This window comes from Hordeum vulgare, chromosome 4H, assembly GCF_904849725.1.
Source record: "Hordeum vulgare subsp. vulgare chromosome 4H, MorexV3_pseudomolecules_assembly, whole genome shotgun sequence".
NCBI classification, from domain to species: domain Eukaryota; kingdom Viridiplantae; phylum Streptophyta; class Magnoliopsida; order Poales; family Poaceae; genus Hordeum; species Hordeum vulgare.
The window spans coordinates 532830156-532902244 of NC_058521.1; positions in this window are offsets into that span (position 1 = coordinate 532830156).

Here is a 72089-nt window from a genome sequence, read left to right on the forward strand (position 1 = left end):
GAACAATTTGTTATGAGCATCAGGTCGAATCAATTAAAAGGGTATCCGGAAAATACCTTGTTGAAGTGATGTTTGAATCCTAATTCAAACTAACTTCAACTTAAGAAATGATAGCCACATTAGCCCTGGCACCTTTCATTCCATGTCTTGAGCATGCATCATAGTGTTGCATTTCCGTGAAGTAATTGTTGTTCTTTCTTGTTTGCCGGTGTTGTTCCCCCTCGGTAAATGATGTTTCCGACGATGTGATCGTTGACATTGATGAAGACTCAGAGCTATCTTCAGACGTGTCAGGCAAGCAAACCCCCTTGAGCATATTGATATAAACCCACTCTCTCTCTCCTGCTCTCTTTTACTTCATCAGGACAAACACGATTCAACTGTACATGTTATCGGTAGTTGAACCCATTCCTCTACATGACCTAATTTTGTCACAGTAAATAGTTGAAACCACTTAGAATGAGTAGCAACTGCTTGAGCCTTGTTGTGCTTACTCATCCATGCTTGTTTACAATGCCTGCTATGCTTAGAGTCGTGTCCTATAGTGTGAGAGTAAAGGTGTGAATCTGATTTGGTAAAGGTAGCGATGAGAGGCCATGTAGGAGTACATGGCGGGTTGTCTCATTGGGACCGTCCTTAAGAACTGAGTTCTGTGTGTGTTATCCAAGACAAGATACTACCACACATTGGGATACTTAATTGACCCTCTCGTCTTATTAATCGCCTATATCTCTGTCCAGGAGTTGCAATTAGTTTCTGGTGTTTGTAGGAAAAGTGTTGGCGGCCGTGTTTAGCTCTGCCCGACGGGGTAGGCTTCACTACGGTAGATACACAGTGGCATGGTGTACCAAGTGCCACCCGGATGGTGGGCTTGGGAACCCTGCGCACATCGTTTGGGGCCGTAGAGGAAACCTCGGCCGGACTTCCTTGCGGGTTCAGTCTCAAATAGGCGAGAAACCTGGACTAGGGTCTTGTGTGGTTAACGGTCGTGGCCGACACCCACGCCAATGCTTCCGCTTGAAGGTTGTGAGATGCATGACGTGCAAATGGTGCTAAGTGGTGGGAGCATGTGTGAAGAAGTATACCCCTGCAGGGTGATTTAATCTGTTCGAATAGCCGCGTCCTTGGATACATTACGTGGTACATAGACAATTTAAATGGATACTCTAAAACATGCAAGATAAGTGTGAGTGCTATGGAAGGCCTTCTCGTAGGGAGACGAGAGTGGATCAATAGTGGTGTATTGAATTGGTGAATATGTGGAATCGTGTGCGCTATCCCACCTCGAAGAAAGAACTTATAGTCGTAATACAGGTTAGCCAAGAGTCAAAGCTGGTTTGCTGTAATCAAACCCCACAATCCTTTCATTGAAATATGATGCATATGTAGATAGTTCTGATGTAAGACTTGATGAGTACCTTTGTACTCATGGTTGCTTTATTTATGTTTTTGCAGAGAAGACTTAGACTCATTTAAAGGTTCTACGCGATGTGTTCGATGTTGACCGGAATAGCTTGGGAATCCCAGACAGAGGTCTGGCTCCTTTGGTAGGGTCGTAGTAGCTTTTCAGGCTCTTCCAGCCACTTTTAGTAGATGTCTGTACCCAGACATGATTTGCTTCCGCTTGTTGTTTGTATGACTTGAGTGTCGGGTCACGAGACCCCTGTTTGTAATATCACACTATGTTGATTCTTATGAGTCTTTAATAAATGCTTGAGTCATAGAGTTATGTTGTGATGCCATGTTGTATCTACACATATCGTGCATAATGTGTGTATGTTTGAAATGCATTATATGTGTGGGATTCGACACCTAGTTGTGTGCCTTTAGTAGTACTCTTTACAGGGAAATGCCTCTTTGTGCTTCTATCGAGCCTTGGTAGCTTGCTACTGCTCTAGACACATTGATTGACCGTCGTGTATCCTTCTTTGCTGCTGTGTCTATCCCCTCGGGGAAATGTCACGCGGTGTAATGGAGTCCTTGTAGCTTGCTACGACTCGTCTACACACGCTGATGACCGACACCTGCTTTGCTGGGTTATGTATGCCTGTCCCTGTACGGATGTACCGCTTGGGTTTATAACTAGTCATGTCGACCCAGGTTCTTATCGTTCGAACGCTAGCGACACATTCATATACATGAGCCAAAAGACGCAAACGGTCCCGGCCAAGGTAAGGTGGCAGCTGTGGAGTTTACCATGCGTGAGGCCGCAAATTGATGTGATGTGTTACAGGCTGGGTTCTTATGCCCTAGGATCGGGGTCCCGACAACACCACTAGAGAAAAAGACAACATACAACATATCAAAATACCGAACGAATATCAAATTCACATGACTATTATCAGCATGACTTATCCCATGTCCTCAGGAACAAAAGTAACTACTCACAAAGCATAATCATAATCATGATCAGAGGTGTAATGAATAGCAGCAAGGATCTAAACATAAAATATTCCACCAAGTAATCCAACTAGCATCAACTACAAAGAGTAATCAACACTATTAGCAACCTTACAAGTACCAATCGGAGTCGTGAGATGGAGATTGATTACAAGAGATGAACTAGGGATTGGAGAGGAGATGGTGCTGATGAAGATGTTGATGAAGATGCCTCCCCTCCGAGGAGAGGAGTGTTGGCGATGACGATGGCGACGATCTCCCCCTCCGGGAGGGAAGTTTCCACGGCAGGATCGTCCTGCCGGAGCTCTAGATTGGATCTGCTCAAGTTCCGCCTCGTGGCGGCGGTGAAACCGCGAAAAAGCTCCTGTATGATTTTTTCTGGACCAAAAGCCTTCATATAGCAAAAGAGGGGGGCTAGTGGGCCGTCAGGCAGCCCACAAGCTTGCCCTCCGCCACCAGGGGGGTCGCGGTGGCAGGGCTTGTGGAGCCTTGGTGGCCCCCCTCCGGTACTTCTTTCGCCCAGTATTTTTTATATATTCCCAAAAAAATCCACGTAACTTTTCAGGGCATTTGGAGATGTGCAGAATAGTGGACTAAGATTTGCTCCTTTTCCAGTCCAGAATTCCAGCTGCCTGAATTCTCCCTCTTCAAATAAACCTTGCAAAATAAGATAGAATAGGCATAAATATGGTACCACAAAGTAATATAACAGCCCATAAAGCAATAAATATCAACATCAAAACATGATGCAAAATGGACGTATCAGGGAGTCACACCAAGCACTTTAAGATCTTCGTGATTCTCATCACGAGAACACGCCTCTTTGAGCCATTCATGTCTAGCACGAATTTGGGTGGTTCTTTCTTGGCTCTCAATCATGGAAACACGCATAGCTTTCAAAGTTTCATCCATGTTTATTTTGGGAGGAGCACATCTAAATTTCAAAGCATCAACATCACAATTTTGGGAGGAGTTGTTCTATCCCCTCGGGGAAATGTCACGCGGTGTAATGGAGCCAAATCGTCAATTTTGTGTAGTTTTTCCTCTATGGACGCATTGAAAATCTTTTGAGAGTTGATGAACTATTTGATATTACTCTCTAGATCAGAGGGTAATCTATTGTAATTTCCATGGGTATTATTGTAGGAGTTGCTAAAGTTATTAGAGGAGTTACTCGGAAAAGGCCTAGGAACATAGTTTCCTCTAAAAGTGTCGTTGTTGCCAAAGTTATTCCTACCAAAAAAATTAACGTCCAAGCTAGCCTTGCTACTCTCAATCGAAGAAGACAAAGGAAAATCATTAGGATCCAAAGGAGCACTTCTACTAGCAACCAAATTCATTAACTCGTCCATCTTAGCACTCAACGAGTTAATTTCCTCTATAGCGTGTACCTTCTTACTAGTAGGTGACCTTTCAGTGTGCCACTGAGAGTAGTTCATCATGATGTTGTCTAAGGGCTTTATGGCTTCTCCTAACATGATTTCCATGAACATTCCACCTGAGGCGGAGTCCAAGATATTTCTAGAAGCGAAATTCAAGCCAGCGTAAAAGATTTGAATAATCATCCAAAGACTCAAGCCATGAGCGGGATAATTTCTAATTATTAATTTCATTCTCTCCCAAGCTTGTGCAACATGTTCATGATCAAGTTGCTTGAAATTCATGATATCATTACGGAGAGAGATGATCTTAGCCGTCGGAAAATACTTGGATATATTAGCATCTTTGCACTTATCCCAAGAATCGATACTATTTGTGGGCAAAGAAGAAAACCAAGTTTTGCACGATCTCGCAACGAGAAAGGAAAAAGCTTCAATTTAATCACGTCATTATCCACATATTTTTTCTTTTCCATATCGCAAAGCTCAATGAAGGTATTGAGATGGGATGCTGCATCTTCACTAGGAAGGCCAGAGAATTGCTCTTTCATAACAAGATTCAGCAAAGCGGCATTGCTTTCGTATGACTCCGCACTAGTGGCGGGAGCAATCGGAGTACTAATAAAATCATTATTATTAGTTTTCGAGAAGTCACAAAGCTTGGTGTTTTCGTTCATGGTGACTTCAGCAAGCAAGCAAGCACACGAGCAAACAAAAAGCGGGCGAGAAAAAGGGCCTATGAAAAGGCAAATGAAAAAAGGCAAATTGGTGAAGTGGGGGAGAGGAAAACGAGAGGCAACTGGCAAACAAAGTAAATGCAAGAGATGAGTTTGCGACACCTACTTGGATGAGTTCTTGACTTCATCTTCCTCCCCGGCAACGCCGCCAGAAATCCTTCTGCTACTTCTCAAACAACAGCGCCAGAAATTGACACGTTGACGGAGATTGGGCTTGCGTTCGTTTTTCCCTTGAAGAGGAAACGATGATGCAGCACAGGAGCAGTAAGTATTTCCCTCAGTTTGAGAACCAAGGTATCGATCCAGAAGGAGGGTCTCGTCAAGTCCAGAGTACCTGCGCAAACACAAACAAGCTTGCACCCAACGCTTCAAAGGGGTTGTCAATCCCTTCAAGATTGTTTGCAAAGTGAGATCTGAAGGCGGAAAGTGCAACGAAGTAAAAAGTGTAAGGCTGAAAATATGGTGTGGGGTAGACCCTGGGGGCCATAGTGTGCACTAGAGGCTTCTCTCAAAATAGCAAGTATTACGGTGGTGAACAAATTTTTATGTCGAGCAATTGATAGAACCGCGCAAAGTCATGACGATATCTAAGGCAATGATCTAGCATATAGGCATCACGTCCGAGACAAGTAGAACGATACTTTCTGCATCTACTACTATTACTCCACACATCGACCGCTATCCAGCATGCATCTAGTGTATTGAGTTCATGACGAACAGAGTAATGCTTTAAGCAAGATGACATGATGTAGAGGGATAATCTCAAACCAATGATGAAAACCCCATCTTTTTACCCTTGATGCAAACAATACGATACGTGCCTCGCTACCCCTTCTGTAGGTCACCGCATGGTATGAACCCAAAACCAAGCACTTCTCCCATTGCAAGAATCATAGATCTAGTTGGCCAAATAAAACCCACAACTCGAAGAGAATTACAAGGATATGAAATCATGCATAAGAGATATCAGAAGAAACTCAAATAAGATTCATAGATAATCAGTTCATAAATCCACAATTCATTGGATCTCGACAAACACACCGCAAAAGAAGATTACATCGGATAAATCTCCATGAAGATCATGGAGAACTTTGTATTGAAGATCCAAGAGAGAGAAGAAGCCATCTAGTTACTAGCTATGCACCCATAGGTCTATGGTGAACTACTCATGCATCATCGGTGAGAACATGGTGTTGATGGAGAAGAATTTCGTGTCCGAACCCCCCCTCCGGCAGGGCACCAAGACGTGCCCCAGATGGGATCTTGCGGAGACAGAAGCTTGCGGCGGCGGAAAAGTGATTGCGATCGTCCTCTGATTTTTTTGGGAATATTTGGGAATATATAGGTGCAAGATCTAGGTCAGGGGACCTCCAGGAGGCCCACAAGCCTGCATGGCGCCCCCCTGGCCGCGGGGTGGGGGCTTGTGGGGCCCCTGGGGCTCCTATGGCTTGGCTCCAAAGTCCCCCGATCTTCTTTTGTTCTAGAAAAAATCTTTTCAGGGATTTTTTTCCATTTGGACTCCGTTTCAAAATCTCTTCTGAAAGGGGTCAAAAACATGGAGAAACCAGGAAGTGGCACTTGGCACTGAATTAATAAGTTAGTCCCCGAAAATAAATAAAAGGCATGCAAAACATTCAAAGTTTGACAAGATAATAGCATGAAACCATCAAAAATTATAGATACGTTGGAGATGTATCAGACACCTCCTCCTCCTCCTCCTCTTCTAGCGAGTGATTAGGGCACTCTGCCTCCTCCCCCCTCCTACTCCTCCTATGGCGAGTGATCAGGGCACTCTGCCTCCTTCTCCAACTCCTCCGACGCGTGAGGGCACTTTGCCTCCTCCTTCGCCTACTCCGGTGCGTGAGAGCAGTCCGCTCCCTCCTTCGCCTCGTCGGTGTGACGCCCTCGATTTAATCATATGCTAATCATACATGCAAATGCGTACGATCAAACTCAAGGACTCATAGGAAGATATCACAACACAACTCTAGACACAAATAAAACATACAAGCTTCATATTACAAGCAAGGGGCCTCGATGGCTAGAATACGAAAGCTTCATACGCACACGAGTCAGCGGATGCAACAATATCTCAGTACAAACATAAAACATGGGGTGCCTTAGAGAAGGCTAGCACAAAATATACACGATCGAACGAGGTGAGGCCTCCTGCCTGGGAACATCCTAACTACTCCTGGTCTTCACCGGCCTCCACGTAGTAGTAGGCATCGTCGGGGTAGCAGTTGTCGACGGCGGGATACTCCACCACCTGGTCTCCATCATCTGGTCGTAGCAACGAATCAAGGGGACAAAGGTGGAGCAAAGCAACGGTGAGTACTCATCCAAAGTAGTCGCAAGTCTTACATCAAAACTAGGCTAAGTATGCAACCGTATCAAAGAAGGGGTTTTATATGTGTATTGACTGCAGCAATGCAAGAATAGAAAGAGAAGGCCTAGTACTATCGAAGACTAGCATCTTCAAGGGTCTTGCAGCAATGGACGAGAATAGAACAAGGTAACACAAAAAAAGTGATATTATTGCAGCAATATTAATATGAGGTCAGGCCCAGAGATCCTCCCTCGACACCGTGTGAGGAAGCAATCCCGGAGCAACTAATCGAGTTAAGTAACAGTTGTAGTTGTATAAGATCAGGGCACAACTCCAAGTCATCCTGTAACCGTGGACACAACTATCCGAATAGTTCATTTTTTCCCTGTAGGGGTGCATAACATATTCCCCGTCACGCTCGATAACACTCTGGCCGAACACACTTTTCTGGGTCATGCCCGGCCTCGGAATATCGACACGTCACAGCCCCACCTAAGCTCAACAAAGGGGCTAGCCCGCCGGTCTAACTCCTAAGCACAAAGGGTTCATGGGCCCACTTGCCCTCTGCGCTCCTGCATGATGCAAGGGTGGCCGATGTGAGTCCTAGCACCCCTTAACACAAGAGCGATACTTCTCAGGACCACTCGGGTGCGCGCCGCTCCATTGCTGATGTTTGAAGAGCTTCGGCTGATACCACGACGCCGAGTACCCATAATTCTTCCCACGCAGACGGTTAGTATGTAATAAGGCCTTCTGACCAACCCAGATCAAATACCCAAATCCATTATCATTTTAATTAAGTCAACGACACAACCACGCGGGAATCCACCCGCCTAACATCTATTCATCAAAGATCTCAGTAACATGATCAAATATATGTGTGGTTGTAAGATCAGGGGGAATCCGAGGTATCACCCTCGTTGGATTCCGAACGATCTAACCGTCAAGGTGGACCTAGAGAAATCACCCTCGAGGGTATCACACTTGAGGGGTTACACGACAGAGACATCGTCGGGAGTGGCGAAGGAGGAATCACCCTCGATAACCACGACTGACTAGCTGCACTGCAGAGGTATCATCAGGAGTACTTCGCGAGGTCTCACCTTCGATACCCGATAGTAGCTCTGCAGCAACGTACAACTAAGGGGGGTGTGAGTGTTGTGTCGGGTCTGGCTCATCGATCAGGGATCGAGACTTAAGGACAAAGCAGGGCAACTGGATTAAGGGGTCAGAGGGGATGACTGCTCCACCTATACTAAACAGTTTAAAATATACAATACTGAAAGTAGGAGTTCCTCAAAATTAGGCTATGCATCAGATATAGGAACTAACTACAACAGTAGCAAAATTCTAGTGCAAGCAGGAGGGAGAAAGACATGGGCTATATAGGGATGATCAAGGGGGTTTGCTTGCCTTGTTGCTGTGCAGCATAGGGCTAGTCATCAGGAGGGTAGATGTACCCGGCAGCAACGTAAGTCTCGGGGTCTACCGGTAAGAAGAGGGGGTAGAAACAATAAATAGCAGCAACAGATGCAACACTAAGCATGACATGGCAATATGCAGGTCTAGGCATGAGCTAACGCAGTAACATCCATCATAGACAGGTCGGGAAAATATCAGATGATATTTCCTAGGTGTGTGGCTACTACCGATCAGATGAAAAGTGATGGAAAAGTTCCACGTTTGCTATGCTAGGGACGCGTGGCATACGAATGGATAGCATGTCTGGGTTCTTCTCGTTCTGCTGATCAACTTTCATGTTGAATATATTTTCATCTCACCTACGGTTTATTTTATAATAAATTTTAAAGTTTTATTCAATATTTAGGAATTAAAAACAGGTTTAATTAATTCAATTAAATGCTATTATGACATCAACAGTTGACTGGTCAAACTGACCAGTGGGTCCTACGTGTCATTGACACAGTTATTAATTAATGTTTAATTAATTATTAAATAGATTATTTTTGTGGGGGACCCACGTGTCATACCCTAACAGAATAATTTAATTATCTAATTAAGAGATAACTAATTTATATATTTAATTAACTAACTAATTAATCAAATAATATATTTATTTATTTATTTATTTTTAATAAAACATATATATTTTTTATCTATGTTTTTCTTTTTTATTAACAGTTTTACAAGGGGGGGTGTTCTTGCCCCCGTCATACACATCGAAACAAGAGGGTTTAGTGGGGGGGGGGGTTAATCCCCCACTAACCCCAACCGGCCAGGAGGTCCAGCATGCATGGCGGCCACACGGGCGAAACGAGACTGGGCCGGAGCAGGGGGTAGGAGAGGAAGAGGGAGGAGCTCCCATAGGCTCACCGCGAGCCAGTAGAGGAGGCAGTGGAGGGCGTCGGGGCGAAGACGACGTGGAGGCTCGATGGCGGGGCGGTCTGGCGAGGTGGAGGCAGTAAGGTGGAGTGGGGCGGTGGCGGTGCAGTGAAGGGCGGCCCAGGACGGGGTGCCGCGGTGCCGCCGGCGCGGTCCCGACGCCAATCCGGCAAGAAGGGAGTCCAGGGCCGGCGATCTGGGGTGACGTGGGGGGGGGGGGGGGCTCGATGCTGGGGCGACGAGGCTCAGGCGAGGGATTGTGAGGGACGCAACGAGGGGCGATCTGAGTAGAAGAGAGAGTGGCGTGGGGGGGCTCGAGCCAGGTGATGGAGAGGGTGATGAGGGGAGGAGAGAGAGCAGGCGCTGGGGGCTTGCTCGATGGGATTAGGGGGAGGGGGCGTGGGGGTTCCCGGCCAGAGCGACGTGGGTGGGGGGTTTGGTGCGGGGGTGTCGTGGGGGCTGAGGGCGGTTGAGCGACGGGTGAGGGGAGAGGCGCTGGTGGCGGGGGCAGGGAGGAATGGGGGGTTCGGTCGGCTCGGTAGGGTTTCCCCTAGAGGTCTTATACCCCCAGGGAGTTGGGCCGTGCCCTTTTGGGTTTTTTCTTTTTTATTAGTTATTTTGTTAATAGTTTCTGTTTTAGTTATATAGGGGTTCTAAATAATTTCAAAAATGTCCGATTCAACTTTATAAATTATTAGGGAATTTTTGTAACTCATCCGACATTTTTATTTTAACAATCAAAAACTTTTCTCGTTCGACTTATTTTTAAAATTTGAATTTGACTCGGTTTCGACTAACATGAGATCAACGATAGAAATCACGGTGACGTGGCATCATTAGCGTGGGATCACTGTAGCTTAATTACACATGTTAGTGTAGCAAAAGCTGAGGATGTCACAACTCTCCCCTACTAATAAGAATTCTCGTCCCGAGAATTAAGAGGTAGAAGGAAAAAGCTCGGGGTATTCAGCACGAAGATCATCCTCGCGCTCCCAAGTGGCTTCATCTTCAGAATGATTTGACCACTACACTTTAAGGAACTTGGTGACTTTGCGACGAGTCTGACGTTCAGCCTGGTCGAGAATGCGGACCGGATGCTCCTTATAAGAAAGGTCTTGTTGCAGCTCAAGCATATCATGACCCACTGCTCGAATAGGATCCTTGAAGCAGTGGCGGAGCTGAGACACATGGAAGACATCGTGAACCAGAGAAAGGTTCGCCGACAGTTCCAATTGATAAGCCACTCTTCCACGCCTTTCGTGAACATTGAAAGGACCAATATAGCAAGGAGCCAACTTGCCCTTGATCCCAAAATGGTGTGCACCTCTCATTGGTGTGACATGAAGATAAGCCTTTTCGCCAGGTTGATAGACCATATGTTGATGATGACGGTCATACTGACTCTTCTGACGAGACTGAGCAGCCTTTAGATTCTCCTGAATAATGCGGACTTGATCTTTGGCATGTTTGATAATATCCGGACCAAAGAGTGATCGTTCTCCAGTTTCTGACCAATTGAGAGGAGTTCGACACCTTCGTCCATACAATACTTGGAAAGGGGCCATCTTCAGATTAGCTTGATAGCTATTGTTGTAGGAGAACTCGACATACGGGAGAGATTCCTCCCATTTCTTACTGAAGGAAATGACACAAGCTCGGAGCATGTCCTCGAGAATTTTGTTGACTCGTTCAACTTCTCCCTGGGATTGAGGATGAAATGCAGTGCTGAAGGACAGATGAGTCCCCATAGCCTTCTGAAAACTTTCCCGTAATTTTGAAGTGAACAAGCTGCCATGGTCCGAGCTGATTACCAATGGAATACCGTGAAGTGAAACACTTCTTGACATATAAAGATCTGCCAATTCACTAGCATTAATTGTTTCTTCAACGACCAGGAAATGTGCAACCTTGGACAGTTGGTCAATGACGAGAAGAATAACATCATTACCTTTCTGGGATTTGGGAACACCAGTGACAAAGTCCATTTCAACATGGCCCCATTTCCACTCAGGAATAGAGATAGGTTACAGAGTTCTAGCAGGCTTTTGATGTTCTGCTTTGATCCGCCGGCAAATATCACATTCTGCCACATATCGTGCAATGTCTTGTTTCATATTGGGCCGCCAGAACCTTTGACGGATGTCTTGGTACATCTTGGTACTACCCGGGTGAATAGACAATGGTGTGTCATGAGATTCTTTCATCACCTCTCCGGTTATTCTGAGGTTTTCCTTCTTATTTGGGACGAATTGGCGATCCTTGAAGTACAAGGCTCCATCTTCAACAACAATGAAAAAGGAGGGATTACCATTCGCAAGATAGCTTTTAATCCCGTCGACATCATCGTCGAAGCCTTGGAGATTCTTGATGGTACCCACAAGATCTTGTTCAACAACCAGGTTACTGAGGGAACCCTGATTGACAACACGAAGGTTCATCTTTCGATACTCTTCAGGAGGGGAACAAGGTAACCCTGAGGAACAATATGGAGGTTCAGCTTACGGAATTCCTCTTGCAGACGATCGTGAACCTTATGAACCTGGAGGTGGTTGAAGTATGACTTGCAACTCAAGGCATCGGCCATTACGTTAGCCTTGCCGGGGGTATATGATATACTACAGTCAAAATCTGCTATACGTTCCATCCATCTTTGATGACGTAGATTCAGCTCCGGTTGAGTGAACAACTACTTCAGACTTTGATGGTCGGTGTAGAATTCACAGTGATTACCGACAAGGTATTGTCGCCATTCTTTTAGTGCATGAATAACTGCATCACGTTCGAGATCATGAACTGGGTAGTTCTCTTCATGAGCACTGCCACCTCTTGAGCTTGCGTTGGTTTTTCCCTTGAAGAGGAAAGGGTGATGCAGCATAGTAGCAGTAAGTATTTCCCTCAGTTTGAGAACCAAGGTATCAATCCAGTAGGAGTATCAAGGCAAGTCTCCAAAGTACCTGCGCAAAAACAACAAAGATGCACCCAACGCTACAAAGCGGTTGTCAATCCCTTCATGAGTGATTGCAAGGTGAGATGTGAAGGTGGAAAGTGCAACAAAGTAAAAGTGTAGAGCTAAAAACATGATGTGAAGTAGACCCGGGTGCCATAGTGTTCACTAGAGGCTTCTCTCATGATAGCAAATATTACGGTGGGTGAACGAATTACTGTCAAGCAATTGATAGAACCACGCAAAGTCATGATGATATCTAAGGCAATGATCATACATATATGCATCACGTCCGAGACAAGTAGACCGATACTTTCTGCATCTACTACTATTACTCCACACATCGACCGCCATATAGCATGCATCTAGTGTATTGAGTTCATAACAAATAGAGTAAGGCCTTAAGCAAGATGACATGATGTAGATGGATAAATTCATGCAATAGATATAAACCCCATCTTTTTACCCTTGATGGCAACAACACGATGCGTGCCTCGTTACCCCTTCTGTCACTGGGTGAGGACAATGCACAGTATGAACCCAAAACCAAGCACTTCTCCCATTGCAAGAATTATAGATCAAGTTGGCCAAACGAAACCCACAACTCGAAGAGAATTACAAGGATACGAAATCATGCATATAAGATATCATAGGAAACTCAAATAACATTCATAGATAATCTGATCATAAATCCACAATTCATCGGATCTCGACAAACACACCGCAAAAGAGGATTACATCGGATAGATCTCCATGAAGATCATGGAGAACTTTGTATTGAAGGTCCAAGAGAGAGAAGCCATCTAGATACTAGCTATCGACCCGTAGGTCTGTGGTGAACTACTCACGCATCACCGAAGAGGCAATGGTGTTGATGAAGAAGCCCTCTGTGTCCGAATCCCCCTCCAACAGCGCACCAGAACGATCCCCAAATGGGATCTTGCGGAGACAGACGCTTGCGGCGGCGGAAAAGTATTTTCGTGCCTCTCTCTCGTGGTTTCAGATTTTTAGGGAATTTATAGGCGGAAGAGGTAGGGAAAAGGAGCCACGGGGGGCCCACAAGCCTGCTAGGCGCGCCCCCGAGGCCGCAGCTAGGGGGCTTGTGGCCTCCCCAGGGAACCTTTGCCTTGGTTCTCAAGTTCCCTGCGTATCTTCTGTTCCGGAAAAAAAAATATTTTTGGAGGTTTTATTCTGTTTGGAATCCGTTTAATATTCTCCTCTGAAAAAGTTCAGAAACACGGAAAAAACTGGAACTGGCTCTTGGAACTGAGTTAATAGGTTAGCCCCAAAAAAGATATAAGATGCATACAAAACATCCAAAGTTGACAAGATAATAGCATGAAACCATAAAAAAATATAGATACGTTGGAGACGTACCAAGCACGCAGCTGACGTGAGGCATAAGCAATCACCTTGCGATCCTGCATAAGGATGCATCCTAATCCTTGATGAGAAGCGTCACAGTATATGATGAAATCCCTTTTTGTATCCGGAGGAGCAAGTACCGGAGCGGATGTTAGTTTGTCCTTGAGGGCGTGGAAACTTTCTGACATTTATTAGTCCACTCATACTTAACACCTTTGTGAAGTAGATTGGTTAAGAACTTTGCAATCTTGGAGAAGTTCTCGATGAATCGACAGCAATAGCTGGCGAGTCCGAGAAAACTTCTAACTTGCTTGACATTCTTTGGGGGAGTCCAGTCAAGAATAGCTTGAATTCGTTCGGGGTTAACTACAATACTATCCTTGGAAATCACATGACCAAGGTATGTCACTTCATCCAGCCAGAATTCACATTTGGAATACTTCGCATAGAGTTTATGCTCCCGAAGCTTATCCAACACAAGGTGAAGATGTTCAGCATGCTCTGCTTTATTCTTCGAAAATACCAGAATATCATCCAGATATACCACGCGAACTTTAGGAGGTAGTCCACGAATATATAATTCATCAAGCGAGAGAAGGTTGGCGGTGCATTGGTTAAGCCGAAGGACATGATGGTGTACTCGTATGAACCATAACGAGTAACAGAGCGGTCTTTGGAATATCCTCTTTGCAAACACGGGTCTGGTGGTATCCTAACCTCAAGTCGACCTTAGAGAAGACTGTGGAACCAGCAAGTTGATGATACAGATCATTTATTCGAGGGAGAGGATATTTGTTTTGAATTGTGGCCTGGTTGATAGGACGATAGTCTTGAACCAATCGATTTGTCCCATCCTTCTTATTAACAAAGACAGAAGGTGCTCCCCAAGCAGAGGAACTCGAACGAATGAAACCCAGATGAAGCGAATTGTCAATTTCTTGCTTATGTTCAAGAAGTTCATGTGGTGGCATTTTATAAGGACGCTTGGCGATAGGAGTGGTACCGGGTACCAAGTCAATGACAAACTCGACAGCTTGAGCAGGGGGAATCCCCGGAAGTTCCTCTGGAAAGACATCTTGGAATTCCCGGACCACTGAAATGTTTTCGATCCCTTCAAGAGGCGACACATTTAATGCATTCAAGGCATATAGCCGTGCCTCAGCATCTCGGACGAGATGAGAATGGTAGCTTATTAATTCATCTAAAGGGTGTAGGAGGTGGACGGTCTTTGTGGCACAAATGAATGAAGCCATATGAGCTTTCAAACAGTCCATTCCCAGTATGAGATTAATGTTGGAAGAACTCAATAACATGGGAGCGGCAAAGAATTCTAATCCTTGAATTTGAACAGGGACATTGGGGCATACCATGGAGGGTCGGCATTGGCCCGCGGGGTGTTTACCACTATTGGGACGTTCATCTCTTCGTACTTAATGCCATGAATGAATGCAAATTTTTTTGACATGAAGGAATGCGATGCTCCTGTATCAAACAATATAGAAGCAGGTACTGAGTTAACGAGAAGTGTACACATCACGGTAGCAGGCTGGTCCTGGTTTTGACCCATATCAATGTTGTTGGCCTGACCACGAACATAAGCAGGCTTGGCATTGTTTTTGTGGTTCTGGTTGTTGCCACTGCTAGTTGAGGAAATTGCCAGCTGATTCAGATTCCGCGTGTAGTCTCTAGCACGGTGACCTGGATGACCACACTTGAAGCACAACCCGTCCTCAGGACGGGAAGGAGGAACTCGAGGCGGTGGAGCTGGAAGCCTCGGCTGCCTATGTGGTGGAGGAGGCAGGCTAGGTGTAGCGTAGGACGGCCTCAGAGCAGGAGCAGGTGCATAGTACATGTTGTTGGGAATCCAGATCTTCCTCTTCTATGCAGATGAGCCCGAAGATGAGCCCATGTCATGATTGCGCTTGCTACTATGCTTCTATTCCTGCAGACCAGTCTCAACCTGAATAGCCTTGTTCACCACCGTAGTGAAATCAGCATAGTCCTGATCGAGGAGCACCAGCTTGATGTCAGGGTGAAGGCCCTCACGGAACTTCTCCTGTTTGCGTGCATCAGTTGCAATGTCTTCTTCAGCATAGCAAGATAAGTCCAGAAATTCTCGCTGATAAGCATCCATAGTCTTGTTTCCCTGGACAAGGTTGCGGAACTCATGCTTCTTCCGGTCCATGATTTCCTAAGGAATGTAGCGAGCACGGAAAGAAGCCTTGAACTCCGTCCAACTGATGACAGTTCCAACGGGCTGAGAGCACCTGTGACTGTCCCACCATTGAGCAGCGAGACCCTTCAGGAAGTAGGCGGCAAAGTTGACATAGCTCGCCAGGGGCACATTGGCAGACTCCAGCTCATAAGCAATGTCATGGAGCCAGTCATCAACATCAAGAGGCTGAGTTGAGCTGCGGTAGATCGCAGGGTTGAGGCTGCAGAAGTCTTGAAGTGTCACGCCTTGTTGTTGGTTCATGTTCGGCCTTTGGTACTGATCCATGAGCCCTTGCATAAACTGGCGGTTCAGTTCAAACTGTTGGATCATCCCCGCCATATAGTCAAGAGGAGGGGATGGTGCATCGTTGGCGGGGCCATGCGGGCGGCCAGCAGGTCTAACCATCCTGCTAAATATGTAACAGGGGTACTTTAGCTTAATGTAATTGCAAAGACATCGTAGGCATTCATGAAGTAATTAAGCATGACGAAAGGGAAATGTGATAGATACTTCATAGTAGTAGAGTTCGACATACAGACCCATACATAAGTTCGATTAGAGACCGTCGATTACAAATTCAAAATTTGGCGATAACCCGGACGCATTAGACGATAATCTGGATTCACTAGGTGGCACGCACGCACGCGGTGGAAGAGTACCACAATGAGACATAGCGATAAGGCTACATCAACGTCGGAGAAAACGATCAAATCCTGGTAGCTCGCGGTGGTAGAAGGTAGGAATAGGACCATGTGTTCCGTGGTGACTCTCGTGAGGGTACCGCATCCAGTCGGGGAGCAGAGGTCCAAGTGCAGGGGTACTACCCCCAACATCAGTCCAATCATGACCTGATGGTAGCTCTGTCCTTCTCGGCTCGCTAATGTGCACAGGGGGAACCCTCGGGTGGTGTGCTAGCTACAGCTTAGCCAACGCGTCGTATAGACGAGCACACGTAGCGTACATCTCCATAATCAGAGCTTGAAAAGCACGATCCAGTGCCTCAGTGTACTGCACCAGAACCCTTGTGTCGTAGCGACGCATCACGTAGGGGGCGCAGATAGCGATGTAGGACCGGTCGTTGCGCTCCCAAATGCGAGCAGTGTAGGCAGTGAGATCAGACCCAGTCTCATCCCCAGCAGGAACATACGGGATGTATATGAAAGCACTCTCCTCCAGGTGAGGGTACGGTCCACGGAGACGGGTGATAGCGATATAGGCCGCATCATGGACGGCCATCTCGATCGAGAATCCAATACCGCAGAAGACGTGGCGCTCGCGGGTGGAGTTGCCCATCTGATCGAAGATGCGAATCTCAGCCTGGTACTGATACTGGTTGAACTTGTGGAAGTCCTCGTACATAGTGTACTCGGGGTACCAGCGATATCCCAGCCTGGTCAGGATGTCGACCAAAATGGCCGGGAACCCAGTCGTCTCAGTGGCCAGTGTCAGGCGCACGTGTTGTCTTACATGACGCATCTGAGAAGAAAGATTCACGGATGTCAAATGACAGTGTGTGTAATATATTATCAGAAGAACAAGAGTAGATAGTTCATCGCTCCGGGTTGATGTGATTATGAGAACCTAATGTTAGAGTTAGTAAATTCTTTAACCCGAAAGAGAAGAGAGAGTAGAACGAAGAGTATAGAAAAGGAGTAAAAGATACCAATACCACCCAATTGAGATGTGGGCCCGTAAGCCACATCACCAGTGTTAGTAAGGTTTTTTTTCAAACACTAGACTCAACTTCGGCCAAGGAGTTGGAAAGGGGGCTACCTACAGGCAGTCGGGTCTGATACTAACTTGTGACTCCCTTGATTTAATCGTACACTAATCATACACGCAAATGCCTAAGGGCGACGACGTCCCTGAAGGTGATTATGTCATCGATAGGCACAAAGATGATCTTTGGACCGCGCTAAAGGCAAATTTCACCCTACCGCCAGAGGAGGATCCGAATAAGCCAGTTATAGAGCCACTGGTCAAGGCATCTGCTCTTAAGAAGATGGCACATCTATTCAGGAGGTGGAAGAATGATTTGAAATCAATGTTTGTCGACAAAGGGAAGACTCCAGAATTCATCAGCCGATTTGAGAAGATAAGAGATCTCAAGCCCGCATTTGTTGCCTACAAGACATCAGACAAGAGTAAGAAAATGTCAGAGACAAACCAGAACAATGCCGCAAAGAAGGAGTATCACCATAACACGGGGTCAGGTGGCTACCTCAAAGCCCGGCCGTTCTGGGACAAAGCTGAGAATGACCTGATTCCTAAAGGGGTCAAACCACATACATTGAACTAGCCAGACCTTTCAAGGACTTGGTTCTTCGGGTTTGGGGGAACTTTGGACCCTGAAACAGGGCAGTGCCGTTGGACGGACGAGCAACTTGCAATACCAATCAACAAGCTTCAGAAGTATATCACCGCAGCGCAGGAACGGACGTTCATTCCCGATAGAGAGAAGGACGAGTTGACTGAGGCCTTAGGGAATGCTGATCACCCTGGACGAACAAGAGGCACACCAGGCTCGGTTCCGTGGAAGGTTGGGTTTCCCAACGCAGGAGGTTACAAAAGACGGGGGAGAAAGAGGAAAGCGGAGCTGAGTGACATGCATAAGATCCAAGCAAGACTACAAAAGCTTGAGGAACTTGAGAGCCAGCAAGCTGCCAGAAACCATCTCAGCGGCACGAAGCTACCCTAGAAGGTACCCCACCATCTCAGCGGAGAAGTAGCGCGGCTTCCACGGAGCCCGTTCAGCATGACTTCACGGCTCCTAGCTACCGCGTGGATACTATCACGGAGGCTCAACATTGCGAGCTTATGATGAAACGTCGGAACCTCACTTTCAAGGCGGTTGTCGGCTCTGTTGCACCTCCTCAACCCAATGGAACTTTTCACTGCCTTCTTATTCCAGATTGCTATGCTGTTGTGATGGTGGAGCTCGAGCTTGACCACCCTATAGGTGAAGGGGAGAATCAAGTGGTTCATTCTCTGAGGAGTACATGTCTATGGCAGAAGGAGTTCATCAAGCTTCCCAACTGGACATCTCCTCCTCCTCTTCCTCCTCCTCCTCCTTCGGCGAGTGATCAGGGCACTCCGCCTCCTCCCCCTCCTCTGCTGGTGAGTGATCAGGGCACTTCGCCTCCTTCTCCGACTCCTCCGACGCGTGAGGGCACTCCGCCTCCTCCTTCGCCTACTACGGCGCGTCAGAGCAGTCCGCCTCCTCCTTCGCCACGTCATTGTTACGCCCTCGATTTAATCATACTCTAATCATACACGCAAATGCGTACGATCAAACTCAAGGACTCACGGGAAGATATCACAACACAACTCTAGACACAAATAAAGCATACAAGCTTCATATTACAAGCCAGGGGCCTCGAGGGCTAGGATATGGAAGCTCGATACACACATGAGTCAGCGGAAGCAACAATATCTGAGTACAGACATAAAACATGGGGTGCCTTAGAGAAGGCTAGCACAAAAGATACACGATCGAACGAGGCGAGGCCTCCTACCTGGATACCTCCTAACTACTCCTGGTCTTCAGCGGCCTCCACGTAGTAGTAGGCACCGTCGGGGTAGCAGTCATCGACGGCGGGATACTCCACCACCTGGGCTCCATCGTCTTGTCGCAACAACGGATCAAGGGGACAAAGGGGGAGCAAAGCAACAGTGAGTACTCATCCAAAGTACTCGCAAGTCTTACATTAAAACTAGGCTAAGTATGCAACAATATCAAAGAAGGGGTTTTATATGTGTACTGACTGCAGCAATGCAAGAATAGAGAGAGAAGGCCTAGTCCTATCGAAGACTAGCATCTTCACGGGTCTTGCAGCAATAGACGAGAATAGAATAGGGTAACAAAAAAAATAGTCAAATTGTTGCAGCAATTTAATATGAGGTCACGCCCAGAGATCCTCCCTCGACACCCTGCGACGAAGCAATCCCGGAGAAACTAATCCAGTTAAGTCACAGTTGTAGTTGTATAAGATCAAGACACAACTCCAAGTCGTCCTCTAACCGTGGACATGACTATCCGAATAGTTCATTTCTTCCCCGCAGGGGTGCACAACATATTCCCTGTCACGCTCGATAAACTCTGGCCGGACACACTTTTCTGTGTCATTCCCGACCTCAGAATATCGACATGTCACAGCCCCACCTAAGCTCAACAGAGAGGCCAGCCCACCGGTCTAACTCCTAAGCACAAAGGGTTCATGGGCCGACATGCCCTCTACGCTCCTACATGATGCAAGGGCGGCCGATCTCAGTCCTAGCACCCCTTAATACAAGCGCGATGCATCTCGGGACCACTCGGGCGCACGCTGCTGCATTGCTGACGTCTAAAGAGCTTCGGCTGGTACCACGACCTCGACTACCCATAATTCTTCCCAAGCACACGGTTAGTGCGTAATAAGGTCTTCCGACGAACACAGTTCAAATACCCAAATCCATTATCATTTTAATTAAGTCAACAACACAACCACGCGGGAATCCACCCGCCTAACATGTATTCATCAAAGAGCCCAGTAACATGGTCCAATATTTGTGTGGTTGTAACATCAGGGGGAATCCGAGGTATCAACCTCGTTGGATTCCGAAAGATGTAACCTTCAAGGTGGACCTAGAGGAATCATCCTCGAGGGTCCCACACTTGAGAGGTTGCATGATAGAGACATCGTCGGGAGTGTCGAAGGAGGAATCATCCTCGATAACCACGACCGACTCGTTGCACTGCAGAGGTATCATTAGGAGTACTTCGCGAGGTGTCACCCTCGGTACCCGATAGTAGCTCTACAGCGTCGTACGACTAAGGGGGGTGAGTTCTGTGTCGGGTCTGACTTGTCGATCAGGGATCGAGACTGAAGCACAAAGCGGGGCAACTGGACTAAGGGGTCAGAGGGGATGAATGCTCAATCTATACTAAACAGTTTAAGAGATACAATATTGAAAGTAGCAGTTTATCAAAATTAGGCTATGCATCAGATATAGGAACTAACTACAACAGTAGCAAAATTCTAATGCAAGCACGAGGAAGAAAGACATAGGTGATATAGGGATGATCAAGGGGGGTTTGCTCGCCTTGTTGCTCTGCGGCAAAGGGCTAGTCGTTGGGAGGGTAGATGTAACCGACAGCAACGTCAGTCTCGGGGTGTACCGGTAAGAAGAGGGGGGAGAAACAATAAATAACAGCAACAGGTGCAACACTAAGCATGACATGGCAATATGCAGGTCTAGGCATGAGCTAACGCAGTAACACCCGTCAAAGACGGGTCGGGAAAATATCACACGATATTTCCCGGGTGTGTGGCTACTACCGGTCAGATGAAAAACGATGAAAAAGTCCCACGTTTTCTATGCTGGGGATGCATGGCAGACGAACGGATAGCAATTAAAAACAAGTTTAGTTAATTCAATTAAATGCTATTATGACATCCGCATGATGTCATGCTGACATCAATAGTTGACTGGTCAAACTAACCAGTGGGTCCTACGTGTGATTGACAGAGTTATTAATTAAGGTTTAATTAATTAATAAATGGATTAATTTAGTGGGGGACCCACGTGTCATACCCTAACAGGATAATTTAATTATCTAATTAACAGATAACTAAGTTAGCTAATTAATTAATTAACTAATTAATCAAATAATACATCTATTTACTTATTTATTTTTATTTAAAAAATATTTTTTATCTATGTTTATCTTTTTTAGTAATAGTTTTAGATGGGGGGTGTTCTTTGCCCCCCCGTCATACAAATAAAAACAAGAAGGTTAGTGGGGGGGGGGGTGGGGGGTTAATCCCCTACTAACCCCAACCGGCGAGGAGGTCCGGCACGCACGACGGCCACAAGGGAGAAACGAGACGAGGTTGGAGCAGGGGGTAGGAGAGGGAGAGGGAGGAGCCCCAGGGGCGCACCGCGAGTCGGTAGAGGAGGGAGTGCAGGCTCGACGGCGGGGCAGTCCAGCGAGGAGGAGGCGGTCCGGTGGAGTGGGGCGGTGGCGGTGCAGTGAAGGGCGTCCTGGGGCGGGGTGCCGCGGCGCCACCGGCGCGGTTCCGGCGAGAAGGGAGTGCGGGGCTGGCTATCTAGGGCGACGAGGGGGGGGGGGGGCTCGGTGCTGGGGCGACGAGAATCATGCGAGGGAGGGTGAGGGAGGCGACGAGGGGCGATCTGGGGAGGAGAGAGCATGGCGTGGGGGGGCTCGAGCCAGGGGATGTAGAGGGTGACGAGGGGAGGAGAGAGAGCGGGCGCTGGGGGGAGGGGGGCTCGCTCGATGGGATAGGGGGGGTGTGGGGGTTCCTGGCGAGGGCGACGTTGGTGGGGGGTTCGGTGCGGGGGTGTCGTGGGGGTTGAGGGGGGTTGAGTGACGGGCAAGGGGAGAGGCCCTGGCGGCGGGGGCAAGGAGGAATGGGGGGTTCGGTCGGCTCGGTAGGGTTTCCTCTTGGGGTCTTATATCCCAAGGGAGATGGGTCGGTGGGGTTGGGCCATTTGGCCTAGTTGGCCCGTGGCCTTTTGGAATTTCTTTTTTATTATTTATTTTTTTAATAGTTAATGTTTTATTTATATAGGGGTTCCAAATAATTTTAAAAATGTCCGATTCAACTTTATAAATTATTAGGGAATTTGTAACTCATCCAACATTTTTATTTTAATATTCGAAAACTTTTCTCGTTCGACTTATTTTAAGATTTGAATTTGACTCGGTTTCGACTAACACTAAATCAACGACAGAAATCACGGTGACGAGGCATCATTAGCGTGGGATAAGTGTAGCTTAATTACATACGTTAGTGTAGCTAAAGCTGAGGATGTCACAGTCGGCAACGTCGGAAGACAAATGTCGCCACGTTAGAGCAGTCCGACTCCTTCTCTCAAGGTGAAGAGATACGCGTCCTTCTCTCCTGCGGCTAACAGTACAAGTAGAGGCGGGAAATATGATCCATCTCTCAAGCCTGTGGAAAAGTTACCATATGAGAGGACCAAGCAGGAAAACGAGGACATATGTCGTGCTGAATTGAGGGCCCATTTTGCAAAGAAAACTCCACCTGAGAAAGAGAAGCTAGATCCGGCGAAAGTGGAGCGCACTTCAATCAACTTAAGCAACCACCACCGCCTCCGCCGGATTCGAACTATAACCACACTCTTAGAAAGACATATGCAGAAACGCAACGGTTGGGAACTACTTCCAGTGATGCAAGGAGAAGAGGGGAACAATTCCCTAGCTCGGCCAAGAGGAGAAGCAATCGTGCCCCCCCCCCCCGCTCAAGGTGTATAGCGATATCGTCATTGCTAATCATCCTCGGATGGTGCCTGGTACCAATCCTGATGATTACTTGGGGGACGAGGTAATAAAAGAATAATATAAATACGTGAATGAATTCATTGGGCTCCCCGTGATTCCTATTCAATTTGAGGAGTTATTTCTTTTATACAATCAACTCGCCCTCGACAAACAACTCATGCCTTCCTACTGCCTGTAAGTCTCTAGCTCAGCTCATTCATTGCATGTATATATCATTATCCTCACTATATATATTATGCAGATTGAAGATCGTCGAATTAAAAAAAGCAGGAATCGTCGACGTTGGGTTCATTAGCACAGATGTCATAAATGAATTGACGGTATAAAACTCAATCAAAGAGACCGAGGAGAACTTGCTAAACTCGTTCCTTATACATCAAAACAAAAGGGAAAAAATCTTTCCTTACAACTTCAAGTGAGTGCTGTTGTCTTCTTTGTATACTCAGTTTCATTTACTCGAGGTTAAGTAATGTAAGTGAGGAGTTATATATGCATGCGTAGATACAACTTTATTCTGCTATCCATTAACGTTGGCAGGGCATTAGTAATTGTCTTAGACTTGAGACGTAACACCGAAAAGGATTATGCGGACATGACTACAATGCTCAAGAAGTAAGTCCAGGCCATACCGAGACCATATCGGCATGCTACTTTCGTTCTTGGGCTGATATCAAGTAATCATTTTCTTTGCCTGGCAGGGTTTGGAAGAAGATCGCCAATAAGGTTCCCGGTCTAAACAAAGAGTTGTGATTTACGCACCCTAACGTAAGAAGTACTAGCTAGTTCCGCGCATCTCTAATTGATTGAATTTTTCATCAATAAATGATTACCATGCTTGCTTATCAGTTTGATTGAACTCTATTCTCGTAAAGTATATGTACGAGGAAGAAGGGATTGTTTTATGTGGATACTACGTATGAGAGTTCATTCGCCACTCGACCTCTGAGCGGGGCTTGTCTAAGGAACTATTTGAAGTACGTAAATAATATTCACAATTTTTTTATATATTACCATAAATTGTGTTGATTTTTATTCATATATATGCATGCATTGACCCCCTTCTTTAAATTAGATCTGCGAGATGCGGGATGAACTCCTACCATATGATCGGATACGAGCAACTCAAGAGGAATTGGCGGGATTCTTACTTGACCACGTCATACCTAAATACGGAGAATACCATGTGGATTTGTGATTGGATCTTAATTAGATGATGTTAGGGATTGTAAAAGGTGTTATATTGTATATATATGTTAGGGATCGTAAATGGTTTCCTCCATTTTACTTATTAGCTAGCATCAAGTTCTTTCTATATGTATAGTATCTAGTGTCGACCAAGCACGGAGAAAGAGATGCCACTTCTCTCTATTAGCTAGATAACACAGTATTAAACCACTAAATTAACCGTCCAACCACCCCCCATTAAAAAAAACAGAAATCCCAACTCCGGCCAGATGCTGACGCGTGGATGCCATTTGGTCCCGATTGGTGCGACCAACCGGGACTAAAGTTGCTCCTGCCTGGGCTCCCTGCAGCGGCTACGTGGAGCTCCTTTGGGACCGGTTCATAAGCCAACGGGACTAAAGGTTTGGGCCTTTGGTCCCCACCCTTTAGTCCCGGTTCAAGAATTGGGGCTAATGGGCCTCTGGAACCGGGACAAATGGTCGTTTTTCTACTAGTGACCGGCAAAGTTTGCACTGATCGTCGAGGTGAGAATGCGCAGTACACGATACGAAAAGGCTAGAAAATATGAGGAGGTGAGAGTGTGTACATCCATGGATTCACATCAGTCGCAAATAACTCACATACTTATTGCAAATCTTTATTAGCTTTCTTGAAGCAAAGTACTACTCACATGCCCCTAGGGAGGAGGTTGGTAGGAGTTAACCATAGCGCCCCTGACCTAAACAGCAGTAGGGTTTCAACAAGGAATAAGAATGCTCAAATATCATCACCATGCCATAACCAATATTTAGTTGAAGAACAAGTTAACACCCTTTAACTATCGATATTTCTACTAACCAACAACAATGCACTCACGCCCATTCATATTACCACATCAATATCATTAACCCATAATTTTTATTTTATGTGCTACATGAAGGTTTTGATTATGCACTCCTTCAATACCTATTACTTTTGACTAGTCTTATAACCCATGCAAATTGCTATTACTATTTATTAAAATGTCAAACAAATTTCAGTGAAGAACGAGCGTGCACTTAATTTTATAAAATCTATACGCCATCATGCTCTAAAAGATATAAGTGAAGCGGTAGAGCAACTGCTTAGCCCAAAAGATACAAGTGAAGCACATAGAGTATTCTAACAAATCATGGTAACCATGTCTCTCCCTCAAGTAGGTGTTTCCAGCAAACAATTATTGTGGAAAACTAAAACAAAAGCAAACTATAATACACGACGCTCGAAGCAAAGCACATATCATGTGATGAATAAAAATGTAGCTCCAAGTGACATACCGATGGATTGAGACGAAAGAGGGGATGCCTTACGGGGCATCCCAAAGCTTACACGCTAGAGTCTTCTTAGAATTTACCTTGGGGTGCCTTGTTCATCCCCAAACTTAGGCTCTTTTCCTATCCTTATTCCTTCATCCGTCGTGATCGCACCAAAAACATGAAAACTTCTACACATAAAACTCAACACAAAACTCATGAGATCCATTACTACAATAGTCGAACCATAAAATTTATGTGTTGTAATAAATTGATTCATATTGTGTTATTCCATAAGGTAATGTATTATTGTATAAGGTACTGTAATAAATTTATTACAATAAATTTATTCATGAGATCCATTACTACAATAGTCGAACCATAAAATAAGTTCTCCATGACTTGTATTATTGTATAAGGTACTGTTATAAATTTAGGTGCCTTTTCAGAATTTAGGTACTATTATAAATTGATCCATGACTTATAAATTGATTCGTAATCTGTCTAAAACAGAACAGTCTCTAGTGATCTGCAAAAAACATCATACTGCTATAACTCCAAAAATTCTGAAAACTTAGGAGAACCTGCATAATTTATATACCAATACTGTGTAAAGCATTCAGATCAAAACGACATTCGAGTAAAATCAGAGAAATTCTGCACTCGATGTAAAAGATTCTGTTTTTTTGCACCGTATCAATTTTACTTATCATCCAAATCATTCCAAAGGCTTTACTTGGCACAAACACTAATTTAAACATAAAACACAATCATTACAGAAAATAATCACTTTAACTCGCACAATCAGAAAGTAGAACAAAAGAAATAAGATAATTATTGGGTTGACTCCCAAGAATCGCTATTGTTTTATGCCCATAGCAAGGAATAATGCATAGTTTCAAGTGTTGTCATCCTTCTTATCAAGCTCCTCAATCACACAACCATGCTTCTAAGGAAAAATAGGAGTCTTGATGATAGGGTGTCTTATCATTTTTATGAAATTGGGATGCACACTAGTAATTTTAAGATCCTCGTTTCTTTTGATAGGAGTGATACTAGTGTTCTTGGGGACATTCATAACTTTGGATTTTTTTCCTTCAGAGGTACTAGCATTAGTTTAGAGGTAGTGAAAGCGAAAACCATTTTATCAATGACCTCCTCCATTTTATCAATTCTAGAAAACCTTGCTCTACCGACTCATTAATAATTGTATCTTTCCCCTTTAGTGCTTTGAAAGAATTCCTACCTTAGATCCAAATTTATTAATATGATTATGAATCTTTTTATCCAACTCCTCAGTTTGTTCTTTAGTGTCCATTTTATTTTCAATAATATCTAGTCTTTGCATAACATGCTCCAAAGTTAAAGTAGTATCATTAATAATGATAGGTGGTCATCCCACTAGATTTTCCATAGCTTTGAAAGCATCCGAAATGTGACTCATTAAGAAATTACAACCGGTAATAGTGTCAAGCACAAATCTATACCAAGTAGTAGTACCCACATAAAAATTACAAAGCAAGATATTGGTGGATTTCTTATGAGTTGATCTATTTTGAGAATTGCAAATCCTATGCAAAGCATCTTTTAAACTTTATCCTCACCTTTGTTTAAAGTTGAGCACCTCATTATCGGGAGTACACGGAACAAAGGAAGAAGTAACCATAGCAACAAGCAAACAAGTAAACTAGCAAATATTTTTTTTTGTATTTTTGATTTCTATAGAAATCAAAATATAAAAGAAAATAAAAATTATAACAAGTGAATAATAATTTGTGAGAAGGTACTCGATAGGGATTTGTTGATACTCCCACGCAACAATGCGAGAAATCCTTCTTGATACTTGTGAACTGCGTTGGGATTTTCCCCGAAGAGGAGGGGATGTTGCAGCACAGTAAAGGTAACTATTTCCCTCATTGAGAACCAAGGTTATCAAACCAATAGGAGGACCACACATTTTCCCTTCTTTAGCGCCTACACACAAAAGAGAACACACTCGCACCCAACACGGGCAAGAGGGTTGTCAATCCCCTTGAACTCGTTACATGCATACGATAAGTAGTGATAGATAGATAATTTGAGAAATATAAATTGAAATTAAAAAGAAAGTAAATAATGGCAGCAAGGTATTTAGAGTTTTTGTAAACATATTTGTGAAGAGACCCCGGGCCATAGTTTTTGCTAGACGCTTCTCTCTCCAAGAAAGCATACAGTGGGTAGACAAATTACTATTGTGAAATTGATAGAACAGTGCATAGTTATCCAATATTTATTCACCATAATGATCATGTGTACAGGAAACACTTCCATAAGCAAGTAGACCGACTCCTTCCTGCATCTACTACTATTACTCCACCCATCGACCGATATCCAACTTGCATCTAGAGTATTAAGTAAAAAACAGAGTAATGCTTGGAGGATGATGACATTATGTAGACAAAGTAAATCTAGTTAATATGAATGAACCCCTCTGTTTTACCCTTAATGGCCGCAATACAATACGTGTGATGTCCCTTTCTGTCAATGGGATTGAGCTCCGCAAGATTCAACCCGTTACAATGCACCTCTCCCACTGAAGATAAATCAATCTGGTTGGCCAAACCAAATTGATAGATCATAGAGAATAACGAAGCTATAACAATCATGCATATGATAATTGATAGAAGACTCAAATATTTATTCATCAATAATCATAATATAAACAAACAATTCATTGGATCCCAACAAACACACCACAAAAAGTGATTACATAAGATAGATCACCGCATGAATCGCGGTGATCTTGGAGAGAACATAGAGAGAGAGAGATAGACATCTAGGTACTAACTACAAACCCGCAGGTCTATGGTGAACTACTCACACATCACCATGGGAGTAGCAAGGTTGATGTAGCGGCCCTCCATGATCGGTCTCCCCTCTGATAGGGCACCGGAACAGGGCTCGAGATGGGCACAGGAAAGAACAGAGACTTGTGGTGGTGGAAAAAGTATACTTGGAGGGCATCTAGAATTTTAAGGATATATGAGAATTCATAAAAAAAGAGATCAGGGCCAAGAGAGCTGGGAGGTGGCCCAAAGCCATCAGGGCCAGACCACCCCATAGCATGCCCTATTGGCTTGGCAACATCTCGTGTGCCCTTTGATCTTTCTCCAAAGCTTCCACGTCTTATCTTTGTCTAGAAAAAAAGCATCAAAACATTTCACGGTATTTGGACTTTGTTTGGTACAGTATTCGTGAAAGGCCAAAAACATGTAGAAAACAACAACTGGCACTTGGCACTAGGTTATTAGGTTAGTAATAAAAAATAATATAAACAATAAGTAAATGCTTACAAAGTATCCTAGAATGATAACATAATGGCATGGAACAATAAAAAATCATAGATACGTTACAGATGTATTAGGAGGCAATCCACGCGAATAAAGTAGACACATAAGTTTTTATTTTTGTTTTAATAAAAGAGTGATTGAAGTTCCATGCCAAGAAGCAAGTTTGGAAGAGTTGTTCTAATGAAGGCTTTGCTATAGGTAATATGAATTATATGCCAAAATGATGTTTGGATGTCTAAGTATTTTTTGGAACTAATCCCAAGGGAATAAAGAAAAAGAGATGTTCCAAAAGAAACATATCAAAAGACGACCTTTGAAAAGACCGCTAGTGTTCGATCGGGCGGTCGTATGGCACGCTGGAGGTTCTAATGCAAAGCAACTAGAGACACCAGAGAGAATAATGATGCATCGAATGGGCGCAAATGCTAGTTTCGGCAAACGTTTCAACACTGTGCAGAAAAAGGAGATGAGTGGAGAGTGTTTGACGGTGTTACAAACATGTGCACGTGCTCGTTCAAGTGTTCGTTTGACTTCTTCGGTGAGAACACGTAAGATTGCGTTCTTAATGGATGCCTAAGCGGTCATTTCATCCAATGCATAGACGCGGGTAAGTCATCAGAGAGAACGACAACGTTCCATGTAGGCGCTTGCACCCATATGAGCGGTCATTTCGATCCCTGACGGCTCTAATAATCCCGAGGAAGGAGGTAAATCGCGCCATCTCTCTCTTTTCTTCTTCTTCTTTCACCAAACCCTAGGAAAACTTCGCCAGATCTATCTACTCGCTCGTTTTTAGTTCACATCCTTCCATGTGATCGATCTACAATATGTTTCTCCTACGATCCCCAAGTTATTTTTCACGAATCCATGTTCTACATGCGTGGCATTGCCATGACTACGAGATGCATACTGTTGACCCAATTTTGAGTTTGGCTTGGATTCGTTGATGTTCTTAGAGGAACATGATATGTCTCAAATGTATCTACCAAACACTTCTGCTCTGGTTTTGCTCTCTAATTTGCTAGATTTGAATGGAACTAACACGGTCCGATGCTGTTTCACCAGAACTACTGTGGTGTTACTTTCGTGCACAAATAAAAGTCCTCAGAATCGGATGAAACTTTTTGTGAATTATTTTTGGAATATATGAGAAATTATGGAGCGAAGAAGTACCAGAGGGAGGCTTCCCATGGTCCACAAGCCATCAGGGTGCACCCATCGCACCTGGGCGTGCCGTGATAGCTTGTGGGGCCCACGGGACTCCGTTGACCCTAATTCCAGTCCTATAATTTCACATCCTATAAAAAAAATAGGATAGAAGATTTGATTGCATTCGATGGAAAGATAGTCTCCTCAACACTCAATCACCCTCTCACAGATTTGGCTTGACTAGAAGAGATTGATTTTGTGGAAAGCAACTTGGGGAGGCTAGAAATCAAGATTCTTATGGTAGGAATGGAATATCTTGATCTCAACAGATGAGTAGGTGGATCTGTGTCAGAAATATGCATATGGAAAGTGTATGTGTGTTCTGAGTGTTTCCTTTGCGAATGAGAGGTCGTGGAGGGGTATATATAGGCATCTCCAAAAATCCAACCGTTACAACATTATTGCCCAACTCGGTGAAAGCAAAGTGAAACTCGATGGCACCGACTCGTCCAAAATGTGGAACTTATTCTTGGTGAGACCGATATAGAAAACTCGGTGGTACAGATATGGGTGAACTAGGGTAGTTTCCAAATCTCAGTGAGACCATTCCAAAACTCGGAAATTCTGATTCTTGAAAATGGCTAACTAGAAAGTTGGTCACTTATTTCGGTGACATCGAAAGGAATGTTGGTGGCACCAAGATGCTCGGGTTTTGGCATAGGTTCTCTTAGATGAAAATCGGTATGGCTGAATGGAGAATATTGGGGGCACCGATTTTGGATATTTAGGCTTTGGACAGATAATTTTGTGGGAGATTGGATGAGTATTTTTGGTGGCTACCTCTAAGCACTTGACAAACCAGATCATCATAGTTAACTCATCCCCTTTTAATAGTATTGGCTTTCCTATGGACTTAATTTTGATTTCTCATAAAATATAAAATGTAGAGTCTTGAAGCTTGAAGCTTGGCCAATCCTATTCCTTTCCTTCCTTGGGGCTTCTCCACACAATCCTTAGCCAATCCTCTCTATGGACTATATGTGAAATATACTAGGTAAAAGTATTAGCCCAAGAGACAATGGATGTTGTCATGAATTATCAAAGCCACCTAGGGATCATATGTGCTTACAGGTAGGACAAAAGATGTCATATAAGTCTTGTCGCTAGCATGTATAACTATATATGGAATAGATGCCTACATTATATTGATGAATTGGAGCTAGTTCTATGTCGCTCTACTATGTACATCTTACATGATGAATGTCATCCATATGTATCCATCGCTGATCCATGTGCGTACACTTTACATATACTGAATAATGCTAACTTACCGCTACAGCTGCTGCTGCTACTGTCACAACTACTACAAAATTATTGCTACTGCTATTGTTACTACTATTACTTGTCATGCTAGTAAATCTTCGTTGTAGAGAGATATCCCAGGTTTGGTTTAATTGACAACTCAACTACTAACGCCGATCAATATTCTTTGGCCACTTGTGTCCAATCACTAAATCAGGTAGAAATACTAGTCGCGAAGACTGTTGGGATCCCCTACGCTTGTGGGTTATCAAGACCTTTTTCTGGTGCCGTTACCAGGGAGCATAACTATTTTATTGTGTTAATTTTAGTATACCCAATCAAATTTATACTATGAAGAATCTTAAAGATACTCGAACCAAGATCGTCCCCTCTCGCACAAAAGGTGGTAGGGAACTGCAATCTAGCTCTGCTTTTGATTCAACTACTATTTTGAACCATATTATTGCAGCACTGCCTATTGCTTGTTCTGGCATATCACAAGAACTTTATGATGCTACTTGTGAAATTAATGATGATACTGCTTCTATATTTGATGAAACTGAAACTGTGCCAACGAATGAATTACTTGATGCTCATATTGCTAAAGCTAAGGAACTTGAAAATGCAGAAATTGATGAAGATTTTGATTCACCTATCACACCCCTCTGTCCGAATAATTTTGAATTGCCTTACGTACCTGAGGGCTATGTGATGGATGGGGAAGTAGCTCAGGATTTTCTTGCTTGTGAAAATAGAGATGACTTGAAGAAACTACTATGCAAACTGAAAGAAAAATCTATGATGGAGAAAATGAAATATGATACTAAATTTGCTACCTCACCTATATTTGTTACTAATAAGGATTAGGAATTTTCTGTAGCCCTGAGTTAATCCCTATAGTACAATGTGTTCCTTTCCGTGGTTATGAAACTGAAACTGTTGTTGGACACCTCACTAAATTGAATGATATTGCTGCTTTGTTTACTCATGAGGAAATGATGCGTCACTATTATATCCTTGAGCTTCTTTACTTTCTCGCTAAAAGGAGAGGGTAAAGAATGATTCTTTCCTCTTCCTCCTGGTTCTCTGTGTAGTCCCCAGGATATGCTTTATCACTTCTCGGAAAAATATTTTCCTGCTCATAAGAAACAAGATGCTTTACAGGAAATATTTAACTTTGTGAAAATAGAAGAAGAGAATCTTCCTGAAGCTTGGGGGAGGCTTCTCCAGCTACTAAGAGCTTTTCCTGATCATCCTCTTAAGAAAAATGTAATAATTGCTATCTTTTATAATGGACTAATCGATGATTCTAGGGACTACCTAGATAGTTGTGTTGGGTGTATTTTCAGGGAAAGAACGGTTGATCAAGTTGAAGAATTATTGAACAATATATTACAAGATGCTGATAACTGGACACTTTGTGAGCAATCGCCGGAACCTATTCAAAATAAGAGAGGTATTTGATACGTCCATTTTGCATCATGCTTTCATGTTGATATTTATCGCTTTATGGGCTGTTATTACACTTCACGGTACAATACTTATGCCTTTTCTCTCTTATTTTGCAAGGTTTACATGGAGAGGGAGAATGTCGGCAGCTGGAATTCTGGCCTGAAAAAGGAGCAACTTTGAGATACCTATTCTGCGCAACTCCAAAAGCCGTGAAAATCAATGAGGATTTATTTTGGAATATATAAAAAATACTGGGCCACAGAAGTACCAGAGGGGAGCCAGCAGGAGGCCACAAGCCTGCTAGGCGCGGCCTACCCCCCTGGCCGCGCCTAGGGGGCTTGTGGGCTCCCTGTTGGCCCTCTAGCTCCCCTCTTTTAGTATAAGGAGGGTTTCGTTCCAGAAAAAAATCAGGAAGAGGCTTTCGGGAGGAATCGCCGCTGCCACGAGGTGGAACTTGAGCAGAACCAATCTAGAGCTCTGGCAGGGCCGACCTGCTGGGGAAACTTCCCTGCCGGAGTGGGAAATCGTCGCCACCGTCATCACCAACACTCCTCTCATAGGAGGGGACTCATCACCATCAACATTTTCATCAACACCATCTCATCTCCAAACCCTAGTTCATATCTTCTAACCAATCTTCGTCTCGTGACTCCGATTGGTACTTGTAAGGTTGCTAGTAGTGTTAATTAATCTTTGTAGTTGATGCTAGTTGGATTACTCGATGGAAGATTATATGTACAGGTCCCTGATGCTATTTAATACCTCTCTGGTCATGAATATTATTATGCTTTGTGAGTAGTCACTTTTGTTCCTGAGGACATGGGATAAGTCATGCTATAAGTAGTCATGTGAATTTGGTATTTGTTCGATATTTTGATGCGTTGTATGTTGTTTTTCCTCTAGTGGTGTTATGTGAACGTCAACTACATAACACTTCACCATTATTTGGGCCTAGAGCAAGGCATTGGGAAGTAGTAAGTAGATGATGGGTTGCTAGAGTGACAGAAGCTTAAACCCTAGTTTATGCGTTGCTTCGTAAGGGGCTGATTTGGATCCATTAGTTTAATGCTATGCTTAGACTTTGTCTTAATTCTTCTTTCGTAGTTGCGGATGCGTGCGAGAGGGGTTAACCATAAGTGGGAGGTTTGTCCAAGTAATGCAGCACCCAAGCACCAGTCCACCCACGTATCAAACTATCAAAGTAGCGAACGCGAATCGTATGAACATGATGAAAGCTAGCTTGAAAAAAATTCCCATGTGTCCTCGGGAGCGCCTTACCTCCTATAAGAGTTTGTCCAGGATTGTCCCTTGCTACAAAAGGGATTGTCCATTTTGCTGCACCTTTTTTACTATTGTTACTTGCTACTTGCTATGAATCATCTTACCACACAACTATCTGTTACCGATAATTTCAGTGCTTGCAAAGAATACCTTGCTGAAAACAACTTGTCAGATCCTTCTGCTCGTCGTTGGGTTTGACACTCTTACTTATCAAAAGGACTACGATAGATCACTATACTTGTGGGTCATCAAGACTCTTTTCTGGCGCCGTTACCGGGGAGTGAAGCGCCTTTGGTAAGTGGAATTTGGTAAGGAAACATTTATATAGCGTGCTGAAATTTATTGTCACTTGTCACTATGGAAACTAATCCTTTGAGGAGCTTGTTTGGTGTATCTTCACCTCGAACGGAAGCACAAGGAGTTTCTGCTCAACCTGCTACACCTACTGAAAATATTTTCTATGCATTTCCTTCGGGTATGCTTGAGAAACTGCTGGCCAATCCTTTTACAGGAGATGGAACATCACATCACGACTTGCATCTAATCTATGTAGATGAAGTTTGTGGTTTATGTAAGCTTGCAGGTTTGCCCGAGGATGAGGTCAAGAAGAAGGTCTTTCCCTTATCTTTGAGGGATAAATCATTGACATGGTATAGGCTTTGTGATGATACTGCATCATGGAACTACAACCGGCTGAAATTGGAATTTCATCAAAAGTTTTATCCTATGCATCGAGTACATCGTGATCGGAATTATATTTATAATTTTTGGCCTCGTGACACAGAAAGCATCGCTCAGGCTTGGGGGAGGCTTAAATCAATGTTATATTCATGCCCCAACCATGATCTCTCGAGAGAAATTATCATTCAGAACTTCTATGCTCGGCTTTCTCATGATGATCGCACATGCTTGACACTTCTTGTACGGGTTCTTTTATGAAGAGATATATTTACTTCAAATGGAATTTATTGGAAATAATTAAACGTAACTCTGAAGATTGGGAGTTTGATGAAGGTAAGGAGTCAGGTATGAATCTCAAGTTTGATTGCGTTAAATCCTTTGTCGAAACAAATACTTTTGGTGATTTTAGCGCCAAATATGGACTTGACTCTGAGATAGTAGCTTCATTGTGTGAATCATTTGCTGCTCATATTGATCTCCCCAAAGAGAATTGGTTTAAATATCATCCTTCATTAGAAGTCAATGTAGTTAAACCCAATCCAGTTGAAGAGAAAGTCATTGCCTATAATGATCCTATTGTCCCTAGTGCTTACATTGAGACACCACCTTTCCCTGTTAGAATAAAGGATCATTCTAAAGTTTCAACTGTGATACGTAGGGGCTACATTAGAACACCTACACCCCCTGAGCTAATTAGAGTTGAACCTAGCATTGCTATTATCAAAGATCTCCTGTCCAACAATGTTGATGCCATGATATTCACTTCTGTGAAGAGGCTCCTAGAATTGCTAAACCACATGTTAGAGACAAACATAGGCCTGTTGTTGGCACGCCTGCTATTTCTGTTAAGACAGGAGATCATTTTTATCATGGTCTATGTGACATGGGTGCTAGTGTTAGTGCAATACCTCAATACTTATATGATGAAATTAAAGACGAGATTGCACCTCTCGAGATGGAACCTATTGATGTCATTATTCAGATTGCCAATAGAGATACTATCTGCCCTTTGGGAATTGTTAGAGATGTTGAAGTCTTGTGTGGTAAAACGAAGTAGCCTGCTTATTTTCTCGTTCTTGCTACCACACAAGATAGCTTTTGTCCCATCATATTTGGCGGAACTTTTCTCAATACTGTCAATGCTCATATTGACTGTGAGAAGCAAACTATCACTATTGGCTTTGAAGGTGTGTCACATGAGTTCAATTTCTCCAAGTTTGGTAGACAACCTCATGAAAAAGAGTTGTCTAGTAAGGTGAAATCATTGCTCTAGCTTCTATTGCCGTGCCTCCTACTGATCCTTTAGAGCAATACTTGCTTGAGCATGAAAATGATATGCATATGGATGAAAGGGATGAGATAGACAGAGTTATCTCTGAACAATAACCTATCCTTAAGAATAATTTGCCTGTTGAACAGTTGCCTGATACTCTTAAGTATGCTGTGTTCGAGCTTAAACAGTTGCTTGATACTCTTAATTATGCTTATCTTGATGAAAAAGAGATATATCTTGTTATTATTAGTGCTAGCCTCTCAGAGCATGAAGAAGAGAAGATACTAAAAACTCTGAGGAAGCACTGTGCTGCTATTGGATATACTCTTGATGATCTTAAGGGCATTAGTCCCACTCTATGCCAGGACAAGTTTAAAACCGATCCTGATTCCAAACCAGTTGCCGATCATCAATGGAGATTAAATCCTAAGATGAAAGAGGTAGTAAGAAAAGAAATACTAAAGCTCCTGGAAGCAGTTATTATATATCCTGTTGCTCATCGTGATCGGGTAAGTCCGGTGCATTGCGTCCCTAAGAAGGGAGGTTTTACCGTTGTCCCTAATGATAAGATGAATTGATCCCTCACAGGATAATTACTGGCTATAGGATGGTGATTGATGTTAGGAAATTGAATAAAGCCACTAGGAAAGATCATTAACCTTTGCCTATTATCGACCAAATGCTAGAAAGACTGTCTAAACACACACACATCTGCTTTCTAGATGGTTATTCTGGTTTCTCCCAAATACCTGTTGCACAATCTGATCAGGAGAAAACCACTTTCATCTGCCCTTTCGGTACCTTTGCTTACAGATGTATGCCTTTTGGCTTATGCAATGCACCTGCTACCTGTCAAAGATGCATGATGGCTATATTCTCTAACTTTTATGAAAAGATTGTTGAGGTTTTCATGGATGACTTCTCCATTTACGGGTCTTCTTTTGATGATTGCCTCAACAACCTTGATCGAGTCTTGCAGAGATGTAAAGACACCAACCTTCTCTTGAATTTGGAGAAGTGCCACTTTATGGTTAATGAAGGCATCGTCTTAGGACATACAATTTCTGAAAGAGGTATTGAAGTTGAGAAGGCTAAGGTTGATGCGATCGAGAAAATGCCATGCCTTACAGATAACAAAGGTATAAGAAATTTCCTTGGTCATGCTGGTTTCTATAGAAGGTTCATTAAGGACTTTTCTAAGATTTCTAGGCCTCTTACCAATCTCTTGCAAAAGGATATTCCTTTTGTTTTTGATGATGATTGTGAGGAAGCCTTCGAAATACTTAAAAAGGCCTTGATAACTACGCCTATTGTTCAACCACCTGATTGCAACTTACCTTTTGAAATCATGTCTGATGCTAGTGATTATGTTGTTGGCGCTGTCCTTGGACAAAGAGTTGATAAGAAGTTGAATGTTATTCACTATGCTAGTAAAACTCTAGACATTGCCCAAAGAAACTATGCTACTACTGAAAAGGAATTTTTAGTAATCGTGTTTGCATGTGAAAAGTTCGGATCTTACATAGTTGATTCCAAAGTCACTATTCACACTGATCACGCTGCTATTAAGTACCTCATGGAAAAGAAAGACGCTAAACCTAGACTTATCAGATGGGTTCTCTTGCTACAAGAATTTGATTTGCATGTTGTCGATAGGAAGGGTGCTGAGAACCCCGTAGCAGATAACTTGTCTAGGTTGGAGAATGTTCTTGATGACCCACAACCTATTGATGATAGCTTTCCTGATGAGCAACTGAATGTCATCAATGCCTCACGTAGTACACCATGGTATGCTGATTATGCAAATTATATCGTTGCCAAATATATACCACCTAGATTCACATACCAGAAACAGAAGAAATTCTTCTTTGATTTGAGACATTACTTTTGGGATGATCCTCACCTGTATAAGGAAGGAGTAGATGGTGTTATTAGACGTTGTGTACCTGAACATGAACAGGGACAGATCCTACAGAAGTGTCACTCTCAGGCTTACGGAGGAGACCATGCGGGAGATAGAACTGCACACAAGGTATTGCAATCAGGTTTCTATTGGCCCACACTCTTCAAGGACGCCCGTAAGTTTTTCTTGTCTTGTGACGAATGTCAAAGAATAGGTAATATCAGTAAACGTCAGGAAATGCCTATGAATTATTCACTTGTCATTGAACCATTTGATGTTTGGGGTTTTGATTATATGGGACCTTTTCCAAAATCCAACGGGTATACTCATATCGTAGTTGCTGTTAATTACGTTACTAAGTGGGTAGAAGCTATCCCAACTAGTAGTGCTAACCACAACACTTCTATCAGGATGCTTAAAGAAGTTATTTTCCCTAGATTTGGAGTCCCTAGATATCTAATGACTGATGGTGGTTCACATTTCATTCATGGTGCTTTTCGTAAAACGCTTGCTAAGTATGATGGCAACCATAGAGTTGCATCTCCCTATCACTCTCAGTCCAGTGGTCAAGTAGAGCTAAGCAATAGAGAGATTAAACCAATTCTGCAAAATACTGTCAATAGTTCTAGAAATAATTGGTCTAAGAAGCTCGATGATGCACTGTGGGCTTATAGAACTGCTTATAAGAATCCCATGGGCATGTCTCTGTACAAAATGGTTTACGGTAAAGCATGTCATGTACCTCTTGAGCTAGAGCATAAGGCTTATTGGGCAATCAAAGAACTCAACTTTGATTTCAAACTTTCTGGTGAGAAGAGGGTATTTGATATTAGCTCGCTTGATGAATGGAGAGCTCAGGCATATGAAAATGCCAAGTTGTTCAAAGAAAAGGTTAAGAGGTGGCATGATAAAAGGATACAAAAGCAAGAGTTCAATATAGGTGATTATGTCTTGCTATATAATTCTCGTTTAAGATTTTTTGCAGGCAAGCTTCTCTCCAAGTGGGAAGGTCCTTACATTGTTGAGGAAGTATATCGTTCCGGTGCCATCAAGATCAACAACATGGAAGGCAATATTATCAATACCATAACTCCGTAGGAGTATATAAGGGATATTTACCAGCCTGTTTGAGACTCCGAAAACGAAGAGGTATGTGATTCGGTAAGTAAACTGACTCCAAAACTTTTCCAGTAGGAATTTTTCTCCATTTTGGAATTTTAGAAAAATAGAAATATTTAAAGTAGTCCGGAAAGCGCACGAGGAGGCGACAAGCCTGCCAGGCACGGGCCACCCCCTGGCCGCGCCTGGGGGGGGCTTGTGACCACCTCGTGTGCCTCCTGGACTCCGTTTTCTTGCGGAGTACTCCTTCTGGTCGGGAAAAAATCATTATATGTTCTCCCGAAAGGTTTGACTCTTGTATCACGCAGTTTTCCTCTGTTTTCGTTTCGAGCTTGTTTTCTGCCGTAGATTTTGGGCAAGATGTCTTCTCAAGATTCAGATGGCGAGAGCTATGTGGCCGATTACCTTGCTAACCCGAAGGTCTATGGGGACTTGGATCATTATGGTTGGACCACTCATGAGGAAGATGATTATGATCCCAAGGGGAAGGAAGGAACAAGTTCCGATGAAGAGGAGGCTCCTCTACCCCCACCTGGAGACACACATGTGGAGTTCAAGAAGTCGAGCCTCCCTGACTCAAGGAAGTATCCTAAGATTTTGTTTATCCCTTCTCGTCTTTTGCAGGATAGTAAGCAATAATTATGCCAAAGGGTGTTGAGGCTTGAAGAGGAAATTAATAATCTGAAGGTGCAGAATTTTATGCTCAAGAGGAAATTAAACAAGTTCAAGACCTCTGCAACAACTCCACCACCATCACCTCCGAAGGAAGACAACTAAGCACGGGTATGGGCAATCCCCTTGGCTTGTGCCAAGCTTGGGGGAGTTGCCCCGGTATCGTATCACCATCACATCTTTTCCCTTTACCTTTTCTTAGTTCGATCCTTTTTGTTTTTATCTTCCTCTAGTAGAATAAAGTTCTTAGTGTTTTAGGCTTGAGTTTTGCTTTGTGTCACCCCCGATGTATTCGAGTTCGTGAGTCATATAATAAAGAGTGTTTTAGTTAAGGGCCTTGCCTCATGCCATGATCAAGAGAATGATAAAAGAACAAAAGCATGAAAGATCATGTAATGATCTTATGGGAAGTGATGACTTCACATATAAAATGAATGTTGATTGAAACTTGTTGAGGGTGGACAAACGTAGACCTTGGTCATTGTTGCAATTAATAGGACGTGATAAGGAAAGAGAGGTTCACATATAAATATATCATCTTTGACACCATCTATGATTGTGAACACTCACTAAACTATTACATGCTTAGAAGTAGATGTTGGACAAGGAAGACACCATAATGAATTATGTTTGCTTGGTTCTGAACAATGATTATATGACTAGAGATCCCTTAGCATGTGACGATTGCTTCCACCTCATATCAGCCAAAACTTCCGCACTAAGTAGAGATACTACTTGTGCATCCACAAACCTTCAACCACAGTTTTGCCATGAGAGTCCACCATACCTACCTATGGATTGAATAAGATCCCTCAAGTAAGTTGTCATCGGTGCAGGCAATAAAAATTGCTCCCTAAATATGTATGATCTACTAGTGTGTGGAAAATAAGCTTTGTACGAACTTGTGATGAGGAAGACATAAAAGCGACAGAGTGCATAATAAAGTTCTTTATCACAGGAGGCAATATAAAGTGACGTTCCTTTACACTAAGAGGACACACATCCAAACCTGAAAAGCGCATGACAACCTCTGCTTCCCTCTGCGAAGGGCCTATCTTGTACCTTTACTTTTTTCCCTTGAAAGAGTCATGGTGATCTCCACCAATTCCTTATCTTGCCTTTATCTTGGCTAACGTCATATGCTAGGGAAAGATCTATATTCATGAATTATTATTGTTGACATTACCCTTGAGGTAAATAGTTGGGAGGCGAAACTATAAGCCCCTATCTTTCTGTGTGTCCGACTGAAACTTTGATCTCATGAGTATCACGTGAGTTGTAGCAATTGTAGAAGACAAAAGGATGATTGAGTATGTGGATTTGCTTTACAAGCTCTTATTTGACTCTTTCCGATGTTATGATAAATTGCAATTGCTTCAATGACTAAAGGCTATCGGTTGTTAATTCTCATTAAGCTTCTTGATCCTTACTTTACCTTGTGAAGGAATTGTCACTTTAGCATGAGAGATTATATGATGGTATTGCTATTCTAACTATGATCACTAGTCGTCAACCCGTGCATTCGCACGGTCTAGCCAATAAACGGTATGTATTAATTGAAAACCACTTACTTATAGTTAACACAGAATGCCAACTACTGGTTAACCTAGTAGTTTTATTTAACAAAAATTTATAAATGTATCCTCTAACTATCAAATATATCATTTTTCTAGTTACTACACATAGTTTATTTAATACAAAAAATATTGTATTCAATATGATATTATTAAACTTTGATTTTTGTAGTAGCACAACACTTCAGAGACAAAGTTGAAAGCCAAATATTGTCTTCCAATCACTTGTAACGTTTAACCACGCTTTCTATTAGAAGCTAATATAACAAACATTATGCCACATTAAAAATCAGAGTAGATCAATGATATATCATATGAGGCATCTGTCATCTTGCAAGAATGCAATTATGCATCTAGAAAAGTCTAAGGAGATGAGAACAAATCAATCAGGATTAGATTTTACATTTTCCCTTGACTTCTATTAAACTAACTATGTTCTAAAAATCATGACATGATGCTACTATTTTATGGAATACAATTACAGAAAATCATTGACTTGTCGTTGCGGTTTTAAGGATAGTTGTCCATAGCTAATCGCACATAGCACTTGATAGTCTAAAGTAAAACCATGTGAGATGTTGTAAAAACATTTGTGTATACCTAATTAATGAAGTGTTGTCGTGTCTGCACACATGATTTAGCACATGCCAACATAACTTATTAAAATACCATGCCTGACCATGTTGATATAGTAGCGAATCCAATTCTCCGTCTTAATCTATATATTTTTTCTAGGATATGAGTCAACCACATATATTGAATGCACCGAGAGGACATAATGAGATTTTTATAGAAATGGCAACAAATTGCAAGTCCCATATATCAACAATTCTCGTGTTTTTGCTGCTAAATTATATGCATATTTTTCTCGCAAATTGATGATGGAAAACAAAGTAGCGTACTTGTCAAATCTTTTCAGACTTTCGTATCTAGAGGGTACCCTGTATTCATATAGAGGAGGTACACAAAGTCATACTTGGGTATGGAAGGTTATGATAATTGAAAAAAAACACTCACTTTAAGCACATCCATCATTTTGGGCTCATACTTTACCAAATAACTTCTATAAGAATATGAAAATGACCATTTCTTCAGCCAATCACAGCTTGTGATAACCTGTGGTACATATAGGTTTCCCAAATGACAAAACCATCCCCTAGGCATGTAATCTATATATTATGAACAACCTAGTTACACATATAGAGGCTATTTAAGGAGACAGTATAACATTTACCCAAACATTTACTTGCTTGACAGGTCAAAAAATCACTTGCGTTTGTGGGCAACAAAATTATTTATAAAACAGATACCCCGATTAGTCCAAAGCAAATCCAAAACTGAGTACTTGCTACCATTGTCCCCAAACACTACTAAACATCTATGTTGTTAAAATGCGCGTCCAAGGATCCGGTGCCTCGGCAACTCTATTCGATACCTCAGTGCTGCATCTTGCATTACATGATGCTAATCCAGCTCTTCAATATCAAATTATGTACTTATTGTACCCTGCAGCTGCTTTAAGTAAATAAATACAACTTTTCATATCAGTTTATGTACTTATGCAAAATCTTCTCTAAGAAAACAAATGCAAAACTTCTAGTTTATTTTTCACTAACTCCTCACAAATCACAACTGGCTACCTGCTTGGCATGGTATGTTTCATCTCCTTTCTGACCGAATAGATAAAATATATCATATTTTTCATTGGGTTGCGCCACCCATAGTGATAAGGCAGCAGCGTGAGGAGACCTTCGTCATGGCCGGAAGCAACACTTCTAATTCCTTCCTTGCGCTCGGAAGCAGTCCACAGAGACCACCGTCGTTGCGGGCGCCATGTGGTCGTTGGCCCTTTGTTCATTTCCCTGGGGAAGACAGACCACCGTTGTTGCCGGCGCCATGTGATTTCGGGCAGCCATGGATTTCCATTATGCAGCGGCTATAGATGACACATAATTCTGAAGATCAGCGGAAGCTGATGATATGTCTGCATCGAAATTAGACGTACAGGGAGACCTCAAAGTTAGGATCGAATGGTCAGTGAGGATTTAAGAGGCGGCTGGAATCCATTAGGTCATAATCTCTAAGTAGTTGTAGCTATTTATTTGTGCTTACCTACCATCCTACTGAAGGCGCTAGGGGCACACGGCCAAATCTGAAAGTCCTGCTCTTGAATTTGTTAGTCGCATATCTGGAAGTAGTCATGCTATGAAAAGGCCGAAGATTGGAAGACAGAGATACTCGACTAATTGGAGTTGTACCATGATATAAATCCTACGATGTGGATAGTATAAGGGGATCAAGACAGACACATGGAGAGGCGAGGCAAGGCGGCAACGGAGAGAGATTATCGTTGGGTCGCTCGATGATGCATGCTGTTCTATTACGTAGCAGATTGAATCCGACCTCATGTGTGCCATGGATAATTTTTTGTGAAGTGCCATGGACAGGGTTTTTTACGTAGATTGGTTCTTATTTTTTTCAATAAAATAATGAAAACCACAGGGTTAGTTCGATTATATAGGTCAAATGGTTAAATTATATTTGGTGAATGTGGATAGACAAAGGAGAATCCCACCGTGAAAGGGTGTGTTTTCCCACGATTGAATCGTGCAGGCCATAGAGTCCAACCGTAAAAATATTATGTGAGTTCCCTAGAAAAACATTGCGTCAATTAATCTACACCGTAATAATCCGGTCCCACAAGATAAACGGCTCCTATTTTCTAATTAACATAGGAATTCTTAGAGAGTCCATAATAGTATAAGTATAGATGATACCTGCATGTCCGTATCTTGTTTTGTCGACACCTCTCTCTCTAAACATGTGGGCATATTTATTGATCTCGGCTTTCGCTTGAGGACAAGCGAGGTCTAAGCTTGGGGGAGTTGATACGTCCATTTTGCATCATGCTTTCATGTTGATATTTATCGCTTTATGGGCTGTTATTAAATTACACGGTACAATACTTATGACTTTTCTCTCTTATTTTGCGAGGTTTACAAGAAGAGGGAGAATGTCAGCAGCTGGAATTATGGCCTAAAAAAGGAGCAAGTTTGAGATACCTATTCTGCGCAACTCCAAAAGCCGTGAAAATCAACGAGGATTTATTTTGGAATTGATAAAAAATACTGGGCCGAAGAAGTACCACAAGGGAGCCAGCAGGAGGCCACAAGCCTGCAAGGCGCGGCCGACCCCCCTGGTCGCGCCTAGGGGGCTTGTGGGCTCCCTGTTGGCCCTCTAGCTCCCCTCTTTTGCTATAAGGAGGGTTTCGTTCCAGAAAAAATCAGGAGGAGGCTTTCGGGAGGAATCGCCGCCACCACGAGTCGGAACTTGAGCAGAACCAATCTAGAGCTCCGGCAGGGCCGTCCTGCCTGGGAAACTTCCCTCCCGGAGGGGGAAATTGTCGCCATCATCATCACCAACACTCCTCTCATCGCAGGGGACTCATCTCCATCAACATCTTCATTAGAACCATCTCATGTCCAAACCCTAGTTCATCTCTTGTAAACAATCTTCATCTCGCAACTCCGATTGGTACTTGTAAGGTTGCTAGTGGTGTTAATTACTCTTTGTAGTTGATGCCAGTTGGATTACTCGGTGGAAGATTATATGTTCAGATCCTTGATGCTATTCAATACCTCTCTGGTCATGAATATTATTATGCTTCCTGAGTAGTCACTTTTGTTCCTGAGGACATGGGATAAGTCATGCTATAAGTAATCATGTAAATTTCGTATTCGTTCGATATTTTGATGCGTTGTATGTTGTTTTTACTCTAGTGGTGTTATGTGAACGTCGACTACATAACACTTACCATTATTTGGGCCTAGAGAAAGGCATTGGGAAGTAGTAAGTAGATGATGGGTTGCTAGAGTGACAAAAGCTTAAACCCTTGTTTATGCGTTGCTTCGTAAGGGGTTGATTTGGATCCATTAGTTTAATGCTATGGTTAGACTTTGTCTTAACTCTTCTTTCATAGTTGTGGATGCTTGCGAGAGGGGTTAATCATAAGTGGGAGGTTTGTCCAAGTAAGCACATCACCCAAGCATCGGTCCACCCACATATCAAACTATCAAAGTAGCGAACGCGAATCAGATAACATGATGAAAACTAGCTTGATAGAAATTCCCATGTGTCCTCGGGAGCGCTTTACCTCTTATAAGAGTTTGTCCAGGCTTGTCCCTTGATACAAAAGGGATTAGGCCACTTTGCTGCACCTTTGTTACTATTGTTACTTGTTACTTCCTACGAATCATCTTACCACACAACTATTTGTTACCGACAATTTCAGTGCTTGCAGAGAATACCTTGCTGAAAACCACTGGTCAGATCCCTCTGCTCCTCGTTGGGTTCGACACTCTTACTTATCGAAAGGACTACGATAGATCCCCTATACTTGTGGGTCATCATTATTCTATTCCTCGGTCCTCAGGATATGCAAGAAGCCAAAAGATCTATTAAAGAAAAAGGTATTAGACCTGAAGATGTTAAGAAATTACCACCTATCGAAGAAATTAATGGACTTGATATCCCGACATAGGTAGTATACTTAATTTTTCTCCGTACCTTTAATGAAAGTGACATAACTTATACTAAGACTCCTAATCAGTGCATGGATAAATTTGATAATTACATTGTTAAGCAAGAACATTTTAGTAACTATGTTAAAGATCAATTAAGACGTAACGCTATCATGATAGACCGCTTGGGTGACTTGATGTTTAAAATTTCTAATGATATTAAGGGTCGATGTAAACATGCTTCCATGGTTCATACTCAACTAGATTAAGTTGTTAAGTCACAAAATGATTTGCTTATTGAAATTAATGAGAATACAAATAATCATGTTGTTAGAGCAATGGCGAGAGGGGGAAGAATCCCTAAGGTCATCCTAAAAGAATTGAGTAGGATTTCTAGAGAATTAATGAGTGCTCCTAGTCCATGTAAGAAGAAAAAGAAAAATGATTGGATTTTCCATGCTTCTAGTGAACCTGTTATAGAAAACCTACTGAGAATCATAATGATGTTTCTATTTCTGATGCCGAGACACAATTTGGTAGTGAACATTCACCTAGTGATAATGAAAACAATAATGTTAATGATGATGTTCACGTAGATTCTCAATTGGACACTAATAAAAAAATGATAATGATGTGGAAATAGAACCCGTCTAAGATCTTGATAACCCACATCCCAAAAATAAATGACACGAGAAGGAAGATTTTGTTTCTAGAAAACATGGTAAGGAAAGGGAGCCATGGGTTAAAAAACCCATGCCATTCCCTTCTAAGCCTTCGAAGAGTAAGGATGAGCAATATTTTAAACGCTTTGCTAAAATGATTAGACCTGTGTTGTTGCGCACTCGTTTGACTAATATTTTGAAAATGCCTCCATATGTTAAGTATATGAAGGATATTATTACCAACAAAAGAAAGATACCTGAAACTGAAATTGCTACTATGCTTGCTAATTATTATTTTGATGGTGGAGTTCCTAAAAAGTTGGGAGATCAGGGTATACCCACAATACCTTGTTCCATTAGAAGAAATCATTTTAAAACTGCTTTATGTGATTTAGGAGCCGGTGTTAGTTTTATGCCCTCTCTCTATATAAAAGACTTGATTTGAGTAAGCTTACACCTACTGAGATTTCCTTGCAAATGGATAATAAATCCACTACTTTAACTATTGGAATTTTCAAGGATGTTCTTGTTGTGGTTGCAAATCTTACTATCTTTACAGACTTTGCTATTCTTGATATGCCCAAGGGTGACAACATGCCGATCATCCTTGGTAGACCTTTTTTAAAAAACTACAGAGGCTGTTATTGATTGCAAAAAAAGCAAAGTCACTTTCATGTTAATGGCAAACAACATGCGGTGCATTTTTCGAAGAAGCAAACATTGGTAAATAATATTAATGTCATTGATACAAATGCTAGAGTCACCACTGGAGGTTTTGAGAATCATCTTCCTATTGCCAAGAAGAAATATTATTCCCTTATTTTCTGGGGTATGTGAATCCCTATTGAGGTAACTTAGTGTCATACGAAAAATTCTTCGGTTTCATGTCCATCAAAAACGGTTATTAATAAGACTTGATCGGCCTTATTAATGGAACCTTTTTGAAAGACATGTGAAGGATTAATTTAGTAAGAAAAACTCTCTATATTATTACCTTACTCTTTGTCATTCTTAGTTAAATAAAATAAAATGGCATGATTCTCCTGTTTCTGTTACTTTGCCTGGGCCTGCTCTCTTTGATTTTTAGAATAAACGAAGATACTATGTTCTTGAGAGCGAGGCACAAGAATAAAATGCTACAGTGGAGGCAACTCGCTTGGTGGAGGAGGCGGCACAGAACGCCTCCCCGAGCTACCAATTATTCGGACCAGCGATGCTGATTACCAAGCTAGACAAACACCTAAGCTTGGGGGAGTACGTATTTCTCACCGACATTATATTCATGTGCACACGCTTGATATAAATTGTTGGTATTCATCCTCTTTCATTGTATATCCATGTTAGCTATATTTTCCGCTTTATTCTTGTGTGTTCTAAAAATAACTTAGAAAACCCAAAAATATTTCCTTTCATGTTGGGAGCTTTCCCGTGTAAATATTTTTTCTCGTTTTTGTTGTTCCCTTGTTTATTAGCTTTCTTCAGAAAAAAACTCCAAAAATATTTCAATGTGTTTCTCTGAATTTCTTTTCTTTTCTTTGAGCCGTTGAAAGGAGAAGACCATGATGAACACATTGAGTGGCTCTCATATGCATTATTGTTGATCTAACAAAAGAGCCAATATTACCTTGCCTTTTCCTTTGTATAAACTGTTTCACAGATTCCAGCTTAGTTGAAGACACACTTGCATTTTTATCATTTTCACATAATTCAGTCTTGCAAGTGAAAGGCAATAATGATGATATTTGATGAAGTGATCATGGTAAAGTAAGCCGGTACGATCACTCCTTGTTTTCCGTTTTTGTAAATATGTTTAGCTTGTTCGATCTCGATTCAGTATATCATGAGTGAAGATGTTTATGATGACAATTTTAGATTATAGCTTCTCATTCCATGCTTAAAGCTAGGAGTGGATAATGAATTATCTTATGTGTCAACATGAGTTAAAATGGTTATGATGTGATATGGTAGTATGGTGTTTACCTTTGAGTAATTCAAGCGTCTTGACTTGGCCCATGTGCAAACACGTAGTTGATTCAAAACCAATGCTAGTGTCCAATTTTAATTATTCACAATACATAATTATGACCATTTTTAGTCTCTAGCTCGTCGCTTCATAATCTATTGCTTGCCTTCGCATGTACTAAGCGAGAATGCTGCTTGTGCATCCAAACTCCTAAACACAAGTGATGTCAAATGAGTCCACCGTACCTACGTATATGCGGTATTAGCCTGCCATTCCAAGTAAATTTGCATGTGCCCCCACTAAATATTCAAATAAACACATGTTTTGTGTGCTCATACCGCTCATGGAGCGATGAGGCGGTCGATATCTTCCATGTCAAGCGGGCTATTCTCAAGATTGGCGTTTACTCGCCTCTCATTGCATGAGAGAGGATGGTAAAAAGGATGACGAGTCCTGCATAATCAAAATTAAATTAAACAAAACTCCTTGGGACAATGGATACGTTGGCAGTCACACGTGGATTCGGTCAGCAATGATTTTTGTATGGATGGTGGAAAGGAGTAAACTTTACAATTCTGTTTGGGAACCAACTATAATGTGTTTAGCATGGAAGATACCGAAAAATCTATCGTAATGTTGACATGAAAAGCCCACCACCCAAAATTTACTTCCCTCTGCGAAGTGCTTGTCTATTTACTTTCAATCTTATTCTTGAATCATCACCTTTTTACTAAAGCACCAGATCTGAGAGCACTATTGTCATTCTTATGCATTGACTCTGGTTAATGTTGGAGGTGAGCATGATTGGATCTCTTCTACCCTTAATTATAATGTTTAGTTGCTTCTTGAACCTTAGAGGTGCTCTGCTTTTATGTTTTGCGGTCTCATAAAGGGCTAATGAAAGACCATGTCATCATATTATGTCATGATTGTTTTGACAAATTGTTGGCATGCAAGATACTTTATTATTGCTTGCTAGTTGGTTATCTCTTTCCATGAGTAAATATGATGTTTAATGCTTACCATGGATATGATTATTTATGATTTATGGTGAAAACTACAACACTAGCTAAGCATATGTATAACAACAAGACCAAAAGAGTTTGTAGAAGTTTTCTTTTATCACTTTCAACTTATCAACTAAATTGCTTGAGGATAAGCAACAAATTGCTTGAGGATAAGTGAAGAAGTACCAAAGGGGGGTTGCCTATGGGTCACAAGCCATCACTTTTATCTTCTCACACATATATACTTTGCCAAACACTTTTGCTCTGGTTTTTCCCACTTATTTGCATGATTTGAATGGAACTAACCTAGACTAATGTTGTTTTTAGAAGAACTGTCATGGTGTTATTTTTGTGCAGAAATAAAAGTCTAGAAATTGGACGAAATTTTTTGTGAATTATTTGGAATATATGAGGAATTATGGAGCGAAGAATTACCAAAGGGGGGTTGCCTATGGGTCACAAGCCATCAGGGCTCGCCCACCACACCTAGGCGCGCCCTGATAACTTCTGAGGCCCACGTGGTGCCCCCGACCGTAATTCCAGTCTTATAAATTCATACCCTCGGAGAAAAAAATAGGGGAGAATATTTCATCGTGTTTTAAGAGATGAAGCCACCACCACCTCATGTTCTTCCTCGAGAGGGATGATCTGGAGTCTGTTTAGGGATCCGGAGAGGGGGGTTCGTCGCCGTCATCATCACCAACCCTTTTCCATAAAAAAAATCCATGATCCTCACCATCGGGAGTGACTATTTCATTTGCACACTTGATGGACGGTGATGGGTTTTGGATTAAATTGATCATGTAATCAAGTTAAGTTGATAGGGCTTGATCCCTGGTATCCATTATGTTGTGAGACTGATGTTGCCATGACTTTGCTTTGCTTAATGTTTGTCACTAGGGCCCGAGTGCCATGATTTTAGACCTAAACCTATTGTGTTTTCTTTGAATACGAAAGTGTTTAGATACTATCTTGCAAGTTGTATGCACCTATTACGTGTTATGATCCCCATCCCCCAAGGTGACAATAATTGGGATTCCTTCCGGTGATTGCCGTAGTTTGAGGAGTTCATGTATTTACCATGTGTTAATTCTTTTTTCCGGTTCTCTACTAAAGGAGGACTTAGTATCCCTTAGTTTCCATGAGGACCCTGCTGCCACGAGAGGGTAGGACAAAAGATGCCATACAAGTTCTTATCGCAAGCACATATGACAATATATGGAATACATGCCTACATTATATTGGTGAATTGGCGCTAGTTCTGGGTGGCTCTAGTGTGTAACTGTTACATGATGAATGTCATCCATATCTATCCATTATTGATCCATGTGCCTCCACTTTACATATGCTGAATCTTGCTAAGTTACTACTACTGTTGCTACTCTCACAATTGCTACAACATTATTGTTGCCACTGTTAATGTTATAGTGTTACTACTATTACTTCCCGTGCTACTAAATCTTTGTTGCAGAGAGATATCCCAAGGGAGGTTGAATTAACAACTCAACTGCTAAGGCCAATAAATATTCTTTGGCTCCCCTAATGTCAAATCAATAAATCAGGGTGAAATACTACCCCTGAAGACTGTTGCGATCCCCTACACTTCTGGGTTATCACAGTACGATATGGTTACTACCACAGGATCAATATTGTTTAATTGTATTGGAGTAAAAAATTGTTTTGTAGATGTTTACACAGAGGTCTTCTCGCATACGTGGTGCTTCAATTTCATCCACCATGCCACAACATGGTTTCACTGAGGGGGTCATCTTCAACGATCGTAAAGCAAGGAAGAAATTCCAGAAGCTCAGTAGAAGGAAGATCAAAGCAACCAACTAGGCATGTGTGAACACACTCTCCAAGCTAGGTATTACTAATGGTTTCAAATTTCTTTGTCATAATGTTGCATCATTTTGTTTATTAGGGATGTGAGACTTATGAATGCTTGACGCTTGAGTTTCTAAGTACTCTCTCACATAGTGTTGGTTTTATGCTAAATACATATGAGGAGGAGAGGATCACTTTCCATCTCCTAGACCAAGACTTCAACATCACTCGTGAGGAGTGGTGTAATTATTTTGGCTTCACCAGCAATGATGATGATCTTAGATATGTCTATTATTTCACTGACCCACAACCAAGGCAATCCTTCTACCACATGAGTCATCCTGGGTCAAAACAAAGAGCCAGTTGCATTAAAAGTCCTGCTATACACTATTTCTATTATGTTATCACTAACTCCTTGCAGGTACGTGGAGAAGTCTCTAAGGTGTATGATGTGAACATGCTAGTGCTTGGGAAAGAAGCAAACCTTGACATTGGTTATTCTCCCAACCTTCGGTCAATACTTTTGCTACACCCCCTGTGTCAAGAAAATCATGCACAAGGACATATCGTGTGTGTAGGAGTGATCACCATGTTGGCCAACTCCCTTGGTCTCAACTATAATCATCTCTTCCCCATTGTCGGTAACACCTTGTTAGTATTCATGTTCTTACTAGTGCTGGAATGGCAGTAGTTTGTGATGGACGTCATTGCATTAAAAGTCCTGGAGTGGCATATTTCGTATCCACTCTGATGTCTAACTGTTTATCCATCGAGAATGGGCAATTGCATTATGTTGCACAGGAAAGATATGTAGCTTTTCACCAAGCAGGGCCAGAACCAGAACAAGTAGATGAAGCAGAATTCACCACCAACAAAGAGGAATAGAAACCCCAAAATTAGTGATACATCTCCAACGTATCTATAATTTTTGATGGTTCCATGCTATTATCTTTTCAAACTTTGGATGTTTTGTATGCATTTTATATCTTTTTTGGGACTAACCTATTAACTCAGTGCCAAGTGCCAGTTCTTGTTGTTTCCGTGTTTTTACCCTTTTCAGAGAAGATTTTTAAACGGAGTCCAAACGGAAAAAAAATCTTCGGAAAGATTTTTCCGGAACAGAAGAGACGCAGGAAGCTTGAGAACCAAGGCAAAGGGTCCAGGGGGAGGCCACAAGCCCCTTAGCAGCGGCCACGGGGGCCGCGCCTTGCAGGCTTGTGGGCCCCCCATGGATCCTTTGCCCTACCTCTTCTGCCTATAAATTCCCTAAAAATCTGAAACCATGGGAGAGAGCCACGAAAATATTTTTCCACCGCCGCAAACTTCTGTCTCCTCAAGATCCCATCTAGGGGATGTTCTGGTGCCCTGTCGGAGGGGGATTAGGACACGGAGAGCTTCTTCATCAACACCATTGCCTCTCCGATGATGCGTGAGTAGTTCACTAGAGACCTTCAGGTCCATAGCTAGTAGCTAGATGGCTTCTTCTCTCTCTTGGATCTTCAGTACAAAGTTCTCCATGATCTTCATGGAGATCTATCCGATGTAATCTTCTTTTGCGGTGTGTTTGTCGAGATCCAATGAATTGTGGATTTATGATCAAATCATCTATGAATCTTATTTGAGTCTCCTCTGATCTCTTTTATGCATGATTTCATATCCTTGTAATTCTCTTCGAGTTGTGGGTTTCGTTTGGCCAACTTGATCTATAATTCTTGCAATGGGAGAAGTGCTTGGTTTAGGGTTCGTACCGTGCGGTGACCTCACCTAGTGAGAGAAGGGGTAGCGAGGCATGCATCGTGTTGTTGTCATCAAGGGTAAAAAGATGGGGTTTATATCTATTGCATGAATTTATCCCTCCACATCATGTAATCTTGCTTAAGGCGTTACTCCGTTTGTCATGAACTTAATACACTAGATGCATGCTGGATAGCGGTTGATGTGTGGAGTAATAGTAGTAGATGCAGACATCATCGGTCTACTTGTCTCGGACGTGATGCCTATATGTATGATCATTGCCTTAGATATAGTCATGACTTTGCACGGTTCTATCAATTGCTCGACAGTAATTCGTTCACCCACCGTAATATTTGCTATCATGAGAGAAGCCTCTAGTGAACACTATGGCCCCCGGGTGTACTTCACATCATATTTTCAGCTCTACACTTTTACTCTGTTGCACTTTCCGCCGTCATATCTCACTTTGCAATCAATCGCGAAGGGATTGACAACCTCTTTCTAGCGTTGGGTGCAAGTTTGTTGTTTTTGTGCAGGTACTTTGGAGACTTGCCTTGATACTCCTACTGGATTGATACCTTGGTTCTCAAGCCGAGGGAAATACTTACCGCTACTGTGCTGCATCACCCTTTCCTCTTCAAGGGAAAAACCAACGCAATCTCAAGAGGTAGCAAGCAGCCACAACAAGACTACACCACCTATGTGGGCCTCAAAAGCATCTAGAGCTCTATTGATGATATGAGCAACCTCGCCACGTCCCTTAGAGGCACGTTCGCCTGCATGAACATGAACTTCTCCAACTAGAGCTAAGAGTAGACTCCTGACCAACCGCCACAATGATCCCTCCAGTTTGGGTTTGCAAAAGCCTAAGTATTTCATTGCGAGTTAGTTTTTCAAAAACTCCAAAACCAAAAAATAGGATAAGCTCTTCTTTGCTCTTGTTCTTTATCTAGCCCCTTGGAGTTCATTTGCATTTTGTTTTCAGAGGATTTGATATACGCCTGACAATGAGAAATGCAAGAGTAAGGAAGAGAAATGTGTGAATTCGCAACCGTGAAGGTATGTCCCACATCTTTTGCACGTGAAATACTTAGAGTAGATGTAGTAGTTGTATGTGTGATATGTGCATATGGGAGTAAGCCTTGATAATTGTGACAAAGGTTTTGTTCTAGCAGCTAGAATAATTTTGTAGCCTTTTTTCTGTTTAGTTTAGACAAACCAACACTTGTCGTGGGTCTGTTTTTAAATCAAAATAATAATAACCAAGAATAACTTTGCACAATAGAAAGTCTTTCAAGAGTTGGGAGTTCAGAAAAACTATAGTGGAAGCGATGTTTGAAATTCTCAACTCGAGGATGTTAATTTTAATAGACTTAATAGCACTTGTGGATCAAATTTTCTAGAGTAACTTAGTTGGAGGTTGAACGAGATTATGCCAAAAATCTGTGTTGTATGTCTTACATGGTGCTTCAGCTCTTTGCTGGTGTCATTGCCCATCTACTATATGCAAGTTTATGTGTGTAAATGTGGCTTCATCAACTTCATTGATGTTATGATGAGGACTCCGCTAGCCAATGAACGATCCACCAAGAGTGATAGCTCAGATTTCGGCTATGAGTTTGTTACTATACGTAGTGGCAACACTACAAATGATTATTACTCGTCTTTCTCTTGAATTAGTGTGTATGTGGTAAATAAAGGGGACTGATCAAAATATCTCAAAATAGACATATTGCTAAGGTCCAGAGTTCCCAAACATTAAGCCAAAACGAAAACATAAACATGATCACTTATTTTCCATAATCCCTTCTTGTGACATTCAAAGTTCTAGCAAAAAATTCTTGAAGTTAAGTGCTCGAGAGCCTAGAGGAGTAAATAATTGTGGGTGTGCTTATGAGCAATTGAACATCATAATTTACTTCATGTTTTTCACTCCCTAACTTATGTTTTTATGGTTCTATCAAAAGAAAACTCTTCTATGCATTCCCGACAAGAAAGTTGCAGAGTTGTTCTATCTAGAAGATCAAGAACTTTGTGTTAATTATATTTGCTTTACTAACACTTGCACTATAACCGTGCCACTGCTACATCTATGCTAAATTTTCAGGTTAAGAAGCGGAAGTGTATCTAGGCATATCGATCGTAAGTGAACCAAAACCTTGTTGTTATTTCGGTTTAAAGAATTGAGCTCCTTATGATTTGGATTTCACTTTGTGTTGCTCGTGGACGATCAAGTTTAAGTTTGGGGGAGTTGATGAGCTATATTTTTACAATCGTTTCAACTTTTTTAAACTAAGATATTTCATTTAAAAAGAGATATTCGGTGCAATATTGATACTAATGATTAATGAATGCAAAGGATTCCACAAATCCTCTCTTTCATGTGTTTCCACAGGAAATTGGCTAAAAAGGGAAGAAATCATGTGTCGAAATGGAAATGAAGGAAATGGAGGAAAAAAACAATAGGAGTCATTAACGCGAAGGAAGATCAAAAGACGGTGTCCCATACAGGCGCACACACCCATATGAGCGCGTGTTTGGCATGGATTTTGCGGTAGATCGTCTACCTGAACAACTTTTATAAGGGACGTCTTTCAAAATGTCAACAGGATGACAAGCATAGTAGTCAAAAACTCTTCATCATCATCTTCATCCACAAACCCTAGCCTCCCCAATTTCCATCTCCATAGGCATCTCCACCACCATAGTGATCTCTCATCTAGTTCATACTTGTAACCGTGCATCGCACAAGTCATCAATTGCAAGACATACTGCAAGCAATCAATATCAACATGAGTTTTCCAATGATTTCTTCTCGTGATCTCATCTCCATCTGTGAGTAGTTCGGTAAGGAATGGTTCGAGCCATGAGCCTTACAACCCAAGGTATTTGTGGAGGGGATCACTTGAAGACTTTGGCATAACATCCCATATGTGTGAAATAATTTTTTTTCTTGAAGATGTCTCTTGTTTTGTCCGCGATATTCATCCCTGCATGTCCCCAGGATCATGGAGATAGAGAACACATGAGGCTAGGAACAAGGAGACCATGAATTTTATACCAAACACCAGTGATAGTAAGGTTCAGTAGGGTAATATGGATCATATCCTTGGGTATAGATGAGGTGTGGTCATGAAATACCCAAGGCTCTTGTTTGATTTTATTTTCTTAATTATCAAGGCAACCCGCATGATGGATAGGGCCTGCGGTAGGACAAATGATTCCTAACGCACGACTCGTGTCGGTCAAGATGTTATTTGGACACATCCCCCACTCCGACCTAAAACAAGAACATCTCAATGGGTTACTACAAGAGCACAAAATAATATCTTATTTGATCCCAATGCAAATACAAGGTTGTAAGCATTAAGACCTCATAAGCGTACCTCTTTTTATTGTAAGTGTTCGAATCACTATTTGTTTGTTGATTCAGTCAAAATACGAATTTAACACTTTGACAAAACCTTGATATAGACCATCACTTCAAGGAAATCTTCCTCTCATGGGTTCGATAACTCAAGGTCACCTCTTGGGAAATAGGTGCGGGATACTCTTTTACGTTCCAATAACAGATCAATATAAGTAAGTATCAATTACACGATAATACTTTTCTATTCATTGAATAACTTCTCTAGAAGGATCTCCATAAAAATGATGTTTAAGCAAGAAAAGTGTTCGAAGCTCAAAAGGTTATGTAGTCATGAACTAAGAGTTCTACAAAGTCAGACTCACCAGTGTTAAGTGAAGGATCATCTCCTTAGAGGAGGGTCGTCAAATACAGGTGGAAAGAAACATTAGCACATGCGGACATCACGCCTCCTTAAGAGCAACCGTTGCTAAATCCTTTTGGTTCGGTTTTATCGGCCAAGTGCTCATGCTGACGCGTGGGAGATTGTCAAAAAGTGCTCGGGTTAGAATATGTATGTCCGACAACCACACATTATAGCTTCGGAGCTGAAGACCATTCCATTGGCTTGCCCTTTGCAGTATGAGTATTAGCTATGCTTGGGCCTTTAAAAATGTTTTTCGGTGGCTTTAGTCATGCACCCATATGATTCGTCAAATTCGCGAAGTGGATTGAGGCCAAAAAACCTCACAAAGCTTGATGGTTCAACAACAGTGAACTTCATGTGGGGCATAATCTTCCGTTTTGGTGTTCCCAATGACATCCTCACATATAATGTGACAAACTTATCTTTACACTAGTTCAAGGAGTTCTATTGGTCTCAAGGCACTCGGCTGCACTTTGCTTTTGTAGCACATGCACAACCCAATGGTCAGGTCGAGAGAGGAAATTGTAGAATCATGTAAGTACTAAAACACCGATGGCATGCTAACCCTTTTGAAGAAGGAACCCGATGCTTGGATGGAGGAACTTCTTCCAGTCCTTTGGGGCTTAGGAGCGACTTCATATCTCTCTACTTAGTTCATGTCAGTCTTCATGGTGTATGGAGCATAGGTGATTATTACAGTTGATGTGTAGTTCGTTACTCTCCCCGAGTGCTTGCGTACACCAAGGCCGAAATTGAAGAAGCATAAAAATATGTTCTTGACCTCCCGAAGGAGTCTCGAGATCCCGTGCTTGCTTGTTAAGTAGTTTTCCAACAAACACTACGAAGATTTCATAGTCGGAAGGTGTGTGGACGCACATTTGCAATTGAAGACCTCAATCTTTGGCTGTGTCAAATGAAAAAGAAGTGCCACAAGCTAGCCACAACTTGGAAATGACCCTTTCCTATCTCCCAAGATATGAGCGGTAGAACATACAAACTATGAAATCAAGAGAGATGAGGAGACAAAGATGACTTGGAATGCGGCTCTCCTTCATCGATTCTACACATGAGTATTTTCACTCTTGTTTAGTTTTTTGTCATTCCTAAACTATTGTCACAAAATAAAATTTACAATTTTAACATTTTTATCTCTTATTTTCCAACTTCTCTAAATTTAAGAGTTATAGTGTTGTTGGAGGTCATTCCACACTCTAGGGCTCCACCAAACTTGATGGCCAAGCCGCACTCGGGAGCTATGCCAAAGAGACAGCCAATACAGTTGGATTTCAAAATGACACTTAATTGTTTTACAATCAGCGGGTGCACCACCAGTAGGAATACTATCCCTTTGTGTCTTAGCATAAAATCAAAGTAAATTGAGTTGGAACCTGTGATAGCCCTAGAATAATTGGTTGCAATTAGTTGCATCATCATCTTGCATCATGTTAAACCCAAATGTTTTTAAAATTTGGACTAACAAAACCCTAGCACCTCACCTCACTAAAGGAAATTCTACTAAGTGTGATTTTCAATCAACCCAAAATGGTTTTTAGAAATGTTCATCTTTTCTGATAAATGTTGGCAACAACATTTCAGTGATGACTTTTATTTTCAATAACTTTTGACATTTAAATTAATCCACAAAAGGCACTGGAAATTGCCAAAACAAATAACTATAAATCTTTACTTATTTCAAAAATACTAAATCTTTTTGTGGAACTTGGAAATAGGCCAAACAAAACCCCAGAAATGATTTCAATATTCTCGCCTAGGGTTGGAGCCAAAACAAATAAAAACAAATGCCACAAAGTAAATAGAAACAGAAAAGGAAATGAGAGAGAGAGCTATCCTGTGCTCACCTGCTGGCCCAGCCCACCAGGGGCACCCCTGTCTTCTACCTCTTGCCAGAAGGCAGAGGAGAAGCAGGGGACAGCGAGCTCGCGAGGGCGCCACCTCCTCCTTGCCTGCCCGGCCCTCCTAGCCAGCGCAACGCCTCGCCCCCGTGCCTCTCTTCTCTTCCTCTCCCGGACCCCTCTGCCTTATCTTCTTCCTTCCTCTCTCCCTCTCTTTTTTTCCCTCTGCCTCTCTCTGCTAGGGGATGTTGCCGCCCTTGATTCGCTGCCTCCGGCGTGTCTCCGAGCTAGCCACCGGTGCCAGAAGGTTCGTAGTGAGGCTCTCGATCGATTTTCCCCTCCCCATCGCGTTCTCCCGTCCTCAAACCCCTTCTATCCGCGGATCCCGTGAGGACCTCGCCGCCGGTCATGGCCGCCGTGGCCAGGGCCTCCCTCGCCCTGCTATGCACTCTGGAGTGCTCGGTGAGCTCACGTGGAGCCGCAACCGGCCTCATCTCCTCCTCCCGCGCCTCCTAGCATTAGCCCCACCACGGCCAAGTCCGGCCACCGCCCGAGGTCGTCGTCGGCCTCGTTCCGGCCATCTCCTGGCCCGTGGCTGGGTCGGGATGGATGCGGTCCAACCCGGGCTTCGCGTAGATGGCTTCGGCCGTCCAAATGGTCGCCGGATGGCGAAGTCCGATGAGCCCCGCCGTGTGTGGAGTCGCCGGCGTTGAGCCGCCGGTGGTTCTGGCCCCTTGACCAAGGGTTTGACCTCCCTTGGGTCACCTACAGGTGGGGCCTGGCCCTTGTCAAATTAGAATATTTTCCGAAATAAGTTAAGCAAGATAATTAACCTAATGACCCACTGACAATGGGCCCAGACCCTAATTTGAAATAAAAAGTTTAAAATTAAACCCTTTTTAACACTTGTGTCACTCATTAGTTGGCCCTGGCTGTCAGGTTTGTCCTGGCCGGCCAGCTGACCTTGTGACGTGAGTGCTGATGCAATAATAGTATTTTTGTTTATAAAATAATTCCAAAAAATGCCTAAAACTTCTAAAAATCATAGAAAATAATATGTAAGTCCAATGAAAATAATTTATATATGAAAAAGGATCAGAAAAATCCAAAGAATCTGATTATGGCACTTTCATGCATGTTTGAAAAAGTTAACAACACCAAATAGGCAAAATGATGAATAGGGTAAATTTTATAAATAGTTTGGAGTTGGAAATTGATACTTATTTGAATTCCACTTCAATTGTTATGACCAAACATTGGTCAATGCAAATCAGTACCTCAAAATACTAACTCCATACATGTTGGAACAATTTGTTATGAGCTTCAGGTCGAATCAATTAAAAGGGTATCCGGAAAAATAACCGACTTGAAGTGATGTTTGGATCCTAATTCAAACCAACTTCAACTTAAGAAATGATAGCCACATTAGCCCTGCCACCTTTCATTTCATGTCTTGAGCATGCATCATAGTGTTGCATTTCCGTGAAGTAATTGGTGTTCTTTCTTGTTTGTCGGTGTTGTTCCCCCTCGCTAAACGATGTTTCCGACGATATGATCGTTGACATTGATGAAGACTCATTGCTATCTTCAGACGTGTCACGCAAGCAAACCCCCCTTGAGCATATTGATATAAACCCACCCTCTCGCTCCTGCTCTCTTTTACTGCATTAGGACAAACACGTTTCAACTGTACATGTTATCGGTAGTTGAACCCATTCCTTTGCATGACCTGATTTTGTCACAGTAAATAGTTGAAACCATTTAGCATGAGTAGCAACTGTTTGAGCCTTGATGTGCTTACTCATCCATGCTTGTTTACAATGCCTCCTATGCTTAGAGTCGTGTCGGGTCTGATCCGTCTGGATGATGAATCGGAATGGTTGTGTTCATTGTCCTACAGTGTGAGAGTAAAGGTGTGAATCTGATTTGGTAAAGGTAGCGATGAGAGGCCATGTAGGAGTACATGGCGGGTTGTCTCATTGGGACCGTCCTTAAGAACCGAGTTCTATGTATGTTATCCAAGACAAGATACTACCATGCGTTGGGCCCTGAAATATGACCCTGCTCGGCTTATTAATTGCCTAGATCTCTGTCCAGGAGTTGCAATTAGTTTCTGGTGTTTGTAGGAAAAGTGTTGGCGGCCGTGTTTAGCTCTACCCAACGGGGTAGGCTTCACTACGGTAGATACACAGTGGCACGGTGTACCAAGTGGCACCCGGATGGTGGGCTTGGGAACCCTACGCACATCGTTTGGGGCCATAGAGGAAACCTCGGCCGGACTTCCTTGCGGGTTCAGTCTCAAATAGGCGATAAACCTGGACTAGGGTCTTGTGTGGTTAACGGTCGTGGCCGACACCCACGCCAGTGCTTCCGCTTGAAGGTTGCCGAGATGCATCACGTGCATATGGTGCTAAGTGGTGAGAGCATGTGTGAAGAAGTATACCCCTGCAGGGTGATTTAATCTATTCGAATAGCCGCGTCCTCGGTTATGGACTACTTGGAAACATTACGTGGTACATAGACAATGTAAATGGATACTCTAAAACATGCAAGATAAGTGTGAGTGCTATGGAAGGCCTTCTCGTAGGGAGACGAGAGTGGATTCATAGTGGTGTATTGAATTGGTGAATATGTGGACTCGTGTGCGTTATCCCACCTCAAAGAAAGAACTTGTAGTCGTAGTACAGGTTAGCCAAGAGTCAAAGTTGGCTTGCTGCAATCAAACCCCACAATCCTTTCATTGAAACATGATGCATATGTAGATAGTTCTGATGTAAGACTTGCTGAGTACCTTTGTACTCACGGTTGCTTTATTTATGTTTTTGCAGAGAAGACTTAGACTCATTAAAAGGTTCTACGCGATGTGTTCGATGTTGACCGGAATAGCTTGGGAATCCCAGACAGAGGTCTGGCTCCTTTGGTAGGGTCGTAGTAGCTTTTCAGGCTCTTCCAGCCATTTTTAGTAGATGTCTGTACCCAGACATGATTTGCTTCCGCTTGTTGTTTGTATGACTTGAGTGTCAGGTCACGAGACCCCTGTTTGTAATGTCATACTATGTTGACTCTTATGAGTCTTTATTAAATGCTTGAGTCATAGAGTTATGTTGTGATGTCATGTTGTATCTACACATATCGTGCATAATGTGTGTATGTTTAAAATGCATTATATGTGTGGGATTCGACACCTAGTTGTTTGCCTTAGTAGTACTCTTTACAGGGAAATGCCTCTTTGTGATTCCATCGGGCCTTGGTAGCTTGCTACTGCTCGGAACACATTGATTGACCGGCATGTATCCTTCTTTGCTGCTGTGTCTGTCCCCTCGGGGAAATGTCACGCGGTGTAATGGAGTCCTTGTAGCTTGCTACGACCCGTCTACACACGCTGATGACCGACACCTGCTTTGCTGGGTTATGTATGCCTGTCCCTGTACGAATGTACCGCTTGGGTTTATAACTAGTCATGTCAACCCGGGTTCTTTGTCGTTTGAACGCTAGCAACATATTCATATACATGAGCTAAATGACGCAAACGGTCCCGGCCAAGGTAAGGTGGCAGCCGTGGAGTTTACCGTGCGTGAGGCCGCAAAGTGATGTGATGTGTTATAGGCTGGGTTCTTATGACTTAGGATCGGGGTCCCGACAGAACCCACGTCACAATCTGTGCCCCAACCTAACTTCACTCCTCCTGTTGGTTGGCAAGTGAAAAGGCAATGGAAAATAGAGTGAAAAAAATACTCAACTAATATTTCCAAAGGAGTCAAAAATGGGTCTACTAGTTCACCAATGACCGATGGCTCAAGAACCGTTAAACTGGCATTACATGCACTAGTACCTAGAAATACTACTAGAAAAATATATAAAAGATCATTGGGCCATGTGAGTTCCCCATTAAAATTATGCCCCATCCCTTTAGCTAATTTATCTCTTAATACATGATCATTAAGTCTGGCTTCTTTGTTTTTGGGATAGGTTAACTCTTTAGGATCCATCCCCCAAAGGAACGAGACATGAGAATTTATCATCATCTAGCTAGAGCAAGAGAGTTACCGCAAAAAGAGCCAATGGGGAAGAGTAAAAAGAGCCACAAGAAATTTAGTTAATCTTATCGAAAGTACTTAACTAAGATAAAACTTAAGTGGCACCACCATCGGCGGGGCTTAATGTTTTCCACCTTCATTCGACATCCCAAGGCTAATTTAAGATCATTGTTTTTTGAGCTCAAAACTTGTCAAACTCAGCATCTCCTTATTAGGATTTAGTAACAATAACAGTCTTTGTAGGAGATATGCCCGAGAGGCAATAATAACTCTTGTTATTTATCTCCAAGTTTTTAATTAATGTTTTATGTTCTATGCTATAACCGCAATGGTCCTTGAGCCCGTATATCCATAAAGGATCATAGGAAAAATCTAAGTGCATGTGTGGAATAATACACAGTAAAATATATTCCTAGTTGTGCCTTTAAGACTAATGCAAGTGACACGTGATGGTCACATTCTTGATCATAGTATGACTACAGCAACAATATTGAGGACACACATGTTAGAAGAACACTTGTGTTGAATTGATTAGATCGATGTTACGTTGTGAGATATTTTCATCACAATTTGATGGTTATAACACATATATAGTTAGCGTTTGCATAATTTCTTATACCATTGGAGTATTACGGTGAAGTTTGCTGTTAGTTAAACATCATTCGTAAGAGGGTGGGTATTACGGTGAAGTTCAGATTCATGCAAAAGTATGACAAGAGACTTGATATCTCAATATTAGTATTTTCTCCTCCTACAATGGAGAGATATTCTTAGGTCCCACTCGGTCTTACGGCATCCATCATCGTTTGGTCAGACATAGTGTGATTAGATCACAAGGATACTGGAACACAATAATGAGGAATAGAACAAAACCAATAACAAGGAAGCTTGCATAGTGAACAAGTAGTTGATTCATGGAGATGCAAATAAATTTTACCTTTGGTATTTGTAAAATATTGTGAAGCAATATGAACAACATTCAGTAACTAGAGGTTCGCTCGAATATTTAGTCGTATGAGTATAAGGATCCATATGGATGTCCTTGGTTCCCCTATTGATCATCGATAGGAAATCTTCTGTTCATGTCTATATTTCACCAAACCTATAAGGTCACAAACTTCAGGGTCATATATCTGCTAAATAATAGACAAGGAGTTCAAGAGATTGTTGCGGGAAAAGTTTTGGAGACGAGATAAGATTCTCAGAGAGAAAACCATAAATGTTTTGGAGACAAATCATCATACCAAAAATGTTTCAAATGCATCCAGAATTATTGTAGGGGGTGCTGGAAATGTTCCGGACCTTCGGGATTTTTTCCGGATTAATCTATCATGCCAAAATCTTGTCCTATTCTAAGGGGACGAGATCGCACGAACCGTGGGACGATTGAGGCAACTCTATTACCATGTTTGGTGGTTTTTTTTAAATCCACATTTTGATGCTTTGTCCCTAATGTTGTGGAGCATGTGTCAGGGATGTGGGGTCCCAATAAGGCAGCCCAAACTGTCCATGGTTGTGGGGACCCACCCAAGGGGCTTCCTCCCACATTGGGTGGCTTTTGGGTGGAAAGTATCCAATTGTTTTTTGGTATTTCCCCCTAGCATATACCCCTCTATAGCACTATAAATTGAGGTGGAGAGAGTTCTCTATTTCAACCAAAGTTATCTAAAAACACATGCCATGCAATGATCCAGCTTTCTATCTTTCTCCACATGAAATAGTTTTGTATGTTGAAAGGTTGTCTAGTCTTCGAATGCGCCTAGCTCTAAAAATGTGAAGCCTTTTTGGATAGTTGACACTAGATGTGTGCAACCCGGTATAGAGGTCGTAGTTTAGATCTAGTTCGAGAGGTGCAACGGTGGTTCTGTCTGAGTGAGTGTTGAGTTTAAATCCTAGAGCTGCCCAAAAGGTTGTCCGGAAGGACTGTTCGATTTTCTGTTCAAGAGCCTCCTGAAGGTTTGTCCGAGGGACCATCTGAGGGACTAGACAAGAGACTACATCCTCGCGGTTGGGAGGTTGTAAAATCCTAGTTGCGGGGATATAAACTAATGATATCTACCGACTCTCCTTTTGCTATGCTATGAGTCGATAATGACCAGAGAAAACCTAGTATGCATCTTTATAGTGATCTTGCGTGTGTACGTAATTTGATTTTTTTGTTTTCTCCTATGTTACCCAATAGTCTCTGCCATGAACTTGGACATATTGACAAAGGTGGCCACTCGACTTGCATCATATTAGAACTTCGAAATGATCTCGTCGAGGTCCACTTCTTTTCCTACTTCGTCTACTCATACGCCCTTCTTGATGGAGGTGAGGCATTTCGTGGTGTGAAAGTACCCCCTGCACAACAATGAAAGCCATTCTAGCTCCGACACTAATAGACAACTCCTTCCACTAGGCAATACGTAATGGAGCTTGCAACTATAGCTAGGTTAGGGACATTAACTAGAGCAAGTTTGTCAAGCCATAGGGATGTACATACCCCATGCTTGGGTGTTTCTAACCACTCCAGCAAAGTGATGGTCTAACCCATCTAGTCTTTCATCAGGGAAAATACATGTCCACATGCTCTAGGTTGGGAACAATGGACAAATGTTTTGTGATCCGTGTAATACGTCCAAAATGCATCACCTTTTTGTATCATAATGTGTCTCTATTCATTGATATATTTCACATTATGATTATGTACTTATAGTGTTTTGGCTTATTTTACATAGTTTACAACTTTCCGGTGCTGAAATAGCAAACGCGGGATTCAACGGAGAAAATAGCACGAAGAGTTGCAATATCAGAACATCTCCAACTGCGCTGAAAATTTGCAGTAAGAAGTTTCCGAACCGATCCCGAAGACAAGACAAAGAAGAGCCGGAGGGTGGCCACACGTCACCCACGCGACCTGCTGGTGCGCCCCCCCTAGGCCGCGCCAGGAGGCCGCCTGGGTGGTGGGTCCCGCCTCCAGTGCTCTCCTTTGGCCAATATGTTCCTCTTGACCTAAAAGTTATGGGGAAAAAAGAGTTTTCACGATTCCGACGCCGCTCTGCGGCAGAAACCTACAGAGAAGAAAAGACCTTTCCGGCGGGCAAATTCCGTCGGGGACAACTCCTCCCAGAAAGGGAGATCGTTCACATCGCCATCACCATCGTCACGGGCATCATCGAGATCATCCTCACCATCATCACCAACACCAGCACCATCTCCACCTTTATCCCATCTACTTCACCATTGCAATCGGAGTTGTACCTTGCACTATTCATCCCCTCTACTCTACCGGTGTTGATTACTCTTTTGTGGTGAATGCTATTGAGTTTTATTGGAGAATTATTGTTATGACCAGATTTTCAATCATATTTTCATCACCTCTGATCATGATCTCTTTTATGTCTTGTGAGTAGTTCCATTAGTTCTTGAGGACGTGGGAAAAGTCTAGATGCTAGTAATCATATGATGTTGAAGTAATATGTGTTGATTGATATTTAAGTTATGGTGTTATTCTTCTAGTGGTGTTATGTGAACGTTGACTACATAACACTTCGCCTTTTCAAGGACCTAGGGTAATGCATCGTGTATAAAGAATGCTTATGGTGGGTTGCCGGAGTGACAAAACCTGAACCCCAGTTTGCATACTTTTGCATGAGGGTGTATTGGATCCTAAAGCTTATTGCTATGGTTAGGCTTTGCCTTAATTTCTCTCTTGTATTTGCGGATGCTTGCAAGAGGGATTAATCATAAGAGTGTACTTGTCTTAGCCTAGATGGTGCACTAGTTAAGATCCACCCACATAACACTTATCAATACAAAACATAGTACTTGACAGAGTATGGCCAAAGCACTTGACTATCTCTCCCGTGTGTCCTCAGGAATGCCTTAGTCTTTATAAGTTTAGTCCCTTAGCTTATCCTTTGTGTTCAAAAGTATAGCGCCACTTGCTGCACCTCCGCACCGTTTACTTTACTTGCATGTATTTCTTTGTTGCTTATACTAGAAAACCCATAAAAAGTTACCTTTCAGTACTTGCAGTTATTCCTTGCTCAAGATCACTTGTCAATACCTTCTGCTCCTTGTTGGGTTCGACACTCTTACTTATCAAAATGGCTATGATACATCCCCTACACTTGTGAGTCATCAAGACCATTTTATAGCGCCGCTGCCGAGGACTGTAGCGCTATTGGTAAGTGAAATTGGTAAGGAAACCTTTACACTGTACGTGCTGTTTTTGTTTTACTGTTTCCGCTTTTTGTCCTTATGGACAAGTCTGCTCTTGGTTTGTTGCTTGTGGGGAACCGCCCCAATGCTAATGTGGTGGGGAAGCCTCCCCCACCTACTGAAATTGTGCCCTTTAAAATACCAACTGGTATTATTGATTGTGTTTTGGCTAATCGATATGCAGGAGATAGACATCCAGCTGAACAATTGCTATGTCTTTCACAACTATGCTCATTATTTAAGCTTGCAGGTATATCTATGGATTTTGTTATGATAAAGCTATTCTCTCTATCATTAAAAGATAAGTTTTTGGATTGGTATAGGCTTCTTGATGACTCTCATTTACTAAATTGGCAAGATCTTATGCCTCTCTTTTATACAAAGTTTTCTCCTCTTCATGAAATACATCGAGACATGAATTATATTTATAATTTTTGGTCTCGTGACGGAGAAAGCATCGCTCAAGGTTGTGGGAGATTGAATTCCTTAATGCTCAAATGTCCCAATAATGAGCTCTCCAAAGAAATTATTCTCACAAATTTTTATGCAAGGCTTTCTCGTCAAGACAAAGAGATGCTTGATGCTTCCTCTAGTGGGGCATTCTCCAGCAAAAGCATTGAAGCTAAGTGGGATCTTATAGAAAGGGTCCAGAAGAACACTAAAGACTGGGAGATTGATAAAGGTATTGAACCCGTTATAAATTATGAGCGTGATTACATAGAGAGCTATGTGAAAACTGATTACTTCAATACCTTTTGCGCTAAGATTGGTCTTGATTCCGAGCTTCTAATTGATTTTTGCAAAGACTTTGCCTCTCATATTGAGTCTTCTGAGAAGAAGGATGCTCAACACCATAAACCTTTTAAGGAATTACCTGTTGATATTAATGTTGTTGACTCTATCTTGCATGCAGTTGTATATGAAAAGCCCGCTTTTCCCACAAGGATGAGGGAGCATTCTTTTGTCACACGCATCCCGAATAAAAGTGAAAGAATGACTCATCAGCATGAGGACCTAAATAAAGTTGATCCTCAAGTTGCATTAGTCAAGGATATTTTTACTAGTAATATTGAGGATTCTAATATAAATTTGTGTGTTGTTTCCACTAACCTTTTACGACCAAGAATAAAGGCCCAATTTTAGGTACTCCAGTTTTATGTGTTAAAATAGGAGATCATAATTATTATGGGCTATGTGATTCGGGATCCAGTGCTAGTGCTATTCCTTTTTCACTTTATCAAGAGATCGTGAATGAGATTCTACCATGTGAAATTGAAGAAGTCGATATCATTATTCATCTTGCAAACAAAGAAACTATCTCTCCTATTGGAATTGTGCGAGATGTTGAAGTTCTATGTGGAAAGGTAAAATATCCTATTGACTTTCTAGTACTTGGTTCAGTGCAAGATAGTTTTTTTCCTATTATCTTTGGTAGGCCTTTTCTCAAAATTGGTGGAGCTATTATAGATTGCACGAAAGGAAAAGTATCTGTTGAATTTAATGGTGAGCCATATGAATTTAACTTTTCTAAATTCTCGAAACAAACTCGTGGTACTGATGTCCCTAGTAATGATAAAATCATTGAAGAGATTGCTTCTATTGCTATTCCTCCTAACGATCCTTGGCAGCAATTTATGGAAAACCACGAGAATGATATGCATATGCAGGAAAGGAATGACCTAGATGACATATTCTTGAGACAACCTGCTATCCTGAAGGACAACCTTCCGGTTGTACCTTTGGGAATTTTATCAAAACCAAAAGAAGACCCGTTGTTTGATCTCAAACCTCTTCCCAGTACGCTCAAGTATGCTTATTTAGATGAAAATAAAGTATATCCTGTTATTATCAATTCTAACCTTTCAGGTTACGAAGAAGAGCGATTATTGGAAGTCCTTCATAAACACCGAGGCGCTATTGGATATACCGTTGATGATCTTAAGGGGATTAGTCCATCTATTTGTCAGCATACTATCAATGTTGAGCCTGATGCTAAACCGGTTTTAGATCATCAACGACAATTAAACCCGAAGAGGAAGGATGTTGTGAGGACCGAAATCCTCAAGATTCTAGCCACAGGTATTATCTACCCTATAGGTGATAGTAAGTGGGTAAGTCCAGTACATTGTGTTCCCAAGAAACGAGGTACGAATGTGTATTGATAAGAATGAACTAATACCTCAAAGAATTATTAGTGGATATAGAATGTGTATTGATTATAGGAAGATGAACAAGGCAACCAGGAAGGACCACCACCCGCTGTCATACATCGACCAAATGCTTGAAAGGTTATCCAAAAACACTCACTTTTGTTATCTTGATGGGTACTCTGGCTTCTCTCAAATTCATGTTAATACTGCCGATCAAGAGAAGACCACTTTTACTTGTCCCTTTGGTACTTCTGCTTATAGACATATGCCTTTTGGTTTATGCAATGCTCCTGCTACTTTTCAAAGGTGTATGTCCGCTATCTTTCATGGTTTTTGTGAGGAAATTGTGGAGGTCTTCATGGATGATTTCTCCGTCTATGGAACCTCTTTTGACCATTGTCTCCACAACCTTAATAAAGTTTTGCAGAGATGTGAGGAGATGAACTTGGTACTCAACTGGGAGAAGTGCCACTTCATGGTCAATGAGGGAATTGTTCTTGGCCACAAGATTTCTGAAAAAGTAATCGAGGTGTACAGGGCAAAGTTTGAAGCAATCGAAAGAATGCCTTATCCAAAAGACATCAGAGATATTCGTAGTTTCCTCGGTCATGTCGGTTCCAATAGGAGATTTATTAAATACTTTTCTAAAACATCGAAACCCCTCACTAATCTTCTCCAGAAGGATATTCCTTTTGTATTTGATGAAGATTGTAAGGAACCTTTGAAGTTCTTAAGAAAGCCTTGATAACCGCCCCTATAGTCCAACCACCTGATTGCAATTTGCCTTTTGAAATCATGTGGGATGCTAGTGATTTTGCTGTTGGAGCTGTGTTAGGACAAAGGGTTGATAAGAAATTGAATGTTATCCATTATGCTAGCAAAACCCTTGACACTGCTCAAAATAATAACGCTACTACTAAGAAAGAATTTTTAGCGGTAGTGTTTGCTTGTGATAAGTTTAGGCCTTACATTGTTGATTCTAAAGTCATCATTCATACTGATCGTGCTGCTATTAAGTATCTTATGGAAAAGAAGGATGCCAAAACAAGGCTTATCCGACGGGTCCTTCTTCTTCAAGAATATGATTTGCAGATTGTTGATAGGAAAGGAGCAGACAATCCTATAGCAGACAACCTTTCCAGGATGAAGGACATACCACATGATCCTATTCCGGTCAACGATAATTTTCCTGATGAACAGTTAGTTGTTTTGCAGGTAAAACCTAATTCAGATCCATGGTATGCAGATTATGCTAACTTTATTGTTGCAAAGTTTTTGCCTATAGGTTTAACATTTCAACAGCGGAAGAAGTTCTTCCATGACTTCATGTATTACTTTTGGGATGACCCACATCTTTTTAGAGAAGGTGCGGATGGAATTGTGAGGAGATGCATAACGGAGCATGAGCAGAAGGATATTTTGAGACAATGTTATAGCAGTCCTTATGGAGGACATCATGCCGGTGAGCGGACCGCACACAAGGTTCTTCAATCAGGTTTTTATTGGCTTACTCTTTTTAAAGATGCTAGAAATTATGGTTTATCCTTCATAAGTGCTAGAGAGTTGGTAATATTAGTAGTAGGAATGAGATTTCTACGAATTATTCTCTAGTCATTGAGCACTTTGATTGCTGGGGTTTTGATTTTATGGGTCCTTTCCCTCCTTCGCACAAGTACATTCACATCTTAGTAGCTGTTGATTATGTGACCAAGTGGGGTGAAGCAATCCCCACTGAAAGTGTTGATCACAAGACATCTTTGAAAATGCCCAAGGATGTAATCTTCCCTAGGTTTGGTGTACCTAGGTACCTCATGACCGACGGGGGATCACATTTTACACACGGTGCTTTCAGAAAAGTTCTAGCCAAATATGACCTTAATCATAGAATTGCTTTACCTTAACACCCTCAATCAAGTGGGCAAGTTGAGATCACCAATAGAGAGATCAAGTTGATCTTGCAAAAGACAGTGAACAATTCTAGAAAGGACTGGTCCAATAAGCTAGGAGATGCCTTGTGGGCGTATAGAACTGCTTACAAAAATCCCATGGGGATGTTTCTGCATAAGATGGTTTATGGAAAGGCATGCCATCTACCTCTAGAGTTAGAGCACAAAGCTTTCTGGGCTGTTAGAGAGCTTACTATTGATCTAAAGCTTGCTGGTGAAAAGCATCTCATGAACTTGACTTCTCTTGATGAGTGCAGAAGTGAAGCTTACGAGAGCGCAATTTTTTTCAAAGAAAAGGTAAATAAGTGGCATGACAAGAGAATTTTGAAATGCTAATTTAATGTTGGTGACAAAGTTTTGTTGTATAGATCTCGTTTCAGGTTTTCTCCACGTAAATTACATTCCAAGTGGGAAGGACCGTATCATATCGAAGAAGTCTACCACTCTAGTGCAATCAAGATTAATAATTTTGAAGGCACAAAACCACATGTTGTAAATGGGCAAAGACTCGAGCATTACATGGCTGGAGACCCCATCAATATAGAGGTGGATGTGATATAGGTAGACACTCATGAAGAACATATTGCAACACTGTATCAGACACCGGCAGAAGCATAATAAGAAAAGTTATGAAATACAGTAAGGAAACTTCGCGAACATCGATAAAAGTTATGTATTATGTGTTTTTGCAAAATTAGGAAAATTCCGACCCGAAGCATAGCTGGAGAGGAGCTCCAGGTCACCCAGGTAACCTGCTGGCACGGGCAAGCCCCTGGCCGCACCAGGAAGCCGCCTGGACCACGCGGAGTTCGTCTCCGACCCTACTTTGTCTTGTTACCTTACTTTTGGTGCAGAAATTTTTCCTATATATTTTCCTGGGTCGTCCCAGATTTGCATCTTGCGATTCCGTGCGTTTTCTTTTCGATCTGTTTGTGCCAGGAAAACTTTCAGCAAACTTAGGTACCATGGCTTCTCCAAAATCTCCCGAGGACAAGTTCCTCGTCAACGTCATCAACCCCTATCTAGCAGAGGTAAAGAGACACCCTCAAACCCTTTTGGTGGAGGATGGTGTCCTCCACAAAGAAGATTTGAAGGGACCTGTCAAGCAGGGGAGCACCAAGGCGAGGCTGGAAGAAGTGGAGCAAGAAGTCTTCAAATACAAGTTGATGATCGAGCATGGTGTCGACGCCAACTGTGATATC